The sequence below is a fragment of the Atractosteus spatula genome, chromosome 17 (genome assembly GCF_055471065.1).
Source record: "Atractosteus spatula isolate fAtrSpa1 chromosome 17, fAtrSpa1.hap1, whole genome shotgun sequence".
Lineage (NCBI taxonomy): Eukaryota > Metazoa > Chordata > Actinopteri > Semionotiformes > Lepisosteidae > Atractosteus > Atractosteus spatula.
The window spans coordinates 3899640-3971728 of NC_142722.1; the positions used below are offsets into that span (position 1 = coordinate 3899640).

At 56.8% G+C, this 72089-nt stretch overlaps 2 protein-coding genes across 17 annotated transcripts in view; both read left to right on the forward strand.

Annotated features, from left to right (window-relative positions):
- The first annotated feature begins 425 nt into the window (after nt 1–425).
- On the forward strand, nt 426–44783 carry depdc5 (DEP domain containing 5, GATOR1 subcomplex subunit). Of its 16 annotated transcripts, none has more exons than XR_016094357.1 (43): nt 426–561; nt 1003–1135; nt 1333–1420; nt 6237–6283; nt 6562–6647; nt 6911–6994; nt 7355–7404; nt 7499–7568; nt 7944–8022; nt 9058–9119; nt 10226–10295; nt 10412–10484; nt 11061–11164; nt 11251–11325; nt 11612–11746; nt 12705–12766; nt 12908–12981; nt 13141–13210; nt 16748–16784; nt 17195–17315; nt 20053–20273; nt 20352–20552; nt 20652–20787; nt 21031–21128; nt 21234–21293; nt 22780–22963; nt 25316–25476; nt 25551–25671; nt 27245–27412; nt 28830–29049; nt 31008–31141; nt 31251–31359; nt 31570–31632; nt 32806–32993; nt 33181–33258; nt 34144–34276; nt 37263–37371; nt 37776–38015; nt 40473–40642; nt 41445–41632; nt 42326–42386; nt 42990–43072; nt 44078–44783. XR_016094357.1 is itself a non-coding variant. In XM_088936031.1 (43 exons), exons 2-43 carry the CDS (start codon nt 1078–1080, stop codon nt 44374–44376), a joined length of 4854 nt encoding a protein of 1617 aa, XP_088792157.1. In that variant the 5' UTR covers nt 426–561; nt 1003–1077; the 3' UTR covers nt 44377–44783. The 16 variants fall into 16 exon arrangements, 13 of the variants coding, with proteins under 13 accessions (XP_088792157.1, XP_088792165.1, XP_088792159.1 ...); XR_016094358.1 differs by having other exon boundaries at nt 32806–32978; nt 37776–37955; XR_016094359.1 differs by having other exon boundaries at nt 22807–22963; nt 32806–32978; nt 37776–37955.
- An 11945-nt stretch (nt 44784–56728) lies between these two features.
- ywhah (tyrosine 3-monooxygenase/tryptophan 5-monooxygenase activation protein, eta polypeptide) overlaps nt 56729–72089 on the forward strand; it is a 19138-nt gene continuing 3777 nt past the window's right edge. The window contains exon 1 of the mRNA XM_088936054.1: nt 56729–57211. Coding sequence (XP_088792180.1) covers nt 57125–57211 — 87 coding nt within the window. The 5' untranslated portion in view covers nt 56729–57124. The remainder of the gene's footprint in view (nt 57212–72089) is intronic.

Genomic DNA, 72089 nt, shown 5'->3' on the forward strand with positions numbered 1-72089 from the left:
CTGTGAGCACCAGGCTGCTCTGAGCCCAGGAGTCTGCTGTCCACACAGCAGCCTCAGACCAGCGCTGAGCCCCTGTGAGCACCAGGCTGCTCTGAGCCCAGGAGTCTGCTCTCCACACAGCGTCACCATATCACTGATTGAACAGGTCGCTTTATTTCATAAACACTCCCTCTTATGCAAACGCAAAACACATTATTTTAAATTAGCTCACAAAAAATCTTTAGAATATAACTTCTTGTTATGACGGTGAAGTGTTCGACACTTTTTTATATTTTTAAGAAAGACGATATTAAGTCTCCGACTGCACAGTATACAGTATGTGCGCAGATGCCGTCTGTGTCCGTGCGAAGCGTTCCCTCCAGCTGAGTGGAACTAAAGAAAGGCTCGGGGCTCATGTGCCTACCCGGAGCGGAAAACCGGTGACACCAGTCGTTTGCGTCTAGCGGAACCAAAACAAGGCAGAGCAGCCGGAGACGAGGAGGAGTGACGATGTTAATGCCGCTGGGTCGGTCAGTTTGGGCTGGACTCGAGAACTCAGACGCGTCCAGATTAGTAAGTGTGGTAAGTGTGGGGCGCACACCTCTTGCAGGGAGGAGGCTGGTTTCGTGTCCGGGCTGTCGGTCCGAGCGCCTGCCGAGCTCAGCTCACCCAGGAGACGGTGGTTCAGCCCCGATCCTGTGCAGGTCCCATCAGGGTGTGATACGGGATCTTAGCTTGTATGAAAGCCGAGACTCTGTCGCTGCATCTGGACATAAGCGGCTCTTGATGATAAATTCTGGACTAAGGAAACTTCTGTGCCTATCACGCGTGAAATAAGACATTTCCTGTGTCCATGGGAGGTGGCCAGGATCCTTGTGCGACCCCTGTGAGCTGTGGGTGGGTGTCTGCAACAGGTCGCTCAGCTCCTTTGCTGAACTTTCACAGAGCAACAGGGCCTGAAGGAGTGAGGATTTCTCAGTGGCTTGTTTTTCTCCATGACGCGTCTCGTGTTCTTGTGAACAGGTGTGATCCTGCGTGTTCTGGGTCAGTCCAGACTCTGTACCTCACGGGCTCGGCTCAGGCGGGTTCAGCAGCACCATGAGGACCAACAAGTCCTACAAGCTGGTCGTCCACAAGAGAGGCTTCGGGGGCAGTGGTGAGTGAGACCCCCTGTCTCTCCGCAAGCGTTGGGTTTCACTGCAGCACTGTTGTCAGGTCTGCTGCTCATGGTCACCCCCGCCTCTGAGGGTAGTGGAGTCTGTCTTCTTCACTGAGGGTTGTCTGGAGGAGCAGAGGTGACGTATTACAGTCCATGAATATCGGGATGATGTTTGGTCTGAATTGTTTTCCCAGATGATGAGCTGATGGTGAATCCGAAGGTGTTTCCTCAGGTGACGATAGGAGACATTGTGGAGATCGCTCACCCCAATGATGAATACAGGTCAGACACTGGAGCACAGGGCAGGACAGACGCACTGAACACAGCCCCACTGCAGAGCCCAGCACAGGACAGACACACACTGCACACAGCCCAACTGCAGAGCGCAGGGCAGGACAGACACACTGCACACAGTTCCACTGCAGAGCCCAGCGCAGGACAGACACACTGCACACAGCTAAACTGCAGGGCACAGGGCAGGACAGACACACTGCACACAGCTCCACAGCAGAGCACAGGGCAGGACAGACACACTGCACACAGCCTCACTGCAGAGCACAGCGCAGGACAGACACACTGCACACAGCTCCACTGCAGAGCACAGCTCAGGACAGACACACACTGCACACAGCCCCACTGCAGAGCCCAGCGCAGGACAGACACACTGCACACAGCTCCACTGCAGAGCCCAGCGCAGGACAGACACACTGCACACAGCTCCACTGCAGGGCACAGGGCAGGACAGACACACTGCACACAGCCTCACTGCAGAGCACAGCGCAGGACAGACACACTGCACACAGCTCCACTGCAGAGCACAGCTCAGGACAGACACACACTGCACACAGCCCCACTGCAGAGCCCAGCGCAGGACAGACACACTGCACACAGCTCCACTGCAGAGCCCAGCGCAGGACAGACACACTGCACACAGCTCCACTGCAGGGCACAGGGCAGGACAGACATACTGCACACAGCTCCACAGCAGAGCACAGGGCAGGACAGACACACTGCACACAGCCTCACTGCAGAGCACAGCTCAGGACAGACACACACTGCACACAGCCCCACTGCAGAGCCCAGCGCAGGACAGACACACTGCACACAGCTCCACTGCAGAGCACAGGGCAGGACAGACACACTGCTCACAGCTCCACAGCAGAGCACAGGGCAGGACAGACACACTGCACACAGCCTCACTGCAGAGCACAGCTCAGGACAGACACACACTGCACACAGCCCCACTGCAGAGCCCAGCGCAGGACAGACACACTGCACACAGCTCCACTGCAGAGCCCAGCGCAGGACAGACACACTGCTCACAGCTCCACTGCAGAGCACAGCGCAGGACAGACACACTGCACACAGCTCCACTGCAGAGCCCAGCGCAGGACAGACACACTGCTCACAGCTCCACTGCAGAGCACAGCGCAGGACAGACACACTGCTCACAGCTCCACTGCAGAGCACAGCGCAGGACAGACACTGCACACAGTTCCACTGCAGAGCCCAGCGCAGGACAGACACACTGCACACAGCTCCACTGCAGGGCACAGGGCAGGACAGACACACTGCACACAGCTCCACTGCAGAGCACAGGGCAGGACAGACACACTGCTCACAGCTCCACAGCAGAGCACAGGGCAGGACAGACACACTGCACACAGCTCCACTGCAGAGCACAGGGCAGGACAGACACACTGCACACAGCCTCACTGCAGAGCACAGCTCAGGACAGACACACACTGCACACAGCCCCACTGCAGAGCCCAGCGCAGGACAGACACACTGCACACAGCTCCACTGCAGAGCCCAGCGCAGGACAGACACACTGCTCACAGCTCCACTGCAGAGCACAGCGCAGGACAGACACACTGCACACAGCTCCACTGCAGAGCACAGGGCAGGACAGACACACTGCTCACAGCTCCACAGCAGAGCACAGGGCAGGACAGACACACTGCACACAGCCTCACTGCAGAGCACAGCTCAGGACAGACACACACTGCACACAGCCCCACTGCAGAGCCCAGCGCAGGACAGACACACTGCACACAGCTCCACTGCAGAGCCCAGCGCAGGACAGACACACTGCTCACAGCTCCACTGCAGAGCACAGCGCAGGACAGACACACTGCACACAGCTCCACTGCAGAGCCCAGCGCAGGACAGACACACTGCTCACAGCTCCACTGCAGAGCACAGCGCAGGACAGACACACTGCTCACAGCTCCACTGCAGAGCACAGCGCAGGACAGACACTGCACACAGTTCCACTGCAGAGCCCAGCGCAGGACAGACACACTGCACACAGCTCCACTGCAGGGCACAGGGCAGGACAGACACACTGCACACAGCTCCACTGCAGAGCACAGGGCAGGACAGACACACTGCTCACAGCTCCACAGCAGAGCACAGGGCAGGACAGACACACTGCACACAGCCTCACTGCAGAGCACAGCTCAGGACAGACACACACTGCACACAGCCCCACTGCAGAGCCCAGCGCAGGACAGACACACTGCACACAGCTCCACTGCAGAGCCCAGCGCAGGACAGACACACTGCTCACAGCTCCACTGCAGAGCACAGCGCAGGACAGACACACTGCTCACAGCTCCACTGCAGAGCCCAGCGCAGGACAGACACACTGCTCACAGCTCCACTGCAGAGCCCAGCGCAGGACAGACACACTGCACACAGTTCCACTGCAGAGCCCAGCGCAGGACAGACACACTGCACACAGCTCCACAGCAGAGCACAGGGCAGGACAGACACACTGCACACAGCTCCACTGCAGAGCACAGGGCAGGACAGACACACTGCTCACAGCTCCACAGCAGAGCACAGGGCAGGACAGACACACTGCACACAGCCTCACTGCAGAGCACAGCTCAGGACAGACACACACTGCACACAGCCCCACTGCAGAGCCCAGCGCAGGACAGACACACTGCACACAGCTCCACTGCAGAGCCCAGCGCAGGACGGACACACTGCTCACAGCTCCACTGCAGAGCACAGCGCAGGACAGACACACTGCTCACAGCTCCACTGCAGAGCACAGCGCAGGACAGACACACTGCACACAGTTCCACTGCAGAGCCCAGCGCAGGACAGACACACTGCACACAGCTCCACAGCAGAGCACAGGGCAGGACAGACACACTGCACACAGCCTCACTGCAAAGCACAGCTCAGGACAGACACACACTGCACACAGCCCCACTGCAGAGCCCAGCGCAGGACAGACACACTGCACACAGCCCCACTGCAGAGCCCAGCGCAGGACAGACACACTGCACACAGCTCCACTGCAGAGCCCAGCGCAGGACAGACACACTGCTCACAGCTCCACTGCAGAGCACAGCGCAGGACAGACACACTGCACACAGCTCCACTGCAGAGCACAGCGCAGGACAGACACACTGCTCACAGCTCCACTGCAGAGCACAGCGCAGGACAGACACACTGCTCACAGCTCCACTGCAGAGCCCAGCGCAGGACAGACACACTGCACACAGTTCCACTGCAGAGCCCAGCGCAGGACAGACACACTGCACACAGCTCCACTGCAGGGCACAGGGCAGGACAGACACACTGCTCACAGCTCCACAGCAGAGCACAGGGCAGGACAGACACACTGCACACAGCCTCACTGCAGAGCACAGCTCAGGACAGACACACACTGCACACAGCCCCACTGCAGAGCCCAGCGCAGGACAGACACACTGCACACAGCTCCACTGCAGAGCCCAGCTCAGGACAGACACACTGCTCACAGCTCCACTGCAGAGCACAGTGCAGGACAGACACACTGCACACAGCTCCACTGCAGAGCCCAGCGCAGGACAGACACACTGCTCACAGCTCCACTGCAGAGCACAGCGCAGGACAGACACACTGCTCACAGCTCCACTGCAGAGCCCAGCACAGGACAGACACACTGCTCACAGCTCCACTGCAGAGCCCAGCGCAGGACAGACACACTGCACACAGTTCCACTGCAGAGCCCAGTGCAGGACAGACACTGTCCTGTCTGTCCTGCACACAGCCTCACTGCAAAGCACAGCGCAGGACAGACACACACTGCACACAGCCTCACTGCAGAGCTGCACACAGCCTCACTGCAGAGCACAGCTCAGGACAGACACACACTGCACACAGCCCCACTGCAGAGCCCAGTGCAGGACAGACACACTGCACACAGCTCCACTTCAGAGCACAGAGCAGGACAGACACACACTGCACACAGCCTCACTGCAGAGAACAGCGGAGCACAGACAAACACTGCACACAACCTCACTGCAGAGAACAGCGCAGCACAGACACACTGCACACAGCCCCACTGCAGAGAACAGTGCAGGAAAGACACACACTGCACTTAGCCTCACTGCAGAGCACAGTGCAGGACAAACACACTGCACACAGCTCCACTGCTGAGCACAGTGCAGGAAAGACACACTGCACACAGCTCCACTGCTGAGCACAGTGCAGGAAAGACACTGTACATATTATGTTCTAGGTCACTGTGTACAAAACTGACCTGACACCCTGTCAGTACATGAGTACATGGCCTTTCTGGTAAAGATAAACAGACCTCATTCTACACAGATCAGTATGTAGGTGTATATCTGTAAAAATTGTTGTGTAGACAGATTTATAAATATCTTAGAATACAATTGCCATGTAAATGTATACACTACATCTTTAATATATAGGTCATCTTGTAGCAAACAGTGCCCTCTAGTGTCAAGTAGAACTGCCCATTTTCACTCGTGCTTTTGTTTTGTAGAAAGCTAAAGGTTTCTGAAAGTTTTACAATTATTCATCTTTATAACTTGCCTCTTCTCTCTCTCTGTCCCTTCATGCTCCTCTCCCTCTCTGCCTGTCCCTCCCTGCTCCTCTCTCTCTCTCTCTCCCTCTCTGCCTGTCCCTCCCTGCTCCTCTCTCTCTCTCCCTCTCTGCCTGTCCCTCCCTGCTCCTCTCTCTCTGCCTGTCCCTCCCTGCTCCTCTCTCTCTCTCCCTCTCTGCCTGTCCCTCCCTGCTCCTCTCTCTCTCTCTCTCTCTCTCTCTCTCTCTCTCTCTCTCTCTCCAGTCCTCTTCTGCTGCAGGTCAAGAGTCTGAAGGAGGACCTCCAGAAAGGTCGGTGCTGCAGTGGGTGTGGTCTGGGGTGGGATAGATGTGAGACGTGAAACCAGCGCCCCCTGGTGTCAGCCCTGATGACGCTGTGGGATTGCCGGTTCTCTGCAGGGAAGGTCTCAGTGTGGGTCGGGGGCAGAATTGGGGTGTGTGTTGTGCCTGTTGCGCCCCCTGTCTGCCGATAACAGTGATTGTTCTCAGCTCAGTGTGACGGAGGTAAAGCCTTGTGAGGACTTTAGTTACAGCCTGCCGCCTCTGGATAGCGCTGCACTGTCTTTCAGAGACCATCAGCGTAGACCAGACCGTCGCCCAGGCTTTCAAGCTGCGGGCCTACCAGGATGTCTTCGTCAATATCGTGGATCCTAAGGTACAGCCGGGCCAGGGGTCGCTGGGTCACTGCTGGGCAATCTGCAGCAGCTGTAAGGAGTCAGGGACCAGCCCTGCCCTGTAGTGAGCCATAGTTTGGGATTGTAGAAACTGGGTTCGATTGGTCTTCTGTCCAGCACTTGAGTTCAGCTGTAGGTGCTGACAGCACATCGGGCTCTGTGTGCGCAGTCAGGGAAGTAGAGGCGCCCCCTGTGGGCCGGTGTGGGCAGCGTGGCGTCTCTGACTGGGAGTGGTCTCTGACAGGATGTGACCCTGGACCTGGTGGAGCTGACCTTTAAGGACCAGTACATCGGGAGAGGGGACATGTGGCGCCTGAAGAAGAGCCTGGTGAGTGTGCGGAGAGTGAGAGAGAGTGTGCGAGGGAGTGCGCATGAGGGGGTGTGCCCTTGTGCAAAAGAGCGTTACAAGAGATTGTGAGGGAGTGCACAAGTGTGCGAGGGAGTGAGTACAGGAGAGCGTGCCAGTGTGGAAGAGTGTGTGCGAGAGGGTGAAAGGGAGTGCACAAGTGTGTGAAGGGGTGCACAAATGTGTGAGGAAGTAAGTGCGAGTGTGTAAGAGAGTGCGAGGGAGTGAGTGTGAATGAGAGTGTGTGAAAGTGTGCTCTAGTGAGTGCGCGTGCGAGGGAGTGAGAGAGACTGAGCTCCAGGTGGTTGGTTGTCGTGCCCTGATGTCTCCTCTTGTGTCCAGGTGAGCACCTGCGCCTATGTGACACAGAAGGTGGAGTTTGCTGGGATCAGGTAGGGCTCCTGCCTCCTCTGTCCGCGCCGACTCCTCTCTGCCTCCTGTGGTGAACAGGATGGGTTTGAGCTCCTCTCTGTGTGTGTGGCGCAGGGCCCAGGCCAGCGAGCTGTGGGTGCGAGGAGAGAAGGTGACCTGTGGCTACATCAGTGAGGACAGCCGGGTGAGTCGCCCTGCTCGGGCTGTGCTGATTGAACCGTTGTAGCAGAAATGCAGAAACTGACGCAGGAAAATTCCTGGAACTCCACATCAGCCTTTTGTCCAGATAAGGTCAGGGCTCCTGCTGTTGAGGTCCAGGCTGCTGTCCCAGAGCTGCAGCAGAGACAAGACAGGTCTTGGAAAACAAGAGAGGAGCCATTCAGCCACTGTGGCCATTCTTAGGTAACTGAGCCCAGGAGCTCATCCAGCCTTCCTGAAGGCAGCCAGGGGACCAGCTTCAGCAGCACCGCTGGAGGCTCGTTCCCAACTCGCCGGGCCGGTTCTGAAGACTCGCTTCATGAGGTCTCCTGTTCAGTCTCTCCTCCCTCACTCTCTCCAGGTGGTCTTCCGCTCCACCTCTGCGATGGTCTACATCTTCATCCAGATGAGCTGTGAGATGTGGGATTTCGATATTTATGGTGAGGTGTAGAATCCCCCCATTCTCCCACTGTGTCAGGACTGGGGCAGTGTGTCAGGTGTGTGTGATCTGTGTGTCAGGTGTGTGTGATCTGTGTTTCAGGTGTGTGTGATCTGTGGGGCAGAGTGTCGTGTGTGTGATCTGTGTCAGGTGTGTGTGATCTGTGTGTCAGGTGTGTGTGATCTGTGGGGCAGAGTGTCGTGTGTGTGATCTGTGTGTCAGGTGTGTGTGATCTGTGTGTCAGGTGTGTGTGATCTGTGGGGCAGAGTGTCGTGTGTGTGATCTGTGTCAGGTGTGTGTGATCTGTGTGTCAGGTGTGTGTGATCTGTGGGGCAGAGTGTCGTGTGTGTGATCTGTGTCAGGTGTGTGTGATCTGTGTGTCAGGTGTGTGTGATCTGTGGGGCAGAGTGTCAGGTGTGTGTGATCTGTGGGGCAGGTGTGTGTCAGGTGTGTGTGATCTGTGGGGCAGGTGTGTGGCAGGTGTGTGTGATCTGTGTGGCAGGTGTGTGTGATCTGTGGGGCAGAGTGTCGTGTGTGTGATCTGTGTGTCAGGTGTGTGTGATCTGTGTGTCAGGTGTGTGTGATCTGTGGGGCAGAGTGTCGTGTGTGTGATCTGTGTGTCAGGTGTGTGTGATCTGTGGGGCAGAGTGTCGTGTGTGTGATCTGTGTGTCAGGTGTGTGTGATCTGTGTGTCAGGTGTGTGTGATCTGTGGGGCAGAGTGTCGTGTGTGTGATCTGTGTCAGGTGTGTGTGATCTGTGTGTCAGGTGTGTGTGATCTGTGGGGCAGAGTGTCAGGTGTGTGTGATCTGTGGGGCAGGTGTGTGTCAGGTGTGTGTGATCTGTGGGGCAGGTGTGTGGCAGGTGTGTGTGATCTGTGGGGCAGGTGTGTGTGATCTGTGGGGCAGTGTGTTAGGTGTGTGTGATCTGTGTGTCAGGTGTGTGTCAGCTGTGATCTGTGTGTTAGCTGTGGGCTGCGTGTATGATCTGCTCAGTGACAATGCTGTAACTGAGCTCTCCCTCCTCTCCGGTCTGCAGGAGATCTTTACTTTGAGAAGGCTGTCAACGGTTTCCTTTCCGACCTGTTTGCCAAGTGGAAGGTGGGTGCGCAGTGTGGGACCCCATCTCGCTGCTGGTCTCGCAGTGTGGGACCCCATCTCGCTGCTGGTATCGCAGTGAGCTCGAGACTCGAGAGGCTGACAGGCGGGTGGCCATTCAGCCAGGAGCTGAGTGGGTCTATCGTGTTATCTAGCTGCTGCCGTAAAGAGCCCAGAGTTCTGCCTGTTCCAGACACCCACAACTCTTTGTGTAACTTGTTTCCCCGTGTTCTCCAGCCCAAATGAAACCCCTTTTAGTTTCCAGTTGTGATGCTAGTGTCACTTCTGAGTGACAAACAGTCCCTGGAGCTCTTCAGCTGAGGAGATTTATCTCTGAAGATGTTGTCAGTATAGAGATATAATCGCTATATAACGATCATTGAGGCAGCTCTACTCTGAGCTCTTTCTAGGGCAATAATATTTTGGGTGTGGTTTGGTGACCAAGACTGAAAACAGTGTTTAGCATGACATCCTGGATAAATGACTCAGTCAGATCAGATTTCTTTCCCCAAAAGTCTGCCTTTCAGCTATGTGTCGTCTTCTGCTTTGTGTTCGCCTGCCTGCCTGCCTGTTGGCTGCGTCCCGGCTTCTGCTCTGTGTTCGCCTGCCTGCCTGTTGGCTGCGTCCCGGCTTCTGCTCTGTGTTCGCCTGCCTGCCTGCCTGCCTGCCTGCTGGCTGCGTCCCGGCTTCTGCTCTGTGTTCGCCTGCCTGCCTGCCTGCCTGCCGGCTGCGTCCCGGCTTCTGCTCTGTGTTCGCCTGCCTGCCTGTTGGCTGCATCCCGGCTTCTGCTCTGTGTTTGCCTGCCTGCCTGTTGGCTGCATCCCGGCTTCTGCTCTGTGTTCGCCTGCCTGCCTGTCGTCTGTGTCCTGGCTTCTTCTCTGTGTTCTCCTGCCTGCCTGTCGGCTGCATCCCGGCTTCTGCTCTGTGTTCGCCTGCGTGCCTGTCGGCTGCGTCCCGGCTTCTGCTCTGTGTTGGCCTGCGTGCCTGTCGGCTGCGTCCCGGCTTCTGCTCTGTGTTCGCCTGCATGCCTGTCGGCTGCGTCCCGGCTTCTGCTCTGTGTTCGCCTGCCTGCCTGTCAGTTACTTCTTGTCTTCTGCTCTGTTCCCCAGGAGAAGAACTCCAGCCACGAGGTGACAGTCGTGCTGTTCTCACGGACGTTTTACGATGCCAAGACTATCGGTACGGCCTCCTGCCTCTCTGCTCTGGAACTGAACCATACTTCGTCTCATGCAGTAAAAAAGAAACTTCTACAATGTTTCTTTGAAACCCTGTTCCTCTCTGCTCCCTGCCTCCAGAGGAGTTTCCCGAGAGCCACCGAGGCTCCATCTGTCAGGACCATGAGGGACGGTTCTACGAGGACTTCTACAGGTCTGGTCTGGTCTCAGCTGGGCCATGACGAGCAGCAGGGTGGGCGTTGCCACCTCGCAGCCCCTGGCCAGGGCTCAGGGCTCAGGGCGGCTGGGCTGCTGGTGCAGGATGGCGGCTGAGTGGTTGGGAAGCGGGGCTGCTCCTGTGTGTGGTGTGTGTAACAGGCTGGAGTATCTGCTGGCGAAAGAAGTGCTGTGTCTATGCATCTGTTATTGCCTGTAGAGGGGGGGTAGAGAATATATGGTCTTCAGCAGTGACAGATGACAAACTGAGTGCTCTTGGGGACATGGTGGGATTGTTCGGGGTTAGGTCTGCTTGAGTGTCTGGAGCAGTGCAGTGCTGTCTGGCATAGAGGGTCCTGGCTGAGCTCTCTCTGGGTCCTACAGTGCAGCCTCCTGGCCTCCCTGCAGGCGAAGGAGGTTCTGACGTCCCCTTGGTCTGCAGGGCTGGGCTGCTGGTGTGTGTGTAACAGGCTGGCGAGAGAAGTGCACGACTGATAATACTTCCTGTTTATTAAGGGGTAAATATTTCGTTTCTCATGCGTGTGTCTGTGTACCCCGGTCTGCGTGCACGCAGGGTGGTGGCCCAGAACGAGCGGCGCGAGGAGTGGACGTCTCTGCTGGTCACCATTAAGAAGCTGTTTATCCAGTACCCCGTGCTGGTGCGGCTGCAGGGCACAGGTGTGTGCGGGCCCAGAGGGGGAGGTGCAGCACAGAGCGAGGCTCCTGAGGAGCGTCTGTTTTAATAACGTGTGTCTGCATTTCAGAGGACTTCCCCGGGGGACACAACTCCACAGCCGCTGAGGGAAACTACCTGGAGGCCATCAACCTCTCCTTCAACGGTGAGGCCTGCTGTAGTTAGTGTCTGTCTCTCCCTCTCTGTCTGTCTCTCTCTCAATTCAATTCAGGAAACTTTATTGGCCTGACCAATGACGTGCCAAAATACAGTTAACACAAGAATCTACGGACGTTTACACTATAGACACATCGTAATACATTTACATATAGAGCATGAATGAGAGACAGGCTCAGCCTCTCTCTTCCTCTTCCTCTTCCTCTTCCTCCCTCTCTCTGCTGCTCTGCTGCTCCAGTCCTAGTGATGGTGCTGTGTGATGTGTGTGATTCCAGTGTTTGACAAGCACTATATTAACCGGAACTTCGACCGGACGGGTCAGATGTCGGTGGTGATCACTCCAGGGGTGGGCGTGTTCGAGGTGGACCGGCTGCTCATGATCCTCACCAAGCAGCGCATGATCGACAACGGTGAGGCCAAAAACTGCCCTCGTCCCTCAGATTCCCAGAGCCCAGCAGTCTGATCCACTCCGGGTTTTACAGTACAGTCCCTCAGATTCCCGGAGCCCAGCGCTCTGATCCACTCCGGGTTTTACAGTACAGTCCCTCAGATTCCCAGAGCCCAGCGCTCTGATCCGCTCCAGGTTTTACAGTACAGTCCCTCAGATTCCCGGAGCCCAGCAGTCTGATCCACTCTGGGTTTTACAGTACAGTCCCTCAGATTCCCGGAGCCCAGCAGTCTGATCCACTCTGGGTTTTACAGTACAGTCCCTCAGATTCCCGGAGCCCAGCGCTCTGATCCGCTCCGGGTTTTACAGTACAGTCCCTCAGATTCCCAGAGCCCAGCGCTCTGATCCGCTCCGGGTTTTACAGTACAGTCCCTCAGATTCCCGGAGCCCAGCAGTCTGATCCACTCTGGGTTTTACAGTACAGTCCCTCAGATTCTCGGAGCCCAGCGCTCTGATCCGCTCCGGGTTTTACAGTACAGTCCCTCAGATTCCCGGAGCCCAGCGCTCTGATCCGCTCCGGGTTTTACAGTACAGTCCCTCAGATTCCCGGAGCCCAGCGCTCTGATCCGCTCCGGGTTTTACAGTGCTGTCGATCTCTAGTTGTCTAGCTCTCAGCTAGAGAGAGTGGAGTGTCAGTAGGTGAACATCTGTAGACTGTTTTAAAGGGAGTGAGTGGAACAGAGTGTTGTCATGGAAACTGCAGGTTACTCCGCCAGCAGGTAGCTGTGCTTCCTGGAAGGGTGCTGGAGTTTGCCAGGTGTGTGTGTCTGTGGTGCCATTGTGGGTCCAGCGTTTACACCCCCTCCCCTGGGCTCAGCGGTGTAGTGAGCAGTGAGCTCGACTGGTATCGCACGTGAGCCGTGATGACCAGCGCAGTGCGTGGTGAAGATGATGATGATGATGATGGTGTTTCCTGGCAGGTATTGGAGTTGACCTGGTCTGTATGGGGGAGCAGCCGCTGCACGCCGTCCCTCTCTTCAAGGTGAGAAGAAGATCCCTGATGACCTAAAACCTGATCCCAGATCTGATCTCGGGACCTGATCCCAGATCCACCCTCGGGAATCCCCGGGTCTTGTGCTTGTGTCTCGCGCTGTGCTGACCCAGGGTGTGGTGTTGTCCGCAGCTGCACAACCGCAGTGTGCCGGGAGACTCGCGGCTGGGCGACGACTACAATCTGCCGCACTGGATCAACCACAGGTGCGCCGGCGCCCTCGGCCCTGCCGGTCCTCTCCGCCCGAGACCCGCACTTCTCTTGTCCTGCTAATTGCCGAGTGGATGAGACAGTTAACGAGTGAGTCATGTTTGTGAAGCTGAGTGTCCAGAGACCTGTGCTGTACTGATCCTCTGTGTCCATAGTTTCTACACCTCCAAGAGCCAGAGCGCCTGCAACTGCTTCACCCCCCGGATCAAACTGGCAGGGAGCAAGGTACAGCACCGACCGGCACGCTGGCACCCAGATTGGCACACCAGTCAGCACGCTGGCACCCAGACTGGCACACCAGTCAGCACGCTGGCACCCAGACTGGCACACCAGTCAGCACGCTGGCACACCGACCGGCACGCTGGCACCCAGACCGGCACACCAGTCAGCACGCTGGCACCCAGACCGGCACGCTGGCACCCAGACCGGCACACCAGTCAGCACACTGACACACTGACCGACACACTGACACACTGACCAGCACGCTGGCACCCAGACTGGCACACCAGTCACCACACTGACACACCGACCGGCACGCTGGCACCCAGACCGGCACACCAGTAAGCACACTGACACACCGACCGGCACGCTGGCACCCAGACTGGCACACCAGTCAGCACACTGACACACCGACCGGCACGCTGGCACCCAGACTGGCACACCAGTCAGCACACTGACACACTGACCGACACACTGACACACTGACCAGCACGCTGGCACCCAGACTGGCACACCAGTCAGCACGCTGGCACCCAGACCGGCACGCTGGCACCCAGACCGGCACACCAGTCAGCACACTGACACACCGACCGGCACGCTGGCACCCAGACCGGCACGCTGGCACCCAGACCGGCACACCAGTCAGCACACTGACACACCGACCGGCACGCTGGCACCCAGACCGGCACGCTGGCACCCAGACCGGCACACCAGTCAGCACACTGACACACTGACCGACACACTGACACACTGACCAGCACGCTGGCACCCAGACTGGCACACCAGTCAGCACACTGACACACTGACCGACACACTGACACACTGACCAGCACGCTGGCACCCAGACTGGCACACCAGTCAGCACACTGACACACTGACCGACACACTGACACACTGACCAGCACGCTGGCACCCAGACCGGCACACCAGTCACCACACTGACACACCGACCGGCACGCTGGCACCCAAACCGGCACACCAGTCACCACACTGACACACCGACCGGCACGCTGGCACCCAGACCGGCACACCAGTCAGCACACTGACACACAGACTGACATGCTGGCACCCAGACCAGCACGCTGGCACCCAGACTGGCACACCAGTCACCACACTGGCACACCAGTCAGCACACTGGCACCCAGACCGGCACACCAGTCAGCACACTGGCACCCAGACCAGCACGCTGGCACCCAGACTGGCACACCAGTCACCACACTGGCACACCAGTCAGCACACTGGCACCCAGACCGGCACACCAGTCAGCACACTGGCACCCAGACCGGCACGCTGGCACCCAGACTGGCACACCAGTCAGCACACTGACACACCGACCGACATGCTGGCACCCAGACCAGCATGCTGGCACCCAGACCGGCACACCAGTCAGCACACTGATAAACCGACCGGCATGCTGGCACCCAGACTGGCACGCCAGTCAGCACACTGACACACCGACTGACATGCTGGCACCCAGACCAGCACGCTGGCACCCAGACCGGCACACCAGTCAGCACACTGATAAACCGACCGGCAAGCTGGCACCCAGACTGGCACGCCAGTCAGCACACTGACACACCGACCGGCACACTGGCACCCAGACTGGCACACCAGTCAGCACACTGGCACACAGACTGACATGCTGGCACCCAGACCAGCACGCTGGCATCCAGACCGGCACACCAGTCAGCACACTGATAAACCGACCGGCACGCTGGCACCCAGACTGGCACGCCAGTCAGCACGCTGGCACACCGACCGGCACGCTGGCACCCAGACCGGCACACCAGTCAGCACGCTGGCACCCAGACCGGCATGCTGGCACCCAGACTGGCACACCAGTCAGCACACTGACACACCGACCGACATGCTGGCACCCAGACCAGCACGCTGGCACCCAGACCGGCACACCAGTCAGCACACTGATAAACCGACCGGCACGCTGGCACCCAGATTGGCACGCCAGTCAGCACACTGACACACCGACCGGCACACTGGCACCCAGACTGGCACACCAGTCAGCACACTGGCACACAGACTGACATGCTGGCACCCAGACCAGCACGCTGGCACCCAGACCGGCACACCAGTCAGCACACTGATAAACCGACCGGCACGCTGGCACCCAGACTGGCACGCCAGTCAGCACACTGACACACCGACCGGCACACGGGCACCCAGACTGGCACGCCAGTCAGCACACTGACACACCAGTCAGCACGCTGGCACCCAGACTGGCACGCCAGTCAGCACACTGACACACCAGTCAGCACGCTGGCACCCAGACCGGCACGCTGGCACCCAGACCGGCACACCAGTCAGCACACTGACACACCGACCGGCATGCTAACCAGCACACTGACACACCGACCAGCACACCAGTCAGCACACTGACACCCAGGCTGGCACCCAGACCGGCACACCAGTCAGCACACTGACACACCGACCGGCACACTGACACACCGACCGGCATGCTGCAACACTGACACACCGACCGGCACGCTAATCAGCACACTGACACACCGACTGACACACTGACCCACACACCAGCCAGCACTGCAACACCCTCTCACACCGATATTGACACACTGACTCTCACACCGATATTGACACACCGACTCTCACACCGATATTGACACACTGACACACTGACTCTCACACCGATATTGACACACTGACTCTCACACCGATATTGACACACCAGCACACTGACTCTCACACCGATATTGACACACCGGCACACTGAATCTCACACCGATATTGACACACCGGCACACTGACTCTCACACCGATATTGACACACCGACTCTCACACCGATATTGACACACCGACTCTCACACCGATATTGACACACCGACACACTGACTCTCACACCGATATTGACACACTGGCACACTGACTCTCACACCGATATTGACACACCGGCACACTGACTCTCACACCGATATTGACACACTGACACACTGACTCTCACACCGATATTGACACACCGGCTCTCACACCGATATTGACACACTGACTCTCACACCGATATTGACACACTGGCACACTGACTCTCACACCGATATTGACACACTGACTCTCACACCGATATTGACACACTGGCACACTCACTCTCACACCGATATTGACACACTGGCACACTCACTCTCACACCGATATTGACACACTGACTCTCACACTGATATTGACACACCGGCACACTGACTCTCACACCGATATTGACACACCGACACACCGACTCTCACACCGATATTGACACACCGACTCTCACACCGATAATGACACACCGACTCTCACACCGATATTGACACACTGACTCTCACACTGATATTGACACACTGACTCTCACACCGATATTGACACACTGACTCTCACACCAATATTGACACACCGACTCTCACACCGATATTGAGACGCTGTGTGAGGGGGGACTGCGCACTGCGATTTGACAGCTGTCTCAGGTGGGGAGGTGGAGGAGGGACATGACACCCAGACCTCATGCTTTCTCTCCACATGCTCTTGCCTGACTCCTGCTACAGCCCCCCAGCGAGAGAGGAAGAAATGGCAGAGACCACGGTGAGATACCTCTGTCCCGTGTCCATGTGCTCAGTGTGTGTTCAATAATCCAAATACGTCTTAGGTGTCTGCATTATACATGTAATCATTTTATTTTGGTCTTTTCCTAAGAGATTTATGGGTCTATAGTGACATTTCAGACAAGAATACAGACCGAGCATGGGGGTTTCACAGACGTTTGCTTACTGTGCTTGTAGCTCTGCATGGGAGAATATTGCTTGTATGTCCTGCAGAAGGTCTCTGTGCCAGTTTGATTTCTGGGTGTTGTTGGCCTTCCCTGTGCCAGAGTGGACCCTTGTGTTTGGAAAGCTTGAATTTAGCCTCCCTTCACTGCTTCATCATATTGGTTTCTTATGAAGGCGTTAGTGATGGTGTGTCTGATGTGTGTGCCCCCAACTCTCTCCGTCCAGCCCTGGGAGCGCCCAAGGACTCGGAGAACAGCTTGCCCATCCAGGTGGACTATGACGCCTACGACGCCCAGGTGTTCAGACTGCCAGGGCCCTCCCGCACACAGCGCAGCACCAACTTCAGGTATAGGCAGGGTGACAGGTGTGTGCAGGTGTGGAAAGAGAGACGGGTGTGTGCAGGTGTAGAGGAAGAGGGACGGGTGTGTGCAGGTGTAGAGGAAGAGGGACGGGTGTCTGCAGGTGTAGAGGAAGAGGTACGGGTGTGTGCAGGTGTAGAGGGAGAGAGACAGGTGTGTGCAGGTGTGGGAAGAGAGAGACGGGTGTGTGCAGGTGTGGGAAGAGAGAGAAGGGTGTGTGCAGGTGTAGAGGAAGAGGGACGAGTGTGTTCAGGTGTGGGAAGAGAGAGACGAGTGTGTTCAGGTGTGGGAAGAGAGAGACGGGTGTGTGCAGGTGTGGGAAGAGAGAGACGGGTGTGTTCAGGTGTGGGAAGAGAGAGACGGGTGTGTGCAGGTGTGGGAAGAGGGACGGGTGTGTGCAGGTGTGGGCAGAGAGAGACGGGTGTGTGCAGGTGTGGACAGAGAGAGACGGGTGTGTGCAGGTGTGGGAAGAGAGACGGGTGTGTGCAGGTGTAGAGGGAGAGAGAGACGGGTGTGTGCAGGTGTAGAGGGAGAGAGAGACGGGTGTGTGCAGGTGTGGGAAGAGAGAGACGGGTGTGTGCAGGTGTGGGAAGAGAGAGACAGGTGTGTGCAGGTGTGGGAAGAGAGACGGGTGTGTGCAGGTGTAGAGGGAGAGAGAGACGGGTGTGTGCAGGTGTGGGAAGAGAGAGACGGGTGTGTGCAGGTGTAGAGGAAGAGGGACGGGTGTGTGCAGGTGTAGAGGGAGAGAGATGGGTGTGTGCAGGTGTGGGAAGAGAGAGACGGGTGTGTGCAGGTGTAGAGGGAGAGAGACGGGTGTGTGCAGGTGTGGGAAGAGAGAGACGGGTGTGTGCAGGTGTAAGAAGAGAGACGGGTGTGTGCAGGTGTGGGAAGAGAGAGACGGGTGTGTGCAGGTGTGGGAAGAGGGACGGGTGTGTGCAGGTGTAGAGGAAGAGGGACGGGTGTGTGCAGGTGTGGGAAGAGAGAGACGGGTGTGTGCAGGTGTAGAGGGAGAGAGAGACGGGTGTGTGCAGGTGTAGAGGGAGAGAGAGACGGGTGTGTGCAGGTGTGGGAAGAGAGAGACGGGTGTGTGCAGGTGTGGGAAGAGAGAGACGGGTGTGTGCAGGTGTAGAGGGAGAGAGACGGGTGTGTGCAGGTGTGGGAAGAGAGAGACGGGTGTGTGCAGGTGTAGAGGGAGAGAGACGGGTGTGTGCAGGTGTAGAGGGAGAGAGACGGGTGTGTGCAGGTGTGGGAAGAGAGAGACGGGTGTGTGGGAAGAGAGAGACGGGTGTGTGGGAAGAGAGAGACGGGTGTCTGCAGGTGTGGGAAGAGAGAGACGGGTGTGTGCAGGTGTGGGAAGAGAGACGGGTGTGTGCAGGTGTAGAGGGAGAGAGAGACGGGTGTGTGCAGGTGTGGGAAGAGAGAGACGGGTGTGTGCAGGTGTAGAGGAAGAGGGACGGGTGTGTGCAGGTGTGGGAAGAGAGAGACGGGTGTGTGCAGGTGTGGGAAGAGAGAGACGGGTGTGTGCAGGTGTGGGAAGAGAGAGACGGGTGTGTGCAGGTGTAGAGGGAGAGAGACGGGTGTGTGCAGGTGTGGGAAGAGAGAGACGGGTGTGTGCAGGTGTAGAGGGAGAGAGAGACGGGTGTGTGCAGGTGTGGGAAGAGAGAGACCGGTGTGTGCAGGTGTGGGAAGAGAGACGGGTGTGTTCAGGTGTGGGAAGAGAGAGACGGGTGTGTGCAGGTGTAGAGGAAGAGGGACGGGTGTGTGCAGGTGTAGAGGGAGAGAGAGACGGGTGTGTGCAGGTGTGGGAAGAGAGAGACGGGTGTGTGCAGGTGTAGAGGAAGAGGGACGGGTGTGTGCAGGTGTAGAGGGAGAGAGAGACGGGTGTGTGCAGGTGTAAGAAGAGAGACGGGTGTGTGCAGGTGTGGGAAGAGGGACGGGTGTGTGCAGGTGTGGGAAGAGAGAGACGGGTGTGTGCAGGTGTAGAGGGAGAGAGAGAGATGGGTGTGTGCAGGTGTGGGAAGAGGGACGGGTGTGTGCAGGTGTAGAGGGAGAGAGACGGGTGTGTGCAGGTGTGGGAAGAGAGAGACGGGTGTGTTCAGGTGTGGGAAGAGAGACGGGTGTGGGAAGAGAGACAGGTGTGGGAAGAGAGAGACGGGTGTGTGCAGGTGTAGAGGAAGAGGGACGGGTGTGTGCAGGTGTGGGAAGAGAGAGACGGGTGTGTGCAGGTGTAGAGGGAGAGAGACGGGTGTGTGCAGGTGTGGGAAGAGAGAGACGGGTGTGTTCAGGTGTAGAGGGAGAGAGACGGGTGTGTGCAGGTGTGGGAAGAGAGAGACGGGTGTGTGCAGGTGTGGGAAGAGAGAGACGGGTGTGTGCAGGTGTGGGAAGAGAGAGACGGGTGTGTGCAGGTGTGGGAAGAGAGAGATGGGTGTGTGCAGGTGTAGAGGAAGAGGGACGGGTGTGTGCAGGTGTGGGAAGAGAGAGACGGTTGTGTGCAGGTGTGGGAAGAGAGAGACGGGTGTGTGCAGGACAGTTACAGGGAAATGTACAGCTGAGCACAAGTCAGTACAGTAGGTGTAGGTGCAGTGATGTGGAGGAGACAGAAGGATCAGTTAAGTAGTGGAGAGAACAGGGAGGTGTGTGCTGAGCAGGTAGGCACAGGTGGCACAGGTCTGCACAAGGTGTGGTTCGGATGTGTGAACCCCGCGCCTCCGCTGGCCCGTGCAGGACGGCGCGTGATCGGGACAGGGAGGCCGGAGGCAGGAAGAGCTCCAGCTCGTGCGATGTGTCGGGGAGCCCCCCGCCCGGCCGGGCCCCCGGGCCCGAGGAGCAGCGCAGCCTGGCGTCGGACGATAGCCTGAGCCGCGTCTCCAACATCCTGCTCATCCCGCGGCCGCCCGCCGCGCAGTACGAGGTCAGCAGCTCGCTGGGATACACCAGCACACGAGGTGAGGCTCAGCTCTGCTGGGGGCCCGGCTGGCCCGGCCGGCCCGGCCCCTGGCTCAGTCTCCGGCTCTCTCTCCCAGAGCTGCTGGAGAAGATGATGGAGTCCCAGAGGGACTCCAGCGCTCCGGGCCGCTTCCACGTGGGCAGCGCGGAGTCGACGCTCCACGTGCGCCCCGGGGGGTACACCCCGCAGCGCGCCCTCATCAACCCCTTCGCCCCGTCCCGCATGCCCATGAAGCTCACCTCCAACCGGCGCCGCTGGATGCACACCTTTCCTGTCGGTGAGCTGCGCGGCCCGCGCCCCGCCTCCTCCCTGTACCCCCGGCCGCCCACGCCTGCCCCCCCCCCCCTGCAGCTCTGTGCTTTGCGGTTCTGTCCAGGCCCATCTGGGGAGGCGATCCAGATCCACCACCAGACCCGGCAGAACATGGCCGAGCTCCAGGGCAGCGGCCAGAGAGACTCCGCCCACACGTCCGCCGAGCTGCTGGAGCTGGCCTATCACGAGGCCACAGGCCGGTAGGACCCGCCCACCCACAGGGGGAGAGGGAGGGGCCAGACCACAGTGGGCTGCAGCACAGATACACAGATGCTCTGATTGTTCTTTTGGTTTTGGTTTTGCCTTCATTCAAGTCTCTGACATTTAAACGAGCTCCTTGCAGAGTCGCAGGGCAGGGTTTCTGGAAAGCATGAGCCTCCTGCCTGAGTGCTTGGTTTTTCTCTTGCTCTCCTGCCTGTCTCTCTGCCCGCCCGTGGGCATAGGCGGTCGGCCGCACGGACGCTGGGCGAGAACAGTTTCTGTCTGAGCGGCGGGGGAGCAGAAGAGTTCGCCAGCAGCCCGGCCAGCAGCAACAGCACAGGTACTCCAACCCCTGACCCCTGACCCCTGACCCCTGACCCCTGGACTCCCTGGCACAGGGGATAGGGTTGGCGTGTTGTGTGATGCTGGCATTTTGTGCCCTCAGGGACTCCGCTGAACCGCGGTAGCTCGTTTGAAGACTCGTCGTCTGGCAGCCCGGATCCCAGTGAGTTGTGAATATTGTCGCCTGTGGCGTGTCGTTGTGATTGCAGTGAGAGTGTCAGTGCTGTCGCCATTGGGAAGTAGGAACGTACCCTGTAAACGTCACGTGTGAGTCGGAGCCGCAGGTCCCTGCAGGACAGGATCAGGATCAGGATGCAGGCGGAGAGCAGGGAACAGAGTCCGTTTCCTCCCGGTCCGCAGGTCTGGGTGTTCATGTCCATTCATGCCTGCTGGCATAGAGAGCAAGGAATGTGGAATCTGTCCCTGTCTCTCTCTGTCATATACCTGTTACTCTCTCTCCACAGTTCCTGTCTCTCTCTCTATAGAAGACCCTGTCTCTCTCTATTTCTCTTTCCACTGTTCCCGTCTCTCCCTCCACAGTCCCTGTCTCTCTCTCTGTAGCAGACCCTGTCTCTCTCTCTCCATAATCCCTGTCTCTCTCTCTGTCTGTAGGAGACCCTGTCTCTCTCTCTGTCATACGCCTGTCACTCTCTCCACAGTCCCTGTCTCTCTCTCTGTCTGTAGGAGACCCTGTCTCTCTCTCTGTCATATGCCTGTCACTCTCTCCACAGTCCCTGTCTCTCTCTCTGTCTGTAGGAGACCCTGTCTCTCTCTCTGTCATACGCCTGTCACTCTCTCCACAGTCCCTGTCTCTCTCTCTCTGTCTGTAGGAGACCCTGTCTCTCTCTCTCTGTCATATGCCTGTCACTCTCTCCACAGTCCCTGTCTCTCTCTCTGTCTGTAGGAGACCCTGTCTCTCTCTCTGTCATACGCCTGTCACTCTCTCCACAGTCCCTGTCTCTCTTTCTGTCTGTAGGAGACCCTGTCTCTCTCTCTGCAGTCATGCTAAAAACTGGCAGCTCTTCTCTAAATAACCCAACAGATCCAACAATTGTTGATTATGTGCAATTACGGGCATTTATTGATTGTATGGCACGGGCATGTATTGATTATGTGCAGCATGAGCATGTATTAATTATGTGCAGCACAGGCATGTATTGATTATGTGCAGCATGAGCATGTATTAATTACTGTATGTGCAGCACAGGCATGTATTGATTATGTGCAGCACAGGCATGTATTGATTATGTGCAGCATGAGCATGTATGGATTATGTGCAGCATGAACATGTATTGATTATGTGCAGTACCGGCATGTGTCGATTACGTGTGGCATGAACATGTATCGATTCTGTGATGCACGGGCTTGTGGTCCCGTGTGAACCATCGGTCAGCTCTGCTCTCCGTGTGAGTCGTTAACCCTCACCTGCACGCCAGAGGCTGCACCTGTCTTGCATGAGGAACAGGAGGTTGTCACTGTGATTCACGTTGAGAGCAGCGATACTGACACTCTCCTTTCTTTCTCTTTCTCCTGTTGTCTGTCTCTCTCTCGCTCCTCTCTGCCTTGATGGCTCTGTGCTCGGTCCCCTTCGCTCTGTCTCCCCCACGCTCTCCCCTGCGCTGTGGGCGTGGGCTGTGCTGCTCTGACAGCTGTGGTGCTGTCTGCTCCCCCCACAGTGCCGGGATTCTGCTGCACCGTCGGGGTGGACTGGAAGTCCCTGACCACCCCCGCCTGCCTGCCCCTCACCACTGACTACTTCCCCGACAGGCAGAGCCTGCAGAACGACTACACTGAGGGCTGCTATGACCTGCTGCCCCAGACTGACCTGGACAGGTCTGGCAGAGGGGAGAGAGAGAGGAGAGGGAGGAGAGGGGGGGGCGGAGGGGAGAGGGGAGGAGAGGGAGAGAGAGGAGAGAGGGGGGAGAGGGAGGAGAAGGAGAGAGAGTTACTGTATGAACAGTAACCTGGGGAAGGTATTCTGCAGTATCCTGAATATACGAATACTGGCCTTCCTTACCAAACACAATGTCCTGAGTAAGTGTCAGATTGGCTTCTTACCAGATCACCGCACATCTGATCACATTTACACCCTACACACACTGATAGACAAACACGTCCACCAAAAACACAAAGGAAAAATTTTCTCCTGCTTTGTCGATTTCAAAAAAGCATTTGACTTGATTTGGCATGAAAGATTGTTTTACAAACTACTCCAAAGTGGCATAGGGGGCGAAGTGTATGACATAATTAAATCAATGTATTCAGAGAGCAAATGTGCAGTGAAAATTGGAAACAAAAGGACCAAATTCTTCACCCAAGGCCGTGGGGTGAGACAGGGCTGCAGCCTGAGCCCAACACTGTTCAATATCTATATCAACGAATTAGCAGGAATGTTGGAGCAGTCTGCAGCTCCTGGTCTCACACTACACAACACAGAAATCAAGTTCCTGCTCTATGCAGATGACCTGGTCCTGCTGTCACCCACAGAACAGGGGCTGCAGCAGAACCTGGCACTGCTGGAGCAGTATTGTCAGACCTGGGCGCTGACAGTCAATCTGGACAAGACCAGAGTTATGGTTTTCCAGAAGAAAGCCAGACCTCAGGGAAACAGGTACAAATTCACACTCAACAACAACACATTGGAGCACACATCCAGCTACACATATCTCGGGCTCACCATCAGCTCATCTGGGAGTTTTGACCTGGCAGTGAAGGCACTGAGAGAGAAGGCACTCAGGGCTTTCTACGCAATAAGAAGGAGGCTCTTCAACATCAACCCACCAACAAGAATCTGGCTCCAAATATTTCAAAGTGTAATCCAACCCATTGCCCTATACGGCAGTGAAGTGTGGGGTCCCCTCACAGACCAGGAGTACACTCAATAGGACAAACACCCCACAGAAACTCTGCACATGGAGATCTGTAGAAACATCCTCCGTGTGCAGAGAAAAACACCTAACAACGGGTGCAGGTCTGAATTAGGCCAGTACCCACTATTGATAAACATACAGAAAAGAGTATTAAAGTATTGGCTACACCTAAAAAACAGCGACCAAAATTCCTACCACCACAAAGCCCTGCTGAGCCAAGAGCTGAGCCCAAAACAGAGCCCCCTGAGCCAGCTGGTCCTGAGGCTCACTGACCTGAGCCACACCGACACTAACCAGCATCAGGACAGCACTGCTAGAGCACCACAACTCAGACTCCACCACATCACAGCACAGATCAAACAGCAATATCTCACACACTGGGACACACACACACAAACTCAACATAAACTGGAATGCTACGGAACCCTAAACAGACAATACACACCAGCCGAATATTTGACCTAGATAAGAAACAACAAAAAGAAATAGACCCTGACAAAGTACAGAGAAACATTCTTTCCTAAATTCAGAAATCTAGTCCCAGAGTTCCCACACCTGCCAGAATCACAACGGGTCCCAATCCTACTGGGAGAGGGAGGAGGGAACTCAGTTGAACTGGCAGCCCAGTATGTGATCTCCTGTCACAGCCTGAGGAACAGTGAATCTGTCTCCCAATAATGCTCCTTCTGTCTACAGTATATGTAAATATTTTATAACATGTCTCTGTTGTAAATGTCTGTAATAGGTCTGTAGATTTTATTTTACTTTTATTTTTTGTTTTGTTCCATGTTAATTTTATTATTTTTATTTGCTTTGGCAACACTGATTGTACCCATCGGTCATGCTAATACAGCACCTTGAATTGAATTGAATTGAGAGGAGAGAGGGGTGAGAAGAGGAGGAGAGAGAGAGGAGAGAGGGGAGGAAGGAGAGAGAAGGGAGCGGGAGGGGGGGAAACAGGAGGGGGGTGGGGTGCAGAGGGGAGAAAATGAGGAGATGAGAGGAGAGAAGGGGAGGGGTGAGTGGAGGAAAGGAAGAGAGGAGGAGATGAGAGGGGTGGATGGAAATGGCAAGAGGAGCTGGGGGCAGGAGAGGGAAGAGGTGGAGAAGGGATAAGAGAGAGGTGAGAAGGAGGGGCTGGGTGGTTTGGAGGGGAGGGGGCGGAGGCAGGAGAGGGAGAGGAGGGGTGCTGAGAGGAAGATGGATGGAGGGAGGAGGCGGGGGGAGGAGCTCGTGGGGGAGGGGGAATGTCTGCTGTCGGAAGAGGGAGGGGGAGGGTCTGTCCTGCTCAACTCTGTGTCGGCGCCCCCTGCAGGCGAGAGGACGACGCGCCGGTGCTGACCGCCCCCCAGGTGTTCGAGGAGTTCATCTGCCAGCGCCTGATGCAGGGCTACCAGCTGATCGTCCAGCCCCGGAACAGGACCCCCCTGCCCTCCAGCGCCCCCCCACTCAGCAGCAGCCCCCTCTACTCCAGAGGTACAGGGGGGGAGGGATGGGGGGGTCTCTTCGGGCCCCTGCCTCTCTTATACCTGCGCCGTGTCTCTCCCCAGGGCTGGTGTCCCGCAAGAGGCCGGAGGAGGAAGAGAGTCAGTATTGGCTCAGTATGGGCCGCACCTTCCACAAGGTGTGTCTGAAGGACAAGATCATCACCGTCACGCGGTACCTGCCCAAGTGAGTGACCTCCCTGCGCTGTTACTGTCCCTATGATGTGACCTCACTTCTCTGTGTTACTGTCCTTGTGACGTGACCTCACTTCTCTGTGTTACTGTCCTTGTGACGTGACCTCCCTTTGCTGTGTTACTGTCCTTGTGACGTGACCTCCCTGCGCTGTGTTACTGTCCTTGTAACGTGACCTCACTGCTGTGTTACTGTCCTTGTGACATGACCTCCCTGCGCCGTGTTACGGTCCTTGTGACGTGACCTCACTGCTCTGTTACTGTCCTTGTGACGTGACCTCCCTTTGCTGTGTTACTGTCCTTGTGACGTGACCTCCCTGCGCTGTGTTACTGTCCTTGTAACGTGACCTCACTGCTGTGTTACTGTCCTTGTGACATGACCTCCCTGCGCCGTGTTACGGTCCTTGTGACGTGACCTCACTGCTCTGTTACTGTCCTTGTGACGTGACCTCACTGCTCTGTTACTGTCCTTGTGACTTGACCACGCTGCTCTGTGTTACTGTCCTTGTGACGTGACCTTCCTGCACTGTTACGGTCCTTGTGACGTGACCTCACTGCTCTGTGTTACTGTCCTTGTGACGTGACCTCACTGCTCTGTGTTACTGTGCTTGTGACATTACCTCACTGCTCTGTGTTACTGTCCTTGTGACGTGACCACACTGTGCTGTGTTACTGTCCTTGTGACGTGACCTCACTGCTCTGTTACTGTCCTTGTGACATGACCTCCCTGCGCTGTTACTGTCCTTGTGACGTGACCTCACTGCGCCGTGTTACTGTCCTTGTGACGTGACCTCACTGCTCTATGTTACTGTCCTTGTGACGTGACCTTACTGCTCTGTCACTGTCCTTGTGACGTGACCTTACTGCTCTGTCACTGTCCTTGTGACATGACCTCCCTGCGCTGTTACTGTCCTTGTGACGTGACCTTACTGCTCTGTCACTGTCCTTGTGACGTGACCTTACTGCTCTGTCACTGTCCTTGTGACATGACCTCCCTGCGCTGTTACTGTCCTTGTGACGTGACCTCACTGCTCTGTCACTGTCCTTGTGACGTGACCTTACTGCTCTGTCACTGTCCTTGTGACATGACCTCCCTGCGCTGTTACTGTCCTTGTGACATGACCTCCCTGCGCTGTCACTGTCCTTGTGACGTGACCTTACTGCTCTGTCACTGTCCTTGTGACGTGACCTCATTGCTCTATGTTACTGTCCTTGTGACGTGACCTCACTGCTGTGTTACTGTCCTTGTAACGTGACCTCACTGCTCTGTGTTACTGTGCTTGTGACGTGACCTCACTGTGCTGTGTTACTGTTTTTGTGACGTGACCTCACTGCTCTGTTACTGTCCTTGTAACGTGACCTCACTGTGCTGTGTTACTGTCCTTGTGACGTGACCTCACTGCTCTGTGTTACCGTCCTTGTGACGTGACCTCACTGCTCTGTGTTACTGTCCTTGTGACGTGACCTCACTGCTCTGTGTTACCGTCCTTGTGACGTGACCTCACTGTGCTGTGTTGCATTCTTGTTCTTGTTGTGACGTGTCTCTCTGGGGTGCTGTGCTTTCTCAGGTACCCCTATGAATGTGCTCAGATCCAGTACAGCTACAGTCTGTGTCCCTCCCACTCGGACGGTCACTTCCAGTCCTGCTGGGTGGAGTTCAGCCACGAGCGGCTGGAGGAGTACAAGTGGAATTACCTGGACCAGTACATCTGCTCGGCCGGATCCGAGGACTTCAGGTACTGAAGGGGGAGGGTGGAGCATGGCGAGAAGGGTGATTCTCTTCCCTCTTCACTTGTCACCTCTCTCTCCTAGTGTTTCCTCTGTTCCGGTGACTCCCGGCTCTCTCCTCTCTCCCGCTGTGTCTGATATTCCGGTGACTCCCAGCTCTCCTCTCTCCCGCTGTGTCTGATATTCCGGTGACTCCCGGCTCTCTCCTCTCTCCCGCTGTGTCTGATATTCCGGTGACTCCCGGCTCACTCCTCTCTCCCGCTGTGTCTGATATTCCGGTGACTCCCGGCTCACTCCTCTCTCCCGCTGTGTCTGATATTCCGGTGACTCCCGGCTCTCTCCTCTCTCCCGCTGTGTCTGATATTCCGGTGACTCCCGGCTCTCTCCTCTCTCCCGCTGTGTCTGATATTCCGGTGACTCCCGGCTCACTCCTCTCTCCCGCTGTGTCTGATATTCCGGTGACTCCCGGCTCTCTCCTCTCTCCCGCTGTGTCTGATATTCCGGTGACTCCCGGCTCTCTCCTCTCTCCCGCTGTGTCTGATATTCCGGTGACTCCCGGCTCTCTCCTCTCTCCCGCTGTGTCTGATATTCCGGTGACTCCCGGCTCACTCCTCTCTCCCGCTGTGTCTGATATTCCGGTGACTCCCGGCTCTCTCCTCTCTCCCGCTGTGTCTGATATTCCGGTGACTCCCGGCTCTCTCCTCTCTCCCGCTGTGTCTGATATTCCGGTGACTCCCGGCTCTCTCCTCTCTCCCGCTGTGTCTGATATTCCGGTGACTCCCGGCTCTCTCCTCTCTCCCGCTGTGTCTGATATTCCGGTGACTCCCGGCTCACTCCTCTCTCCCGCTGTGTCTGATATTCCGGTGACTCCCGGCTCTCTCCTCTCTCCCGCTGTGTCTGATATTCCGGTGACTCCCGGCTCTCTCCTCTCTCCCGCTGTGTCTGATATTCCGGTGACTCCCGGCTCTCTCCTCTCTCCCGCTGTGTCTGATATTCCGGTGACTCCCGGCTCACTCCTCTCTCCCGCTGTGTCTGATATTCCGGTGACTCCCGGCTCACTCCTCTCTCCCGCTGTGTCTGATATTCCGGTGACTCCCGGCTCTCTCCTCTCTCCCGCTGTGTCTGATATTCCGGTGACTCCCGGCTCTCTCCTCTCTCCCGCTGTGTCTGATATTCCGGTGACTCCCGGCTCTCTCCTCTCTCCCGCTGTGTCTGATATTCCGGTGACTCCCGGCTCTCTCCTCTCTCCCGCTGTGTCTGATATTCCGGTGACTCCCGGCTCTCTCCTCTCTCCCGCTGTGTCTGATATTCCGGTGACTCCCGGCTCTCTCCTCTCTCCCGCTGTGTCTGATATTCCGGTGACTCCCGGCTCTCTCCTCTCTCCCGCTGTGTCTGATATTCCGGTGACTCCCGGCTCTCTCCCAGCCTGATCGACTCCCTGAAGTTCTGGCGCACGCGGTTCCTGCTGCTGCCGGCGTGCGTGTCGGCGGTGCGGCGGATGGCGGAGGGCGATGGGCGCTGTGACGTGTACGGCGACCGGCCGCACGGTGAGGCCGACGACTGGGCCCTGCTGGACGGCTTCATCCGCTTCACCGAGGGGCTGAACCGCATCCGGCGCCGGCACCGCTCGGACCGCATGATCCGGGTCAGTCGCTGGGAGTGGCAGGAAGGAGGCCTGAGAGGGGCTCTCGGTCGCATTGTTGACAGTAATAATTCCTCACACTTCTATAGCACTATTCTGGACTCTCCACTGACAGCTCTTTACAGGTAATGGGGAATCCCACTACCGCCACCAGTGTGCAGCCCCACCTGGATGATGCGCCAGTCCGCTCCCCACACACCAGCTCTCAGTGGGGAGGAGAGCAGAGTGATGAAGCCAGTTCAGAGATGGGGATTATTATTCAATTCAGTTCAATTTATTTTTATATAGCGCCTTTCACAACAAGGTTGCCCCCAAGGCGCTTAACAAAGTAGGTGACCCTACATGTTGTGAATACAGAACAGAAAAGACCAGAAGACAATGGAGGAGAGGAACCAAAAACTCCTTAGTAAGGAGAAAAAAAAACTCTTTGGGCATGCTTACATTATATAATTTTAAAAAAAAGGAAATAAATGAATGAGGGTATTAATCCATCCATCCATCATGTCTTCTGTATGTCAGTACTCCATGCAGATCTCTGTAGACCAGCAAAATCCTCCTTAACGATAGCTATATCCACGATGTCCCTCTTGGATCCATGGCAATGATGCAGCATCCAGCTCAGATGGTGCCCAGCCCGGGCGCCATTAGGACATGTGGGGAGGAGAGGAGGATAGTCTGGTCAGAGCAGATGTATCTACCTGGTGGGCCAACACAGAGACACACAATGGGATGTACAGCAGCACCAGCAGCCATGGTTGCAGCAGGCTATAATGTAAGGTGTGAGCAGGCTAGGCTGAAGTAATAGGTCTTCAGTTGGGATTTGAATACTGAGATTGACTCGGCATCCTGAATATGGGGTGGGAGAGTCTTTGACTCGGCATCCTGAATATGGGGTGGGAGAGTCTTCCATAAGCTAGGGTCCCTGTAACTAAAGGCTTTTATCGCAAACTGTTTTTTTATTAATGCGTGGAATATGAAGAAGACCTGCAGAAGACCTTCTGTGATCTAAGTGGGCGACGTGGATGGTCAACATGAATAAGTTCCATTAGATAGACAGGTGCCTGACCTCTGCGAGCCTTGTAAGTAGAAGGATTTTGAAGTCCGGAGCACCCTGATAGTAGGGCATTACAGTAGTCTAGCCTGCTGTATACAAGAGCGTGTATTAATTTCTCTGTGTCTTCAGTTTTTAGTGTCTTTAGTTTTGCAATATTTCTTAACTGTAGCAAGCATGTTTTAGATACTGTTTTAACATGAGTTAAATGAGAGTTTTGTGTCTAATATGACGCCTAGGTTAAGTGCAGAGTCTTTGAGGCAAATTTTTAAATCCTCTGAGTTAAGTGCTGAAGTTATAGTAGTCCTATGAGTATTGTTGCCTCAAAACAACAGAACCACAGTATTCAAATCCAGACTGAAGACCTATTACTTCAGCCTAGCTTACTCATACCTTATAGCCTACTACTAATGTATAACCTTATGAGTAACAAAAGATTTTCACACATCCAAGTGTTTACTTCATTAATGCAATTAACTAAAGTGATAATAGAAGAGTTGTTGTTTGGTGTAAACGAAATGTATATTTGAGTGTCATCAGCATATGAATGAAAGTTAATATTATTTTTTCATATTATCCTACCTAGCAGCAGCATATAGGGATTTTTAATGACACAGAGAGTCAGGACCTCGGTTTTACGTCTCATCCGAAGGACGGCGCCTGTTTACAGTATAGTGTCCCCGTCCGTACGCTGGGGGCATTAGGACCCACTCAGACCGCAGGGTGAGCGCCCCCTGCTGGCCCCACTAACACCTCTTCCAGCAGCAGCCTTAGCTTTCCCAGGAGTCTCCCCTCCAGGTACTGGCCAGGCTCACAGTGCTGGGCTTCAGTGGGCTGCCGGTGGCGAGTCACAGGGTGATAGGGCTGCCGGCTGCTGTTGTTCAGTTTCGGTCTTCAATCCCCCTCACAGAAGGGAGCAGCGATGAAGGGTCTGCCGGTGTCAGGGCCGCTGGCTGCCTACCCCCAGGAGCCCACAGCGCCCCCTGTGGGCAAGAAGGGAACTTCAGCCCTGTCAGCCTTGCTGGAGATGGAGGCGAATCACAAGTGAGTTCCCGCCGCCCCCTGGTGGTGGAGTGTCGCGTTGCGGTGCGTCTGGGGACGCTGCGGGGCTGGGCCGTCTCGCGGTTAACGATGCGCTGTGCTTCCCGAGCAGGAGCCTCGAGGAGCATCAGGCCGCAATGCTGGCTGGGAAATCTGCAGCTCCGCCGAGCGACACGGTGGCTGTTGCCATGACGCCGACTTTTGTGGACAGCCCCCGAAAGGTGAGCACGAGGGGGCGGGGGCGCGTGCTGTGGCGCAGCTGGGAGCCCCGGCGCTGTGTGCTGAAAGCCCTGTTCGCTCTGTGCTGTCTGCTGTGGGTTGTGGTCCTGTGGTGGTTGTGTTCTTTAGCTCTCTGTGCTCTTTTCTCTCCTCCTTCTCCCTGCGCCCGTCTCTCCTCCTCTCTCCCTGTCTCCCTCTCTCTGCGCTGACAGGACGGGGCCTTCCTCCTGGAGTTTGTTCGCAGCCCTCGCTCCTCCTCCATCTTCCACCCCCAGGTCAGTGACCCCGCTCCTCTGCCCCCGGGGGGGCAGTTAGACTCCTCTCCTGCCCCTCAGCTGCATGTGTCTGAAATCCCCCGGCTGTGTGTCCAGTTGCTGCCTCTCTCGTTTACTGAGCTCGTTTGTCTGCCCATCAACTCAAGTCCCAGCATGCGTTGACAACGATGGAGTGGCGTGTCACACGCGTGTGCGCCAGGATGCTCTGCCTGTCTAAGTGGCTAGAACAGGGTCCGTGTGTGGAGCTCCCTGCCTGTATTAATGCTCAGTGCTCCCTGCTGATCGTAGCCTGTCTGCCTGTCTGCCTGTCTGCCTGTCTGCCTGTCTGCCTGTCTGCCTGTCTGCCTGTCTGCCTGTCTGCCTGTCTGCCTGTCTGCCTGCCTGCCTGCCTGCTGATCTCAGCCTGCCTGCCTGCCTGCTGATCTCAGCCTGTCTGTCTGCCTGCTGATCTCAGCCTGCCTGTCTGCCTGTCTGCCTGCCTGCTGATCTCAGCCTGCCTGCCTGCCTGTCTGCCTGCCTGTCTGCCTGCCTGTCTGCCTGCTGATCTCTGCCTGTCTCTCTGCCTGCTGATCTCAGCCTGCCTGTCTGCCTGTCTGCCTGCCTGCTGATCTCAGCCTGCCTGCCTGTCTGCCTGCCTGTCTGCCTGCCTGTCTGCCTGCTGATCTCTGCCTGTCTCTCTGCCTGCTGATCTCTGCCTGCTGATCTCTGCCTGCTGATCTCAGCCTGCCTGTCTGCCTGCCTGCTGATCTCTGCCTGCCTGCCTGCCTGCCTGCCTGCCTGCCTGCCTGCCTGCCTGCCTGTCTGCCTGCTGATCTCTGCCTGTCTCTCTGCCTGTCTCTCTGCCTGTCTCTCTGCCTGCCTGCCTGCCTGCCTGCCTGCCTGCCTGCTGATCTTTGCCTGCTGATCTCTGCCTGCCTGCATGTCTGTCTGTCTGAACACACAGAGAAGACTGCAGACCAGTCTGTGTGGGGCTGATGTCAGAGTCTCACTGCAGCCTCTGTCACTTCATAAACTGCAGTCTGAACAGCAGAACTCGGCTCCCAGTCTAGCTTGGGCTTCTGGAAACAACATCCAGAAACCTCAGTCCAGCTCTGGTAGGATGGGGGGGTCAGACTGTGCTGTAGAAGGTGCAGTTTTCTTGAAGCTTAGACTGCGACTCCTGTGCTGGCCTAGATGTCAGTGGATCAGACAGCAACCAATCCCGTTGAGAGCGGAGTGACAGAGAAGCCAGCTGTCCAATCAGGGGAGAGGACTGGACCCGGGGGCTTTAACCAGCTGGGGGGTCCGGTTGGGTCTCAGAATTCTGGAGAGGCGGGGCCACCATCTGGAGTTGCTACGGAGACCAGGTATATGTTCAGAAGGTGACTTTCTAATGTCTCTTTGCGAGCACAGTAAATGAATCGTGTATGTTATCTATCAAGAATATATATAAATATGTCTGTAGTTAAAAAACTCAATTTTTAGTACAATCTAAAATGAGGAACATACTTATTAGTGCAAGATGCAGAGCTCCGCAGTGCTGCTCATGTCTGTCCTGTGCTCCTGCAGTGCCCAGGCCCCAGGAGCGTCCAGCCTGACCTCCTCCTCCACACTGACAGAGATACTGGAAGCTCTCAAGCACCCGACGTGAGAAAACAGTGCCATCTGGCCTGTCGTGGTGGGGTGTTGAGATACGTGTGCAGCGTGTGTGTGCTGTTGAGATACGTGTGCAGCGTGTGTGTGGTCTTGAGATACATGTGCAGTGTGTGTGTGCTGTTGAGATACGTGTGCAGCGTGTGTGTGGTCTTGAGATACATGTGCAGCGTGTGTGTGCTGTTGAGATGCGTGTGCAGCGTGTGTGTGCTGTTGAGATGCGTGTGCAGCGTGTGTGTGCTGTTGAGATACATGTGCAGCGTGTGTGTGGTTTTGAGATGCGTGTGCAGCGTGTGTGTGCTGTTGAGATACGTGTGCAGCGTGTGTGTGGTCTTGAGATACATGTGCAGCGTGTGTGTGCTGTTGAGATACGTGTGCAGCGTGTGTGTGGTCTTGAGATACATGTGCAGCGTGTGTGTGGTGTTGAGATGCGTGTGCAGCGTGTGTGTGGTGTTGAGATGCGTGTGCAGCGTGTGTGTGCTGTTGAGATGCGTGTGCAGTGTGTGGTGTTGAGATGTGTGTGCAGCGTGTGTGTGGTGTTGAGATACGTGTGCAGCGTGTGTGTGCTGTTGAGATGCGTGTGCAGCGTGTGTGTGCTGTTGAGATATGTGTGCAGCCTGTGTGTGCTGCTAAGGGATGTGTACACCCTTGTGCTGAGGGGTGTGTGCAGTGTGTGTGGGGGTGTTGAGGGGTGTGTGCAGTGTGTGTGGGGGAGTGTTGAGGGGTGTGTGCAGTGTGAATTTTTTTGGATGTGGTGTGTGTGTGTGTGTTGTGAATTAGGGGGGTGTTATATGCGCATTGTGAATTTGTGTTGTGTGTACATTGTGATTTTGGGGTACTATGTGCTCCTTGTGAATTTGGGGGTGCTGTGTCCTGCAGGACAGGGGTGCAGCTCCTCCCTGAGCAAAAGGGTCTTCCTCCCAACTGCTTCATCAGTGCGGAGGTCGTTCACTGGCTGGTCAGCAACGTGGAGGGCGTGGCTACACAGGGCATGGCCATTGACATCATGCAGGTACCGCCCCTTGCCCTGCCCCACCTGTAGCAGCCAGTCTGCCTGATCCCATCTGTCTCTGTCTGACTACATCTGACCCTGCGTCTGTCTGTCTCTGTCTGACTGCATCTGACCCTGCGTCTGTCTGTCTCTGTCTGACTGCATCTGATCCTGCATCTGTCTATCTCTTTCTGACTACATCTGACGCTGCATCTGTCTGACCCTGCATCTGTCTCTTTCTGACTACATCTGACCCTGTGTCTGTCTGACCCTGCATCTGTCTCTCTGTCTGACTGCATCTGACCCTGTGTCTGTCTGACCCTGCGTCTGTCTGTCTCTGTCTGACTGCATCTGACCCTGCGTCTGTCTCTGTCTGACTGCATCTGACCCTGCGTCTGTCTGTCTCTGTCTGACTGCATCTGACCCTGCGTCTGTCTGTCTCTGTCTGACTGCGTCTGTCTGACCTGCGTCTGTCTGTCTCTTTCTGACTACATCTGACCCTGCGTCTGTCTGACCCTGCATCTGTCTGTCTGTCTCTGTCTGACTGCATCTGACCCTGCGTCTGTCTCTGTCTGACTGCATCTGACCCTGCGTCTGTCTCTGTCTGACTACATCTGACCCTGCGTCTGTCTGTCTCTGTCTGACTGCATCTGACCCTGCGTCTGTCTGTCTCTGTCTGACTGCATCTGACCCTGCGTCTGTCTGACCTGCGTCTGTCTGTCTCTTTCTGACTACATCTGACCCTGCGTCTGTCTGACCCTGCATCTGTCTGTCTGTCTCTGTCTGACTACATCTGACCCTGCGTCTGTCTCTGTCTGACTGCATCTGACCCTGCGTCTGTCTCTGTCTGACTACATCTGACTCTGCGTCTGTCTGTCTCTGTCTGACTGCATCTGACCCTGCGTCTGTCTGTCTCTGTCTGACTGCATCTGACCCTGCGTCTGTCTGACCTGCGTCTGTCTGTCTCTTTCTGACTACATCTGACCCTGCGTCTGTCTGACCCTGCATCTGTCTGTCTGTCTCTGTCTGACTACATCTGACCCTGCGTCTGTCTTTGTCTGACTGCATCTGACCCTGCGTCTGTCTCTGTCTGACTACATCTGACTCTGCGTCTGTCTGTCTCTGTCTGACTACATCTGATCCTGCGTCTGTCTGTCTCTTTCTGACTACATCTGACCCTGCGTCTGTCTAATCCTGCATCTGTCTGTCTCTGACTGCATCTGACCCTGCGTCTGTCTGATCCTGCATCTGTCTATCTCTTTCTGACTACATCTGACGCTGCATCTGTCTGACCCTGCATCTGTCTCTTTCTGACTACATCTGACCCTGCGTCTGTCTGACCCTGCATCTGTCTCTCTGTCTGACTGCATCTGACCCTGCGTCTGTCTGTCTCTGTCTGACTGCATCTGACCCTGCGTCTGTCTCTTTCTGACTACATCTGACCCTGCGTCTGTCTGACCCTGCATCTGTCCGTCTGTCTCTGTCTGACTGCATCTGACCCTGCGTCTGTCTCTGTCTGACTACATCTGATCCTGCGTCTGTCTGTCTCTTTCTGACTACATCTGACCCTGCGTCTGTCTAATCCTGCATCTCTGTCTGTCTCTGTCTGACTGCATCTGACCCTGCGTCTGTCTGTCTCTGCATCTGTCTGTCTGTCTCTGTCTGACTGCATCTGACCCTGCGTCTGTCTGTCTCTGTCTGACTGCATCTGATCCTGCGTCTGTCTGTCTCTTTCTGACTACATCTGACCCGCGTCTGTCTGTCTCTTTCTGACTACATCTGACCCTGTGTCTCTGTCTGACTGCATCTGACCCTGCGTCTGTCTCTGTCTGACTACATCTGACCCTGCGTCTGTCTAATCCTGCATCTGTCTGTCTGTCTCTTTCTGACTACATCTGACCCGCGTCTGTCTGTCTCTGTCTGACTACATCTGACCCTGCGTCTGTCTGTCTCTGTCTAACTACATCTGACCCTGCGCCTGTCTGTCTCTGTCTGACTGCATCTGACCCTGCGTCTGTCTGACCTGCGTCTGTCTGTCTCTTTCTGACTACATCTGACCCTGCGTCTGTCTGACCCTGCATCTGTCTGACTCTGTCTGACTACATCTGACCCTGCGTCTGTCTGTCTCTGTCTGACTACATCTGACCCTGCGTCTGTCTGTCTTTCTGACTACATCTGACCCTGCGTCTGTCTCTGTCTGACTACATCTGACCCTGCGTCTGTCTGTCTCTGTCTGACTACATCTGACCCTGCGTCTGTCTGACTCTGTCTGACTACATCTGACCCTGCGTCTGTCTGTCTTTCTGACTACATCTGACCCTGCGTCTGTCTCTGTCTGACTGCATCTGACCCTGCGCCTGTCTGTCTCTGTCTGACTGCATCTGACCCTGCGTCTGTCTGTCTCTGTCTGACTACATCTGACCCTGCGTCTGTCTCTGTCTGACTGCATCTGACCCTGCGCCTGTCTGTCTCTGTCTGACTGCATCTGACCCTGCGCCTGTCTCTGTCTGACTGCATCTGACCCTGCGCCTGTCTGTCTCTGTCTGACTACATCTGACCCTGCGCCTGTCTCTGTCTGACTACATCTGACCCTGCGTCTGTCTGTCTCTGTCTGACTGCATCTGACCCTGCGTCTGTCTGTCTCTTTCTGACTACATCTGACCCTGCGTCTGTCTGTCTCTGTCTGACTGCATCTGACCCTGCGCCTGTCTGTCTCTGTCTGACTGCATCTGACCCTGCGCCTGTCTGTCTCTGTCTGACTACATCTGACCCTGCGTCTGTCTGTCTCTGTCTGACTACATCTGACCCTGCGTCTGTCTGTCTCTGTCTGACTACATCTGACCCTGAGTCTGTCTCTGTCTGACTACATCTGACCCTGCGCCTGTCTGTCTCTGTCTGACTACATCTGACCCTGCGCCTGTCTGTCTCTGTCTGACTGGATCTGACCCTGCGCCTGTCTGTCTCTGTCTGACTACATCTGACCCTGCGTCTGTCTGTCTTCCTGTAGAAGATGCTGGAGGACCAGCTCATTGCCCACGCATCAGGAGAAGCCATGCGCACTTTTGTTTACGGCTTTTACTTCTATAGGATTGTGGCCGACAGGGATCCAGACCGAAGTGAGTCATCTGCCTGTCTACCTGTCTGTCCCCCTGCCCCCCCGTCTGTCCCCCTGTGGCCTCGGAACCCTTGCTGTGACTCGGGCTGCTCCCCTGTGGCCTCTGGCTCCTGGCTCTGACTCGGGCTGCTCCCCTGTCCCCCCCGTCTGTCCCCCTGTGGCCTTGGGCCCCTTGCTCTGACTCGGGCTGCTCCCCCATCCCCCTGTGGCCCCTGGCTCTGACTCGGGCTGCTCTCCCGTCCCCCTGTCTGTCCCCCTGTGGCCCCTGGCTCTGACTCGGGCTGCTCTCCCGTCCCCCTGTCTGTCCCCCTGTGGCCCCTGGCTCTGACTCGGGCTGCTCCCCCTGTCCTCCTGTCTGTCCCCCTGTGGCCCCTGGCTCTGACTCGGGCTCCCCCCTCTCCCCAGCAGCGGTCCAGGCCGGGCTGCAGGCCCAGCCCTCGGCCTGGTACACGGCGGCGCTGGAGGACTTTGCGCTGTTCCAGAGGAAGTGGTTCGAGGTGGCCTTCACGCTGGAAGAGCGCCTGCACTCTGACATCCCGGCCTTCCTGCTGCCCTGGCTGCCCAGCCGGCCCGCCTCGTACGCAAGTAGGCACAGCTCCTTCAGCCGCAGCTTCGGGGGACGGAGCCAGGCCGCAGCGCTGCTAGGTAGACACACCCGGCCCCAGCACCCCAGCACCCCTCCCCGCGCGGGCGCTGCCAGGGGGCGTCAGCAGGGGGTGATGTCACGGGCGTTCAGCACACTTCCTCCTCCTCCTCACACAGCCAGGGCCTTCCTCCTGCTGTGGGGCAGAGGGTGGGCGTCACGCCGCTGCTAAAGACAGAGAAAGACTCAGGGGGGCCTCCTGTCCTGTCGCTGGCATGGGGAACAAATCCCGTCTGCGGTTCCTGCCTCCACGAGCCGACCAGCGACAAAACAGGAAGCAGTCGGTCTCCAAACCCCTGTGACATCATCACTGCCTCCACATGACATCACCCCATCAGATTGATCTCTTGCTGCTGATTGACTCGTCCTTTATAACCCCTCCCCCTGGCAGCCCCCCCGACCCCGCCCGCCGACGTGGCCTTCCCCGTGATTGGTCCAGCATGGAGAGGGTGGAGTCCCCGGGCTCCATGGCTATCCAATCCCTGCAATCCTGAATGCAAGCCCGCCCCCTCCTCTCCCCCCTCCCCCCGAATCAGTGCACTGTCCGGTGTCTCTGGCCTGTAGTGCATGCTGTAGTGCTGGCTGTGGTCGTGTAGTGTAGTGGTGTGGGCTGTCTCTCTCTGTGCCTCCGTAATTCTCACCCTTGATTAATTCATTCACTTATCGATGAATGAATTAATTAATGTTGCTCAGATTTGCACTGTGTGTGTGTCTGCATGCCCGTGTTTGATTTCTCTGTCTCTTGGCTCTGGAGAGGAACCTGCTCCCTGTCATTTCAAAGGTCATGGGTGACACAGGGGACCCTCACGCCGGGCTCTCTATTTACCACGCTGTACTGCGGTACAAATCTGTCCGGGTTCGTCCTCTGAGGTGGGTGTGTGCTCGGGCAGCATGGTCCTTGAGTCCACCCCGACTTCACAGAGGGGCCCTCTGCTGCAGGAGGGAGTCGGACGGGAGCTGTGGGGTGGAGTGACCTGGGGCCACTCCCCTCTGTACCTGCCGCCAGACAGGGGAACTGGGAACTGCCCAGGGGCTCCTCCAGGGCGGACAGACCAGTGCTGCATTTCCCTTTAGTCTCTGCAGGCACAGTGCCGAGGGCCTACGAAATCTTTAGGGCCTACGAAGGAGGGAAACACTAGTGACTCACGAAAAACGAGCTGAAACAACACGCTTGCGATCGACCCCAGGAGCTCCAAATCAGTAATCCTCTCTAGCGGCTGTTCTAGAAACTAGAAGCAGCGAAGTGACGGGCGCTCGACTCGCTCCATCAGTCAGCTGGTTTAGCATGAGAAGAGTTTAAAGTGCATCATGGCCATCGATGGATTTCAGTTGGCGTTTACCCCTCTATTTGCACATTTCGGCGTGAAAGTGCCCAGGGCCTACGAACACCAGAATCGGCCCTCGGACAGACAGCCCTGCCGGCAGCGGTCAGCGTCTCGGCTGCCGTGTTGCCGTGGCCCCGGCCTGCAGGAGCAGTGAGGTCCTGAGGTGATTTGGATCTGCGTGACGGGAGCAGTCATTCCGATGGGCAGCTGCCGTCAGGACAGCGTGGTCACTCCTCTGCCGTGGCTGGATAAGCCCCAGGGTCACTGCGCCCCCAGTTCTGCTGCAGGCGGGAGCTGCCGCTGGACGCAGGCTCTCGGTTTGAAAGGCGCTCGAGGGAAGGACATTAATTTTTTCCCATGTTCTGGATTGTTTTTGTCGCTGGCTCTTCTCCCTTCCTACTCTCCCATTCGCCTCTCCCCTCCCCTCTCTCTCCTCCTCTCTCTCTCCCCTCTCCCCTCTCTCCTCCTCTCTCCCCTCTCTCCTCCTCTCTCCCCTCTCCCCTCTCTCTCTCCCCCCTCCCCCCTCTCTCCTCTCCCCTCTCTCTCTCCTCCTCTCCTCCTCTCCTCTCTCCTCTCTCTCCTCTCCCCCCTCCCCCCTCTCCCCTCTCCCCTCTCTCCTCCTCTCCCCTCTCTCTCTCCTCCTCTCTCTCCCCTCTCCCCTCCCTCTCTCCTCCTCTCTCCCCTCTCCCCTCTCTCTCTCCTCCTCTCCTCTCCTCTCTCTCCTCCTCTCCCCCCTCTCTCTCTCCTCCTCTCTCCTCTCTCTCTCCTCCACTCTCTCCTCCTCTCCCCCCTCTCTCTCTCCTCCTCTCCCCCCTCTCTCCTCCTCTCCCCCCTCTCCTCTCTCCTCTCTCCTCCTCTCTCTCTCCTCCTCTCCCCCCTCTCTCTCTTCCCCCTCTCTCCTCCTCTCCCCCCTCTCTCTCTCTCCCCCCTCTCTCTCTCCTCCTCTCCCCCCTCTCCCCTCTCCCCCCTCTCTCTCTCCTCCTCTCTCCTCCTCCCCTCTCTCCCCTCTCTCTCTCCTCCTCTCTCCCCCCTCTCTCCTCCCTCTCTCTCTCCTCCTCTCCCCCCCCCTCTCCTCCTCTCTCCTCTCTCCCCTCTCCCCTCTCTCTCTTCTCCTCTCCCCCCTCTCTCCTCCAGCCGCCACAGTCCCTGAGCAGAAGACGGTCACCCTGGATGTCGATGTCAATAACCGCAGCCAGCGGATGGAGTGGTGCAGCTGTTATTACCACGGCAGCTTCTCCCTGAGCTGCGCCTTTGAGATCAAGCTGCACTGGATGGCCGTGACGGCAGCCATGCTGTTCGAAATGGTGAGGGTCAGAGACTGGTCCTCCTCTCCCCTGCGTTTGTGCCTCATTCTCTCAGTGTCTCCCTCTGCCCCTCTGTCTCTCTCTCTCTTCTTCTTCCTGTCTCTGTCTGCCCCGTCTTTCTCCTCTCTCTCCCTCTGTCTCTCTCCCTCTGCCCCTCTGTCTCTCTCTCTCTCTCTCTTCTTCTTCCTGTATCTGTCTGCCCCGTCTTTCTCCTCTCTCTGCCCCTCTGTCTCTCTCTGCCCGTCTTTCTCTTCTGTCTCTATCGCTCTGCCCCACTGTCCGTCTTTCTCTTCTGTCTCTATCTCCCTCTGCCCCTCTGTCTCTCTCCCTCTGCCCCTCTGTCAATTCAATTCAATTCAATTCAAGGTGCTTTATTAGCATGACCGATGGGTACAATCAGTGTTGCCAAAGCAAATGAAAGTAATGATATTTACATGAAACAAAACAAAAATAGAAGTAAAATAAAATCTACAGACATATTACAGACATTTACAACAAAGACATATTATACAATATTGACATATTCTGTAGGCGGCTGGAGCATTATTGGGAGACAGACTCACTGTTCCTCAGGCTGTGACAGGAGATCACATACTGGGCTGCCAGTTCAACTGAGAGAGCCCCTCTGTCTCTCTCTCTCTTCTTCTTCCTGTCTCTGTCTGCCCCCTGTGTCTCTCTCTGCCCCTCTGCCTCTCTCTCTCTGCCCCTCTCTTTCTCTCTCTCTCTGCCCCTCTCTCTCTCTCTCTCTCTATCTCTCTCTCTCTCTCTCTCTCTCTCTCCCCCCCTCTGCCCTCTCTCTCAGTGTGTGTTGCCCGTAGGTCCAAGGTTGGCACCGCAAGGCTGCGTCCTGTGGTTTCCTGCTGGTCCCTGTGCTGGAGGTGCCCTTTGCCCTGCCCAGCTATCTGTACGGAGACCCTCTGCGTGCCCAGCTCTTCATCCCCCTCAGCACGGCGTGCTTGCTGAGGGAGGGCAGCGAGCACATCTTCGAGGGTGAGCAGGCAGACTGGCACGCTGGAGCCCTTTCTCTGGCCCGACCGTCAGCTCCCAGGGAACCGGGTTCGGTTACCCAGCATGCAGGTCTTTGTGCTCTCAGTATTGGAAAGTGTAAACCGAGCCTGTGAAGTGTGGGGTCCAGTCACTGACCAGGACTGCAGTAACCGGGACAAAATCTCATAGTAGTTCTGTAACATAGTAGAGTTCTGTAAGATCACCCTTCACAAGCTGAATTAGGCCTCTATCCATCGTTACCTAACATACAGAAGAGAGCAGATAAAATACTGGCTACATCTAAAAAGCAATGACCAGAGTCCGGAGACGAGCTCCCTCAACCACCTGGTCCTCAAAGCACATCACACATCGCAGCACAAGACACACAACACTGTGACACACACACAACACAACCAGCCCTGAGACTGCATAGCTACAACACAACAGGTCAGAGTCAACCCCATCACAGTATCATACACACAACACTGGGAATCACACACACAATCTGGACTGGACTGAGGACCAGTGTGTCAGACAGTGTGTTAATCAATGGGTCAGCTGGACATTGTGTCAGACAGGCAGTGTGTCAGCAACACAGTGTCAGACAGGCAGTGTGTCAGCCGGTCAGTGTGTCAGGAAGTGTGAGTGTGTCTATCTTATTCTTCTGTCCATTACCCTCCTCTGTCTGGCCAGCAGGGTTTGAACCAGAGACCTACTGGGACCGAATGCAGCTTCTCCAGGAGGCCATCCTGACCAGGTGAGGCTGCAGCTCAGTGTGGGTCCTGAGCGGGCTGAGCATTGTGGGTTCTGAGCGGGCTGGGTGCTGTGGGCGCTGTGGGTGCTGTGGACGCTGTGGGTGCTGTGGGTTCTGAGCGGGCTGGGCGCTGTGGGTTCTGAGCGGGCTGGGCGCTGTGGGTTCTGAGCAGGCTGGGTGCTGTGGGTTCTGAGCGGGCTGGGTGCTGTGGACGCTGTGGGTTCTGAGCGGGCTGGGCGCTGTGGGTTCTGAGCGGGCTGGGTGCTGTGGGTTCTGAGCGGGCTGGGTGCTGTGGGCGCTCTGGGTTCTGAGCAGGCTGGGCGCTGTGGGTTCTGAGCAGGCTGGGTGCTGTGGGTTCTGAGCGGGCTGGGTGCTGTAGGCTCTGAGCGGGCTGGGTGCTGTGGGTTCTGAGCGGGCTGGGTGCTGTGGGCGCTCTGGGTTCTGAGCAGGCTGGGTGCTGTGGGTTCTGAGCGGGCTGGGCGCTGTGGGTTCTGAGCGGGCTGGGTGCTGTAGGCGCTGTGGGTTCTGAGCGGGCTGGGCGCTGTGGGTTCTGAGCGGGCTGGGTGCTGTGGGTCAGCCTGACGGACTGCCTGCTATCTCCCACAGGTTCGGCTTCATCCAGGACAAGTTCTCTGCGTCCGCCTTTAACTTCCCTGCGGAAAACAAGTCGCAGTACATCCACGTCACTGGTGAGCATCTCACACTCACACACACCTCCCACCTCACTGGTGAGCAACACACACTCACACATACACACACCTCCCAGCTCACTGGTGAGCAACACACACTCACACATACACACACCTCCCACCTCACTGGTGAGCAACACACACTCACACATACACACACCTCCCACCTCACTGGTGAGCAACACACACTCACACATACACACACCTCCCACCTCACTGGTGAGCATCTCACACTCACACACACATACCTCCCACCTCACTGATGAGCAACACAAACTCACACACACATACCTCCCACCTCACTGATGAGCAACACACACTCACACACACATACCTCCCACCTCACTGGTGAGCAACACACACTCACACACACACACCTCCCACCTCACTGGTGAGCAACACACACTCACACACACACCTCCCACCTCACTGGTGAGCAACACACACTCACACACACATACCTCCCACCTCACTGGTGAGCAACACACACCTCCCACCTCACTGACTCAATTTCAATTCAATTCAAGGTGCTTTATTAGCATGACCGATGGGTACAATCAGTGTTGCCAAAGCAAATAAAAATAAAATTAACATGAAACAAAAGAAAAAATAAAATAAAATCTACAGACATTTACAACAAAGACATATCATAGAATATTTACATATACTGTAGGCGGCTGGAGCATTATTGGAAGACAGACTCACTGTTCCTCAGGCTGCGACAGGAGATCACATACTGGGTGGCCAGTTCAACTGAGTTCCCTCCTCCCTCTCCCAGTAGGATTGGGACCCATTGTGATTCTGGCAGGTGTGGGAACTCTGGGATTAGATTTCTGAATTTCAGGAAGAATGTTTCTCTAATCCCAGAGTATCTGTCACAGTGCAGTAGGAAGTGCACCTCTGTCTCTATTTCTCCCCGCTGGCAGTGGGAGCACAGCCTGTCCTCTCTGGGCAGCCAGGTCTGCCTGTGTCGCCCTCCCTCTCGACTCTCTCTCTCACCCACAGGGACAGTGTTCCTCCAGCTTCCCTACTCCAAGAGGAAGTTCTCCACGGGGCAGCAGCGACGGCGAAGGAACTCCACGAGCTCGTCCAATCAGAGCCTGTTCGGCGGCGAGGAGCGGGTGGGCTACAACTGGGCGTACAACACCATGCTGACCAAGGCGTGGCGCTCGGGGGCCACGGGCGACGAGAGGCTGGCTGAGCGGCTGCTGCGCGACTTCACCGACTTCTGCGCCAACAAGGACAACCGGCTGGTGGCCTTCTGGGAGAGCTGCCAGGAGAAGATGAATGCCAGCGCCCCCTGAGGGCACGCAGAGGGACTGCGGCCTCGAGCACGCCCCGACGGGCCGCCGTCGGGCTGAACTGTCCCAGAGAGCCAGAGGGAGAGGATACGGATGTGGGGTCAGTCACCCAGCCAGAGAGGGAAGCAGCAGAGATCTGTGGCACCTGATCGCGTCAGAAACCCTGCGAGAGAGAGAAGGGGAGGAGGACGGCCGTCTTGCTCTGCACCGCAGAGGACAAAAGAGAATGATTTCCCTCTTTTACAACAGGAAGATTTTAGCCAGAAGAGAGGGGATGAGTCTTTCATTCTGCCCCTGTACTAATCTGTGATGGCCAAGTCCCTGATTCCACTCACTGAGCTGAGGAAGTCAATCCATGAGGCTGGCTCTGTGCAGGAAATGGTGTAAATAAAAATCTCTGCAACACCTCACCCCCGTTTCCTGTTGGGAGAAATGTGCGATTCTGTCTGTGGGCCACTAGAGGGGGTGCTGGCGCAGCCTGGAGAGACCCACTGAACCAGCGGCAGTGCAGTTTCCCGCAGTCCCAGGTCCGGGCAGGTCCTCTCCTCCAGGGGTGTCCAGTTTTGTCTTTTTATAGTTACTTGATTGAACGAATTAATTGGATAAGTCATCTAGTCGCGTGTGTTTCCACTTGATAAGAGGTCAAGTCCCTCCCAGCAGCTGACCTCTGACTTCCAGTAGCTGTGGTTGCTCTAGCAGTGGTTCTCTAAGCTCTATGGGCCGCAGACCACTTACAGTACACCAAGTCACAGATGCGGTGGACCACCTGTGCCTACGTCCACTTCTTACCCTGTAAAAATCATCTATTAATGTACTAAAATTAATATTTAATTACATTTTATGAAAGTAGTAATATTTTTACAAACAAAATTTAAAATTTTGCAAATGTTTTATTACTTAAAAAGTTAATGTGAAGAATGGAGCTGCTTAGACTTGCTTTAAGAAAGATGACTAGGTCAGCCCGCGGACCACCTGGCACACACTCACACCACTGGTGGTACGCGGAACACACTTTGAGAACCACTGATCTAGAGCACAGCTCTTTAATCCTGGTCCTGGAGGCATGTCTGTCTTTTCATTCTAACTCCTGGAGGTGGTTACTGGCTTTAGTGGACCAATTTAACAGCTGCTCCCAGCTCTACAGGTGCTGCTGTTTTAAAGAGACCTAGAATACCTGCAGACCCACCCTCCAGGAGAGCTCTAGAACACAGCCCCCCCACACAGCCACAGCAGCTCTAGAACACCACCTCCCCACACAGCCACAGCAGCTCTAGAACACCACCTCCCCACATAGCCACAGCAGCTCTAGAACACAGCCCCCCCACACAGCCACAGCAGCTCTAGAACACAGCCGGCCCACAGCAACACTGACCCGCTGTACTGGGACCAGCTGGCCCTCAGCGACGCTGACAGGCTGTACTGGGACCAGCCGGCCCTCAGCAACGCTGACGGGCTGTACTGGGACCAGTAGGCCCACATAGAAACACTGACGGGTTGTACTGGGACCAGTAGGCCCACATACCAACACTGACAGGCTGTACTGGGACCAGCCGGCCCTCAGCAACACTGACGGGCTGTACTGGGACCAGCTGGCCCACAGCGACGCTGACAGGCTGTACTGGGACCAGCCGGCCCTCAGCGACGCTGACGGGCTGTACTGGGACCAGTAGGCCCACATAGCAACACTGACGGGCTGTACTGGGACCAGTAGGCCCACATAGAAACACTGACGGGTTGTACTGGGACCAGTAGGCCCACATACCAACACTGACAGGCTGTACTGGGACCAGCCGGCCCACAGCGACACTGACGGGCTGTACTGGGACCAGCCGGCCCTCAGCGACGCTGACAGGCTGTACTGGGACCAGTAGGCCCACATAGCAACACTGACGGGCTGTACTGGGACCAGTAGGCCCACATAGAAACACTGATGGGCTGTACTGGGACCAGCCGGCCCTCAGCGACGCTGACGGGCTGTACTGGGACCAGTAGGCCCACATAGCAACACTGACGGGCTGTACTGGGACCAGTAGGCCCACATAGCAACACTGACAGGCTGTACTGGGACCAGCCGGCCCACAGCGACACTGACCCGCTGTACTGGGACCAGCCGGCCCTCAGCGACACTGACGGGCTGTACTGGGACCAGCCGGCCCACAGTGACACTGACTGGCTGTACTGGGACCAGCCGGCCCACATAGCAACACTGACGGGCTGTACTGGGACCAGTAGGCCCACATAGAAACACTGACGGGTTGTACTGGGACCAGTAGGCCCACATACCAACACTGACAGGCTGTACTGGGACCAGCCGGCCCTCAGCGACACTGACGGGCTGTACTGGGACCAGCTGGCCCACAGCGACGCCGACAGGCTGTACTGGGACCAGCCGGCCCTCAGCGACGCTGACGGGCTGTACTGGGACCAGTAGGCCCACATAGCAACACTGACGGGCTGTACTGGGACCAGTAGGCCCACATAGCAACACTGACAGGCTGTACTGGGACCAGCCGGCCCACAGCAACACTGACCCGCTGTACTGGGACCAGCCGGCCCTCAGCGACACTGACGGGCTGTACTGGGACCAGCCGGCCCACAGCGACACTGACGGGCTGTACTGGGACCAGCCGGCCCACAGCGACACTGACGGGCTGTACTGTGACCAGTAGGCCCACATAGCAACACTGACAGGCTGTACTGGGACCAGTAGGCCCACATAGAAACACTGACGGGTTGTACTGGGACCAGTAGGCCCACATACCAACACTGACAGGCTGTACTGGGACCAGCCGGCCCTCAGCGACACTGACGGGCTGTACTGGGACCAGCTGGCCCACAGCGACGCTGACAGGCTGTACTGGGACCAGCCGGCCCTCAGCGACGCTGACGGGCTGTACTGGGACCAGTAGGCCCACATAGCAACACTGACGGGCTGTACTGGGACCAGTAGGCCCACATACCAACACTGACAGGCTGTACTGGGACCAGCCGGCCCACAGCGACACTGACGGGCTGTACTGGGACCAGCCGGCCCACAGCGACGCTGAAGGGCTGTACTGGGGCCAGCCGGCCCTCAGCGACACTGACGGGCTGTACTGGGACCAGCTGGCTTATAGCGACACTGACGGGCTGTACTGGGACCAGCCAGCCCTCAGCGACGCTGACGGGCTGTACTGGGACCAGTAGGCCTACAGCGACGCTGACGGGCTGTACTGGGACCAGTAGGCCCACATAGCAACACTAAGGGGCTGTACTGGGACCAGCCGGCCCACAGCGACACTGACGGGCTGTACTGGGACCAGTAGGCCCACATAGAAACACTGACGGGCTGTACTGGGACCAGCCAGCCCTCAGCGACGCTGACGGGCTGTACTGGGACCAGTAGGCCCACATAGCAACACTGACGGGCTGTACTGGGACCAGTAGGCCCACATACCAACACTGACAGGCTGTACTGGGACCAGCCGGCCCACAGCGACACTGACCCGCTGTACTGGGACCAGCCGGCCCTCAGCGACACTGACGGGCTGTACTGGGACCAGTAGGCCCACATACCAACACTGACAGGCTGTACTGGGACCAGCCGGCCCACAGCGACACTGACCCGCTGTACTGGGACCAGCCGGCCCTCAGCGACACTGACTGGCTGTACTGGGACCAGCCGGCCCACAGCGACACTGACGGGCTGTACTGGGACCAGCCGGCCCACAGCGACACTGACGGGCTGTACTGGGACCAGCTGGCCCTCAGCGACACTGACGGGCTGTACTGGGACCAGCTGGCCCTCAGCGACACTGACGGGCTGTACTGGGACCAGCCGGCCCACAGCGACACTGACGGGCTGTACTGGGACCAGCCGGCCCACAGCGACACTGACGGGCTGTACTGGGACCAGCTGGCCCTCAGCGACACTGACGGGCTGTACTGGGACCAGCCCAGACTTCCCTGTCCCCAGCAGCAGATTCCAGCTCCTCCTGGGGGACCCCATGGGCTGTTAAACTCGTATGGAAGGAAGATGGTTTTGTAAAATCATTGAGATGGAATGAGCAAGAGATGTCAGAAGAAATCACAGACTGAGTGAGCGAGGGTTAACAGTTTGGGACTGTAGATGAGAGGGTTAGATTTGTGGGTAAATATTTGCGTCCCGTGGGTGTGGATGTATCAGAAACAGTGGGAAATCGATCTCGACTCTTTTTTTTGCTTTTGAATTTGTGTGCACGTGTGCTGGCGCACACACCCTCACTGTGCTGGACTAGCCACCCCCTCCTGATTTGACCTTTGACCCTGTGTGGCCAGGCAGATCTGAGCTGTGCCTGGGGGAGAGAGGAGCCGACACTCCTCCTCCTCCTCCTCACCTCTTCCTTTCTCGGCTCACAGGAGCTCTGTGGGTCTGGACCAGACTGTGCCAGTGTCCTGGGGGGGGGGGGTGAGTCTCCCGGTTTCTGCTCCAGCCCTGATGCCCCCCGAACACTCGTCACCCCCCCACAAGAACAGCACTGGACACCCCAGGAACCCCCCAGCAGGACCGGCTGCCTGGTCTGACTGTGGGGACAGGCGCTGGCAGAGGCCTGAAAGGACAGAGCTAGGGTCGCCCTGCCCTCACAGTGTCACCTGCAGGGCTCCTGCTGAAGATGAGTGATGCTTTGTGCCAGGAGGGGGCGCTGTCATCCACACGGTGCCAGCATCAGCTGAGCTCACACGGGCTGTAGACCAGAAGGTCTGCTGCACTAGTGTCTGACTTGAGCTCAGCTCCACACATACTCACGCACACAATAATAATAATAATCACTTACACTTATATAGGGCTTTTCTGGACACTCCACTCAAAGCGCTTTACAGGTAATGGGGATCCCCTCCACCACCACCAATGTGCAGCCCCACCTGGATGATGCGACGGCAGCCATAGTGCACCAGAACGCTCCCCACACATCAACTATCAGTGGGGAGGAGAGCAGAGTGATGGAGCCAGTTCAGAGATGGGGATTATTAGGAGGCCATGACTGGTAAAGGCCAGGGGGAAATTCGGCCAGGACGCCGGGGTTACACCCCTACTCTTTTCGAGAAACACCCTGGGATTTTTAATGACACAGAGAGTCAGGACCTCAGTTTTATGTCTCACCCAAAGGACGGCACCTGCTTACAGTATAGTGTCCCCGTCACTAGACTGGGGCATTAGGACCCACATGGACCACAGGGTGAGCGCCCCCTGCTGGCCCCACTAACACCTCTTCCAGCAGCAACCATAGTTTTTCCCAGGAGGTCTCCCATCCAGGTACTGACCAGGCTCACACCTGCTGGGCTTCAGGGGGTTGCCAGTTGTGAGTTGCAGAGTGATATGGCTGCTGGCAATACAAGCATATGCACACTCACATACTCACAATCACACTCACTTGCAGAAGCACTTTTGCACATTGACGCACACTCATACACACTCGTACGCAATCGAGTCTCCGGCTCCTGTGAGCTGTGAGGTAGGAATATCACCGGCTCATCCCTCTGTCCATCTTGCGTTCCTTCTGCCACCCCTCTTCCTCGGCCTCCCCTTCAGCTCTGTGCCCTGAGCTGTCTGCTCTCCCACCTTCCCACAGCACTGCCTCTGTTAGTATTAGTATTATTATAGACAGGTTTGCTGTCTGTTGAGCTGTATGTGCTTATTGCCTCTGTGTGTGTTCTGTATAACTATGTGTTGTCTGTATATTGCCTGTGTATAGTCTACATATTTGTGTGTACTGCCCATGTCTGTGTGTGTTGATCGTGACTGTGTGTTGTTAGTGTTTATAGTCTGTGTGTGTTGCCTGTGTCTGTGTATGGGCAGTGTGTGTTGTCTCTGTGTGGACAGTGTGTATCTATATCTGTGTGTGGCATATGTCTGTGTATTACGTGTACCTGGGTGTTGCCTATGTGTTTTCTGTATGTTGCTTGTGTCTGTGTATTGTTGGTGTGTTGCCTGTGTCCATGTGTGGACAGTGTGTGTTATCTGTATGTTGTCTGTGTGTGTCATCTGTGTGCTTTCTCCATGTGGCAGTGTGCTGCCTTTGTCTGCGTGTTGTCTGTGTATTATTAGTATGTGTTACCCATACCTGTGTGTTTTTTGTGTGTGTTGCCTGTGTACTTTCTCTGTGTGGACAGTGTGTGTTGCCCGTGTCTGTTGTGTGTGTCGTCTGTGTATACTGCTTGTGTCTGAGTGTGTTACCTGTGCCTGTATGATGTCTGTGTGTGGGTAGTGTGTGTTGTCTCTGTGTTGTCTGTGTCTGTGTTGTTTATATCCGTGTTTGTTGCCTGTGTCTGAGTGTTCTCATAGTGTGCTGTCCGTGTATTGCCTGTGTCCGTGTGTTGTTGGTGTGTGTTACCTGTGTTGCTGTGTTTTCTCTGTGTGAGTTGCCTATGTGTGTGTTGTCAGGGTGGGTTGCCTGTGTCTGTGTTTTTCCTGTGTCTGTATGCTGTCTCTATGTGGACAGTGTGTGCTGTGGGTGTGTATTGCCTGCTCCTGTGTGTTGTCTGAGTGTGTTGTCTATCTGTGTCTGGGCTGTGTGCTGTCTGTGTGTGGACAGTGAGTCCACAGTTCGTCTACACATTGAAACACACATCAAGCTACACCTTCCTTCATCTGACTATTCAAACTCAACAACAACACATTGGAGCACACATCCAGCTACACATATCTCAGTCTCACCATCAGTTCATCTGGGAGTTTTGACCTGGCAGTGAAGGCACTGAGAGAGAAGCCACTCAGGGCTTTCTACGCAATAAGAAGGAGGCTCTTCAACATCAACCCACCAACAAGAATCTGGCTCCAAATATTTCAAAGTGTAATCCAACCCATTGCCCTATACGGCAGTGAAGTGTGGGGTCCCCTCACAGACCAGGAGTACACTCAATGGGACAAACACCCCACAGAAACTCTGCAACCAAAATTCCTATCACCACAAAGCCCTGCTGAGCCAAGAGCTGAACCCAGAACAGAGCCCCCTGAGCCAGGTGGTCCTGAGGCTCACTGACCTGAGCCACACCAACATTAACCAGCATCAGGACAACACTGCTAGAGCACCACAACTCAGACTCAACCACATCACAGCACAAATCAAACAGCAATATCTCACACACTGGGACACACACACACACAAACACAACATAAACTGGAATGCTACAGAACCCTAAACAGACAATACACACTAGCCGAATATTTGACCAAGATGAGAAACAGCAAAAAGAAACAGACCCTGACAAAGTACAGGCTCAGTGACCACAGCCTGGCCATAGAAACTGGGCGACACACATTCTTCCCGAAATTCAGAAATCTAGTCCCAGAGTTCCCCACACCTGCCAGAATCACAACGGGTCCCAATCCTACTGGGAGAGGGAGGTGGGAACTCAGTTGAACTGGCAGCCCAGTGTGTGATCTCTAAATAATGCTCCATATGTTTGTATGTAAATGCATTGTGATGTGTCTGTATTGTAAATGTCAGTAGATTTTATGTAAATTGTATTTGTTTTGCTTCGGCAATGCTGAGTTATTCATTGGTCATGCCAATAAGGCATCTTGAGTTGAATTGTGTTGTGTGTGGACAGGCAGCAGAGCACCTCCAGACCGGTCTGTGCACAGAGAGGAGTGTGGCAGTGCAGGGTGTTGAGGACTCCACTCCACCAGCAGCAGTGTGCAGCCCCACCTGGATGATGCACCAGTACACTCCCCAAACACCAGCTCTCAGTAGGAGGAGAGCAGAGTGATGAAGCCAGTTCAGAGATGGGGATTATTAGGAGGCCATGATTGGTGAGGGCCAATGGGAAATTTGGCCAGGACGCCGGGGTTACACCCCTACTCTTTTCGAGAAATGCCCTGGGAGTTTTTCATTTTTAACACTCCACTGACAGCTCTTTACAGGTAATGGGGATCCCCTCCACCCCCACCAGTGTGCAGCCCCACCTGGATGATGCGCCAGTCCGCTCCCCACACACCAGCTCTGAGTGGGAGGAGAACCCAGTTTTACAGGGCGCCGCAGGCTTCAGAATGTCACCCCTACTCCCTCACAGGTGCAGCAGGCCGTGTGGCAGAGGAACCCCTGCCTTGTGACCCAATGTTGTCACCCAGGAAGTGACTGGCTGGGCACGGTGTGACTGGGAGGATGGCCTGGCGTGCGGAGCCTGGCAGGAGGATGGCCTGGCGTGCCTGGCGTGCGGATGGCCTGGAGCAGAAGGACAGGTGCAGCGGAGAAACGTGCTGTCGGGACACCTGAGTGCGCCCCTCCCCCGCGGATGGTTGTCATGGCGCTGGGGAGTGCCCCCCCCTGCAGTGCTGGCGCTGCGTGTCTCTGCATCGCTAGCGCACACACTGACTAAGGCTGGGCTGCCACACACACACCCTGCATGCAAACAGCACTGTGCCAGCGCCTTAAAGACACACAGCCACACCCAGAGATACAGAGTGCAGACACACACACGCTCACACAGCACACACACACTCACACACGCTCACACAGCACACACACACAGTCACACCCAGAGATACAGAGTGCAGACACACACACACGCTCACACAGCACACACACACTCACACACGCTCACACAGCACACACACACAGTCACACCCAGAGATACAGAGTGCAGACATACACACGTACTCTCACACACACACACAGTACACACACGCTCACACAGCACACACACACTCACACACTCACACAGCGAACATACACACTCACACATCACACAGCCACACCCAGAGAGGTGATACAGAGTGCAGACACACACACACAAGGTCACACAACGAACATACACACTCACACAGCACAGACTCACACAGCCACACCCAGAGAGGTGATAATAATTAATAATTGCTTACATTTATATAGCACTTTTCTGGACACTCCACTCAAAGCGCTTTACAGGTAATGGGGATCCCCTCCACCTCCACCAGTGTGCAGCCCCACCTGGGTGATGCGACGGCAGCCATAGTGTGCAGAACACTCACCACACACCAGCTATCAGTGGGGAGGAGAGCAGAGTGATGAGGCCAGTTCAGAGATGGGGATTATTAGGAGGCCATGACTGGTAAAGGCCAGGGGGAAATTTGGCCAGGACACTGGGGTAACACCCCTACTCTTTTCAAGAGGCACCCTGGGATTTTTAATGACCACAGAGAGTCAGGACCTCGGTTTTACGTCTCATCCGAAGGACGGCGCCTGTTTACAGTATAGTGTCCCCGTCACTATACTGGGGCATTAGGACCCACACAGACCGCAGGGTGAGCGCCCCCTGCTGGCCCCACTAACACCTCTTCCAGCAGCAGCCTCAGCTTTCCCAGGAGTCTCCCCTCCAGGTACTGACCAGGCTCACACTGCTGGGCTTCAGTGGGCTGTTCGTTGTGTGTAGCAGGGTGATATGGCTGCTGGCAAATGCTGTTGGTGATACAGAGTGCAGACACACACTCTTACACAGCACACACACTCTCACACAACAAATATACACACTCACACAGCACAGACTCACACAGCCACATCCAGAGAGGTGACACAGAGTGCAGACACGCACACACACACAGACCACACACTCACATCCAGAGGGGTTTATACAGAGTGCAGACACACACACACTCTCACAGAGACCACACACTCTCTCACACAGCACACACACGCTCACACAACAAATATACACACTCACACAGCACACAGCCACACCCAGAGAGGTGACACAGAGTGCAGACACGCACACACACACAGACCACACACTCTCTCACACAGCACACACACGCTCACACAACAAATATACACACTCACACAGCGAATATATACACTCACACAGCCACACCAGGAGAGGTGATACAGAGTGCAGACACACACACTCACACGCTCACACAGCACACACACGCTCACACTGAGATTATACACATTCACACAGCACACAGACTCACACAGCCACAACAGGAGAGGTGATACAGAGTGCAGACACACACACACTCACACAGAGCACACACTCACACAGCAAATATACACACTCACACAGCTATAGACCCTGTAGTCAGCCTACACTGGGAGCCTGTAGACAGTGGACCGGGCCCACACTGCGGGCCTGTAGACAGCGGACCTGTAGACAGTGGACCGGACCCACACTGCGGGCCTGTAGACAGCGGACCTGTAGACAGCGGACCGGTCCCACACTGCAGACCTGTAGTCAGTGGACCTGTAGTCAGCGGACCGGACCCACACTGCGGGCCTGTAGTCAGCGGACCGGACCCACACTGCGGGCCTGTAGACAGCGGACCGGGCCCACACTGCGGGCCTGTAGACAGTGGACCTGTAGACAGTGGACCGGGCCCACACTGCGGGCCTGTAGACAGTGGACCAGGCCCACACTGCGGGCCTGTAGTCAGCGGACCGGACCCACACTGCGGGCCTGTAGTCAGCGGCCCGGACCCACACTGCGGGCCTGTAGACAGTGGACCGGGCCCACACTGCGGGCCTGTAGACAGTGGATCGGGCCCACACTGCGGGCCTGTAGACAGTGGACCTGTAGACAGCGGACCTGTAGACAGCAGACCGGGCCCACACTGCAGACCTGTAGTCAGTGGACCTGTAGTCAGCGGACCTGTAGACAGCAGACCGGGCCCACACTGCGGGCCTGTAGACAGTGGACCTGTAGACAGCGGACCTGTAGACAGCAGACCGGGCCCACACTGCGGGCCTGTAGACAGTGGACCGGGTCCACACTGCGGGCCTGTAGACAGTGGACCGGGCCCACACTGCGGGCCTGTAGTCAGCAGACCTGTAGACAATGGACCGGGCCCACAGAGCGGGCCTGTAGACAGCAGACCGGGCCCACACTGCAGGCCTGTAGTCAGCAGACCTGTAGACAATGGACCGGGCCCACAGAGCGGGCCTGTAGACAGTGGATCGGGCCCACACTGCGGGCCTGTAGACAGTGGACCTGTAGACAGCAGACCGGGCCCACACTGCGGGCCTGTAGACAGTGGACCAGGCCCACACTGCGGGCCTGTAGACAGTGGACCGGGTCCACACTGCGGGCCTGTAGACAGTGGACCAGGCCCACACTGCGGGCCTGTAGACAGTGGACCGGGTCCACACTGCGGGCCTGTAGTCAGCAGACCTGTAGACAATGGACCGGGCCCACAGAGCGGGCCTGTAGACAGCAGACCGGGCCCACACTGCGGGCCTGTAGACAGTGGACCTGTAGACAGCGGACCTGTAGACAGCGGACCGGGCCCACACTGCGGGCCTGCAGACAGTGGACCGGGTCCACACTGCGGGCCTGTAGACAGTGGACCAGGCCCACACTGCGGGCCTGTAGACAGTGGACCGGGTCCACACTGCGGGCCTGTAGACAGTGGACCAGGCCCACACTGCGGGCCTGTAGACAGTGGACCGGGTCCACACTGCGGGCCTGTAGACAGTGGACCGGGTCCACACTGCGGGCCTGTAGTCAGCAGACCTGTAGACAATGGACCGGGCCCACAGAGCGGGCCTGTAGACAGCAGACCGGGCCCACACTGCGGGCCTGTAGACAGTGGACCGGGTCCACACTGCGGGCCTGTAGACAGTGGACCGGGCCCACACTGCGGGCCTGTAGTCAGCAGACCTGTAGACAGCAGACCGGGCCCACACTGCGGGCCTGTAGACAGTGGACCGGGTCCACACTGCGGGCCTGTAGACAGCGGACCGGGCCCACACTGCGGGCCTGTAGACAGTGGACCTGTAGACAGTGGACCAGGCCCACACTGCGGGCCTGTAGACAGTGGACCGGGTCCACACTGCGGGCCTGTAGACAGTGGACCTGTAGACAGTGGACCAGGCCCACACTGCGGGCCTGTAGACAGTGGACCAGGCCCACACTGCGGGCCTGTAGACAGTGGACCGGGTCCACACTGCGGGCCTGTAGACAGTGGACCAGGCCCAGACTGCGGGCCTGTAATCAGCAGACCTGTAGACAGCGGACCGGGCCCACACTGCGGGCCTGTAGACAGCAGACCGGGCCCACAGAGCGGGCCTGTAGACAGCAGACCGGGCCCACAGAGCCCCACTCTAGGGTGTGTGCGTCAGGATCCTGTGTCTGCAGTTTCAGGAGGGGATGGGCGGGAGGCCCTGCCGGCTTCTTGCAGGCGTAGGAATCGATGTGGAAACTGCACCTGCTGCACTTTCTGGGCTCCACGCACGACCCCCCTCCCCTCCAGCACCACTCCCACTCCACGCGCTGCTGCGCCGAAAAATGCAGCATGTCGCACTGCGCAGGTGCATGCCTTCTGCTGCGCGAGATACTATTTATAGAAGGTGACGTCACCCTGAAATAGCGGCGACGTCCCCCCCCCCCCGTCCCCGCCGCCTTCCCTCTGCCCCCCCGCACTCGAGGGGGACTTGAGTGCGCCTGCGCGACTGCGGCAAAGTGCGCGAGGCACCGTGGGAAGCAGCAGCAGTAGCAGCAGCGCGAGACGGCGAGCAGGGAGCGCGAGAGCGAGCGCGAGGCAGAGGCAGGCTTGCACTGGGAGTGAGAGAGAGGCAGGGCGGGCGCGATATAGCGGTTCCCCGTTCGTCTCGAGTCGTACAGCGCTTGAGCCCCGGAGAGGCGCAGAGCGGTCCCGACCCGCCTTTGCTTCCGTCAGCCAGCCGGATCCCCGAACCTCGACCCGCCGCGGCCGGAGGCGCCGGAAGCTCTCGCGCAGAGCGCAGCCTGCTAGGATCAGCGCGTGCGGCAGCCCTGCCTTGTCCCGCGGCGTGAGCGTGTGCGCGAGCGCGACCCAACAGCCATGGTGGACCGAGAGCAGCTCGTGCAGAGAGCCCGGCTCGCGGAGCAGGCGGAGCGGTACGACGACATGGCCGCGGCCATGAAGCTGGTGAGTACCGCCGGGGCCAGCGGCGAGGCGGGGTTCGGGGGGGGGGACAGAGGCGCCGGGCTGGACCGAGCGGGACCGGGCGGGTCTGTGGGCTCGCCTGGGCGTGGTGCCGCCGGGTGCGCGAGGACCGGCGAGCCGGCTCGCGCCAGACAAAGAAAGCTGCCCAGCTGCTCGCGCAGAGCGAGACGCTCGGGCGGGGTTGTCGCGCGCCCTGCACAGCGCTCGTTAGGATGGAGGCGAAGAAAAACTGGAACAAAATAACACGAGTCGCGCAGCTGAAGGGCGCCGTGTCGTTCGCGAGTCTTCCAGCCCTGCGAGACGTGCGACATCGGGAATCCCGCGTGTAGCCGCACCAGAGCCGCGGCTCTCTGTCCTCTGCACGGAGGGGCTGAGTGTCACACACTCACACACACACCCACCCCACTGACAGACAGACCAGTGTCACACACTCACACACACACCCACCCCACTGACAGACAGACCAGTGTCACACACACACCCACCCCACTGACAGACAGACCAGTGTCACACACACACCCACCCCACTGACAGACAGACCAGTGTCACACACACCCACCCCACTGACAGACAGACCAGTGTCACACACACACCCACCCCACTGACAGACAGACCAGTGTCACACACACACCCACCCCACTGACAGACAGACCAGTGTCACACACACCCACCCCACTGACAGACAGACCAGTGTCACACACTCACACACACACCCACCCCACTGACAGACAGACCAGTGTCACACACTCACACACACACCCACCCCACTGACAGACAGACCAGTGTCACACACACACACACACCCCACTGACAGACAGACAGACCAGTGTCACACACACACACACCCACCCCACTGACAGACAGACAGACCAGTGTCACACACACACACACCCACCCCACTGACAGACAGACAGACCAGTGTCACACACACACACACCCACCCCACTGACAGACAGACAGACCAGTGTCACACACACACACACCCACCCCACTGACAGACAGACAGACCAGTGTCACACACACACACACCCACCCCACTGACAGACAGACCAGTGTCACACACACACACACCCCACTGACAGACAGACAGACCAGTGTCACGCACACACACACACACCCCACTGACAGACAGACCAGTGTCACGCACACACACACACACCCCACTGACAGACAGACCAGGGTCACACACTCACACACACACCCACCCCACTGACAGACAGACCAGTGTCACACACTCACACACACACCCACCCCACTGACAGACAGACCAGTGTCACACACACACACACACCCCACTGACAGACAGACCAGTGTCACACACACACACCCACCCCACTGACAGACAGACCAGTGTCACACACACACCCACCCCACTGACAGACAGACCAGTGTCACGCACACACACACACACCCCACTGACAGACAGACAGACCAGTGTCACACACTCACACACACACCCACCCCACTGACAGACAGACCAGTGTCACACACACACCCCACTGACAGACAGACAGACCAGTGTCACACACACACCCCACTGACAGACAGACAGACCAGTGTCACACACACACACACACCCCACTGACAGACAGACAGACCAGTGTCACACACACACACACCCCACTGACAGACAGACAGACCAGTGTCACACACACACACACCCCACTGACAGACAGACCAGTGTCACACACACACCCACCCCACTGACAGACAGACAGACCAGTGTCACACACTCACACACACACCCACCCCACTGACAGACAGACCAGTGTCACACACACACCCCACTGACAGACAGACAGACCAGTGTCACACACACACCCCACTGACAGACAGACAGACCAGTGTCACACACACACACACCCCACTGACAGACAGACAGACCAGTGTCACACACACACACACCCCACTGACAGACAGACCAGTGTCACACACACACACACACACACCCCACTGACAGACAGACCAGTGTCACGCACTCACACACACACCCACCCCACTGACAGACAGACCAGTGTCACACACACACACACCCCACTGACAGACAGACCAGTGTCACACACACACCCACCCCACTGACAGACAGACCAGTGTCACACACACACACCCACCCCACAGACAGACAGACAGACCAGTGTCACACACACACCCCACTGACAGACAGACCAGTGTCACACACACACACCCACCCCACAGACAGACAGACAGACCAGTGTCACACACACACCCCACTGACAGACAGGCCAGTGTCACACACACACACACACACACCCACCCCACAGACAGACAGACCAGTGTCACGCACACACACCCCCACCCCACTGACAGACAGACCAGTGTCACGCACACACACCCCCACCCCACTGACAGACAGACCAGTGTCATGCACACACACCCCCACCCCACTGACAGACAGACCAGTGTCACACACACCCACCCCACTGACAGACAGACAGACCAGTGTCACACACACACACCCACCCCACTGACAGACAGACAGACCAGTGTCACACACACACACACACCCCCACCCCACTGACAGACAGACCAGTGTCACGCACACACCCACCCCACTGACAGACAGACCAGTGTCACGCACACACCCACCCCACTGACAGACAGACAGACCAGTGTCACACACACACACACACACCCCCACCCCACTGACAGACAGACCAGTGTCACACACACACACCCCACTGACAGACAGACAGACCAGTGTCACACACACACCCCACTGACAGACAGACAGACCAGTGTCACACACACACACCCACCCCACTGACAGACAGACCAGTGTCACACACACACACACCCCACTGACAGACAGACCAGTGTCACACACTCACACACACACACACCCCACTGACAGACAGACCAGTGTCACACACTCACACACACACCCACCCCACTGACAGACAGACCAGTGTCACACACTCACACACACCCCACTGACAGACAGACCAGTGTCACACACACACACCCCCCACTGACAGACAGACAGACCAGTGTCACACACACCCCCCACTGACAGACAGGCCAGTGTCACACACACACACACACCCACCCCACAGACAGACAGACAGGCCAGTGTCACACACACACCCCACTGACAGACAGGCCAGTGTCACACACACACACACACCCACCCCACAGACAGACAGACCAGTGTCACGCACACACACCCCCACCCCACTGACAGACAGACCAGTGTCACGCACACACACCCCCACCCCACTGACAGACAGACCAGTGTCACGCACACACACACCCCACTGACAGACAGACAGACCAGTGTCACGCACACACACACCCCACTGACAGACAGACAGACCAGTGTCACGCACACACCCACCCCACTGACAGACAGACAGACCAGTGTCACACACACACACACACACACCCCCACCCCACTGACAGACAGACAGACCAGTATCACACACACACACACACACCCCCACCCCACTGACAGACAGACCAGTGTCACACACACACACACCCCCACCCCACTGACAGACAGACCAGTGTCACACACACACACACACCCCACTGACAGACAGACAGACCAGTGTCACACACACACCCCACTGACAGACAGACAGACCAGTGTCACACACACACACACACACCCCACTGACAGACAGACAGACCAGTGTCACACACACACACACACCCCACTGACAGACAGACAGACCAGTGTCACGCACACACACAAACACCCCACTGACAGATAGACAGACCAGTGTCACGCACACACACACACACCCCACTGACAGATAGACAGACCAGTGTCACACACACACACACACCCCACTGACAGACAGGCCAGTGTCACACACACACCCCCACCCCACTGACAGACAGACCAGTGTCACACACACACACCCACCCCACTGACAGACAGACAGACCAGTGTCACACACACACACCCACCCCACTGACAGACAGACCAGTGTCACACACACACACCCCACTGACAGACAGACCAGTGTCACACACACACACACCCCACTGACAGACAGACAGACCAGTGTCACACACACACACACACACCCCACTGACAGACAGACAGACCAGTGTCACACACACACACACCCCACTGACAGACAGACAGACCAGTGTCACACACACACACACACACCCCACTGACAGACAGACAGACCAGTGTCACACACACACACACACCCACCCCACTGACAGACAGACCAGTGTCACACACACACACACCCACCCCACTGACAGACAGACAGACAGACCAGTGTCAAACACTCACACACACACCCACCCCACTGACAGACAAACCAGTGTCACACACACACCCCACTGACAGACAGACCAGTGTCACACACACACACACACACCCCACTGACAGACAGACAGACCAGTGTCACACACACACACACCCACCCCACTGACAGACAGACCAGTGTCACACACACACACACCCCACTGACTGACAGACAGACAGACCAGTGTCACACACACACACCCAGCCCACTGACTGACAGACAGACAGACCAGTGTCACACACACACACACCCCCACCCCACTGACAGACAGACCAGTGTCACGCACACACACACACCCCACTGACAGACAGACAGACCAGTGTCACGCACACACACCCACCCCACTGACAGACAGACAGACCAGTGTCACACACACACCCCCACCCCACTGACAGACAGACCAGTGTCACACACACACCCCCACCCCACTGACAGACAGACCAGTGTCACACACACACACCCACCCCACTGACAGACAGACAGACCAGTGTCACACACACACACCCACCCCACTGACAGACAGACCAGTGTCACACACACACACCCCACTGACAGACAGACCAGTGTCACGCACACACACACCCCACTGACAGACAGACCAGTGTCACGCACACACACACCCCACTGACAGACAGACAGACCAGTGACACACACACACACCCCACTGACAGACAGACAGACAGACCAGTGTCACACACACACACACCCCACTGACAGACAGACAGACCAGTGTCACACACACACACACACACCCCACTGACAGACAGACAGACCAGTGTCACACACACACACACACACCCCACTGACAGACAGACAGACCAGTGTCACACACACACACACACCCACCCCACTGACAGACAGACCAGTGTCACACACACACACACCCACCCCACTGACAGACAGACAGACAGACCAGTGTCAAACACTCACACACACACCCACCCCACTGACAGACAAACCAGTGTCACACACACACCCCACTGACAGACAGACCAGTGTCACACACACACACACACACCCCACTGACAGACAGACAGACCAGTGTCACACACACACACACCCACCCCACTGACAGACAGACCAGTGTCACACACACACCCACCCCACTGACAGACAGACCAGTGTCACACACTCACACACACACACCCCACTGACAGACAGACCAGTGTCACACACACACCCCACTGACAGACAGACCAGTGTCACACACTCACACACACACACCCACCCCACTGACAGACAGACCAGTGTCACACACACACACCCACCCCACTGACAGACAGACCAGTGTCACACACACACACACACCCCACTGACAGACAGACCAGTGTCACACACTCACACACACACACCCACCCCACTGACAGACAGACAGACCAGTGTCACACACTCACACACACACACACCCCACTGACAGACAGACCAGTGTCACACACACACCCACCCCACTGACAGACAGACAGACCAGTGTCACACACACACACACCCCCACGCCACTGACAGACAGACCAGTGTCACGCACACACACACACACCCCACTGACAGACAGACAGACCAGTGTCACACACACACACACCCACCCCACTGACAGACAGACCAGTGTCACACACACACACACACCCCACTGAGAGACAGACCAGTGTCACACACACACACCCACTCCACTGACAGACAGACCAGTGTCACACACTCACACACACACACACCCACCCCACTGACAGACAGACCAGTGTCACACACTCTCACACACACACCCACCCCACTGACAGACAGACAGACCAGTGTCACACACACACCCCACTGACAGACAGACGAGTGTCACACACTCACACACACACACCCACCCCACTGACAGACAGACCAGTGTCACACACACACACCCACCCCACTGACAGACAGACCAGTGTCACACACACACCCACCCCACTGACAGACAGACAGACCAGTGTCACACACACACACACCCCCACCCCACTGACAGACAGACAGACCAGTGTCACACACACACACACCCCCACCCCACTGACAGACAGACCAGTGTCACACACACACACACCCCCACCCCACTGACAGACAGACCAGTGTCACGCACACACACACACCCCACTGACAGACAGACCAGTGTCACGCACACACACCCACCCCACTGACAGACAGACAGACCAGTGTCACGCACACACACCCACCCCACTGACAGACAGACAGACCAGTGTCACACACACACCCCCACCTCACTGACAGACAGACCAGTGTCACACACACACCCACCCCACTGACAGACAGACAGACCAGTGTCACACACACACACCCACCCCACTGACAGACAGACAGACCAGTGTCACACACACACACACCCCCACCCCCACCCCACTGACAGACAGACCAGTGTCACACACACACACCCCCACCCCACTGACAGACAGACCAGTGTCACGCACACACACACCCCACTGACAGACAGACCAGTGTCACGCACACACATCCACCCCACTGACAGACAGACAGACCAGTGTCACACACACACACCCCACTGACAGACAGACAGACCAGTGTCACACACACACACCCACCCCACTGACAGACAGACAGACCAGTGTCACACACACACACACCCACCCCACTGACAGACAGACAGACCAGTGTCACACACACACACACACCCCACTGACAGACAGACAGACCAGTGTCACACACACACACACCCACCCCACTGACAGACAGACAGACCAGTGTCACACACACACACCCACCCCACTGACAGACAGACAGACCAGTGTCACACACACACACACCCACCCCACTGACAGACAGACAGACCAGTGTCACACACACACACACCCACCCCACTGACAGACAGACAGACCAGTGTCAAACACTCACACACACACCCACCCCACTGACAGACAAACCAGTGTCACACACACACCCCACTGACAGACAGACCAGTGTCACACACACACACCCACCCCACTGACAGACAGACCAGTGTCACACACACACACCCACCCCACTGACAGACAGACCAGTGTCACTCACACACACACCCCCACCCCACTGACAGACAGACCAGTGTCACACACACACACCCACCCCACTGACAGACAGACAGACCAGTGTCACACACACACACCCACCCCACTGACAGACAGACAGACCAGTGTCACTACCACACACACACCCCCACCCCACTGACAGACAGACCAGTGTCACTACCACACACACACCCCCACCCCACTGACAGACAGACCAGTGTCACGCACACACACCCACCCCACTGACAGACAGACAGACCAGTGTCACACACACACACCCCACTGACAGACAGGCCAGTGTCACACACACACCCCACTGACAGACAGACAGACCAGTGTCACACACACACACCCACCCCACCGACAGACAGACAGACCAGTGTCACACACACACACACACACCCCACCGACAGACAGACAGACCAGTGTCACACACACACACCCCACTGACAGACAGACAGACCATTGTCACACACACACACCCACCCCACTGACAGACAGACCAGTGTCACACACACACCCACCCCACTGACAGACAGACAGACCAGTGTCACACACACACACCCACCCCACTGACAGACAGACAGACCAGTGTCACACACACACACACCCACCCCACTGACAGACAGACAGACCAGTGTCACACACACACACACCCACCCCACTGACAGACAGACAGACCAGTGTCACACACACACACACCCACCCCATTGACAGACAGACAGACCAGTGTCACACACACACACCCACCCCACTGACAGACAGACCAGTGTCACACACACACACACCCACCCCACTGACAGACAGATCAGTGTCACACACACACACCCACCCCACTGACAGACAGACCAGTGTCACACACTCACACACACACACCCACCCCACTGACAGACAGACCAGTGTCACACACTCACACACACACACACCCACCCCACTGACAGACAGACCAGTGTCACACACTCACACACACACACCCACCCCACTGACAGACAGACCAGTGTCACACACTCTCACACACACACCCACCCCACTGACAGACAGACAGACCAGTGTCACACACTCACACACACACACACCCCACTGAAAGACAGACCAGTGTCACACACACACCCCACTGACAGACAGACGAGTGTCACACACTCACACACACACACCCACCCCACTGACAGACAGACCAGTGTCACACACACACACCCACCCCATTGACAGACAGACCAGTGTCACACACACACACCCACCCCACTGACAGACAGACCAGTGTCACACACACACCCACCCCACTGACAGACAGACAGACCAGTGTCACACACACACACCCAGCCCACTGACTGACAGACAGACAGACCAGTGTCACACACACACACCCCCACCCCACTGACAGACAGACCAGTGTCACACACACACACACCCACCCCCACCCCACTGACAGACAGACCAGTGTCACGCACACACACACCCCACTGACAGACAGACCAGTGTCACGCACACACACCCACCCCACTGACAGACAGACAGACCAGTGTCACGCACACACACCCACCCCACTGACAGACAGACAGACCAGTGTCACACACACACCCCCACCCCACTGACAGACAGACAGACCAGTGTCACACACACACACCCCCACCCCACTGACAGACAGACCAGTGTCACACACACACACACCCACCCCACTGACAGACAGACCAGTGTCACACACACACACACCCACCCCACTGACAGACAGACAGACAGACCAGTGTCAAACACTCACACACACACACACCCCACTGACAGACAGACCAGTGTCACACACACACACACCCCACTGACAGACAGACAGACCAGTGTCACACACACACACACCCACCCCACTGACAGACAGACCAGTGTCACACACACACCCACCCCACTGACAGACAGACCAGTGTCACACACACACACCCACTCCACTGATAGACAGACAGACCAGTGTCACACACTCACACACACACACACCCCACTGACAGACAGACCAGTGTCACACACACACCCCACTGACAGACAGACCAGTGTCACACACTCACACACACACACCCACCCCACTGACAGACAGACCAGTGTCACACACACACACCCACCCCACTGACAGACAGACAGACCAGTGTCACACACACACACACCCACCCCACTGACAGACAGACCAGTGTCACACACACACACACACCCCACTGACAGACAGACCAGTGTCACACACTCACACACACACCCACCCCACTGACAGACAGACCAGTGTCACACACTCACACACACACACCCACCCCACTGACAGACAGACAGACCAGTGTCACACACTCACACACACACACACCCCACTGACAGACAGACCAGTGTCACACACACACCCACCCCACTGACAGACAGACAGACCAGTGTCACACACACACACACCCCCACGCCACTGACAGACAGACCAGTGTCTCACACACACACACACCCCCACCCCACTGACAGACAGACCAGTGTCACGCACACACACACACACACACACCCCACTGACAGACAGACAGACCAGTGTCACACACACACACACCCACCCCACTGAGAGACAGACCAGTGTCACACACACACACACCCCACTGAGAGACAGACCAGTGTCACACACACACACCCACTCCACTGACAGACAGACCAGTGTTACACACTCACACACACACACACACCCACCCCACTGACAGACAGACCAGTGTCACACACTCTCACACACACACCCACCCCACTGACAGACAGACAGACCAGTGTCACACACACACCCCACTGACAGACAGACGAGTGTCACACACTCACACACACACACCCACCCCACTGACAGACAGACCAGTGTCACACACACACACCCACCCCACTGACAGACAGACCAGTGTCACACACACACCCACCCCACTGACAGACAGACAGACCAGTGTCACACACACACACACCCCCACCCCACTGACAGACAGACCAGTGTCACACACACACACCCCCACCCCACTGACAGACAGACCAGTGTCACGCACACACACACACCCCACTGACAGACAGACCAGTGTCACGCACACACACCCACCCCACTGACAGACAGACAGACCAGTGTCACACACACACCCCCACCCCACTGACAGACAGACCAGTGTCACACACACACCCACCCCACTGACAGACAGACAGACCAGTGTCACACACACACCCACCCCACTGACAGACAGACAGACCAGTGTCACACACACACACCCACCCCACTGACAGACAGACAGACCAGTGTCACACACACACACACCCCCACCCCCACCCCACTGACAGACAGACCAGTGTCACGCACACACACACCCCACTGACAGACAGACAGACCAGTGTCACACACACACACCCCACTGACAGACAGACAGACCAGTGTCACACACACACACCCCACTGACAGACAGACAGACCAGTGTCACACACACACACCCACCCCACTGACAGACAGACAGACCAGTGTCACACACACACACCCACCCCACTGACAGACAGACAGACCAGTGTCACGCACACACACACACCCCACTGACAGACAGACCAGTGTCACGCACACACACCCACCCCACTGACAGACAGACAGACCAGTGTCACACACACACCCCCACCCCACTGACAGACAGACCAGTGTCACACACACACCCACCCCACTGACAGACAGACAGACCAGTGTCACACACACACCCACCCCACTGACAGACAGACAGACCAGTGTCACACACACACACCCACCCCACTGACAGACAGACAGACCAGTGTCACACACACACACACCCCCACCCCCACCCCACTGACAGACAGACCAGTGTCACGCACACACACACCCCACTGACAGACAGACAGACCAGTGTCACGCACACACACCCACCCCACTGACAGACAGACAGACCAGTGTCACACACACACACCCCACTGACAGACAGACAGACCAGTGTCACACACACACACCCACCCCACTGACAGACAGACAGACCAGTGTCACACACACACACCCACCCCACTGACAGACAGACAGACCAGTGTCACACACACACACACACCCCACTGACAGACAGACAGACCAGTGTCACACACACACACACCCACCCCACTGACAGACAGACAGACCAGTGTCACACACACACACCCACCCCACTGACAGACAGACAGACCAGTGTCACACACACACACACCCACCCCACTGACAGACAGACAGACCAGTGTCACACACACACACACCCACCCCACTGACAGACAGACAGACCAGTGTCACACACACACACCCACCCCACTGACAGACAGACAGACAGACCAGTGTCAAACACTCACACACACACCCACCCCACTGACAGACAAACCAGTGTCACACACACACCCCACTGACAGACAGACCAGTGTCACACACACACACCCACCCCACTGACAGACAGACCAGTGTCACACACTCACACACACCCCACTGACAGACAGACCAGTGTCACGCACGCACACCCACCCCACTGACAGACAGACAGACCAGTGTCACACACACACACCCCACTGACAGACAGGCCAGTGTCACACACACACCCCACTGACAGACAGACAGACCAGTGTCACACACACACACCCACCCCACTGACAGACAGACAGACCAGTGTCACACACACACACACACACACCCCACCGACAGACAGACAGACCAGTGTCACACACACACACCCCACTGACAGACAGACAGACCATTGTCACACACACACACCCACCCCACTGACAGACAGACCAGTGTCACACACACACACACACCCCACTGACAGACAGACAGACCAGTGTCACACACACACACCCACCCCACTGACAGACAGACAGACCAGTGTCACACACACACACACCCACCCCACTGACAGACAGACAGACCAGTGTCACACACACACACCCACCCCACTGACAGACAGACCAGTGTCACACACACACACACCCACCCCACTGACAGACAGATCAGTGTCACACACACACACCCACCCCACTGACAGACAGACCAGTGTCACACACTCACACACACACACCCACCCCACTGACAGACAGACTAGTGTCACACACTCTCACACACACACCCACCCCACTGACAGACAGACAGACCAGTGTCACACACTCACACACACACACACCCCACTGAAAGACAGACCAGTGTCACACACACACCCCACTGACAGACAGACGAGTGTCACACACTCACACACACACACCCACCCCACTGACAGACAGACCAGTGTCACACACACACCCACCCCACTGACAGACAGACAGACCAGTGTCACACACACACACCCAGCCCACTGACTGACAGACAGACAGACCAGTGTCACACACACACACCCCCACCCCACTGACAGACAGACCAGTGTCACACACACACACACACACACACACACCCCACCCCACTGACAGACAGACCAGTGTCACGCACACACACACACCCCACTGACGGACAGACCAGTGTCACACACACACACACACCCCACTGACGGACAGACAGACCAGTGTCACACACACACCCCCACCCCACTGACAGACAGACAGACCAGTGTCACACACACACACACCCCACTGACAGACAGACCAGTGTCACGCACACACACACCCCACTGACAGACAGACCAGTGTCACGCACACACACCCACCCCACTGACAGACAGACAGACCAGTGTCACGCACACACACCCCACTGACAGACAGACAGACCAGTGTCACACACACACACCCACCCCACTGACAGACAGACAGACCAGTGTCACACACACACACACCCCACTGACAGACAGACAGACCAGTGTCACACACACACACACACCCCACTGACAGACAGACAGACCAGTGTCACACACACACACACACACCCCACTGACAGACAGACAGACCAGTGTCACACACACACACACACACACACACCCACTGACAGACAGACAGACCAGTGTCACACACACACACCCACCCCACTGACAGACAGACCAGTGTCACACACACACACACCCACCCCACTGACAGAGAGACAGACAGACCAGTGTCAAACACTCACACACACACCCACCCCACTGACAGACAGACCAGTGTCACACACACACACACCCACCCCACTGACAGACAGACCAGTGTCACACACACACCCACCCCACTGACAGACAGACCAGTGTCACACACTCACTCACACCCCACTGACAGACAGACCAGTGTCACACACACACACACCCACCCCACTGACAGACAGACCAGTGTCACTCACACACACACCCCCACCCCACTGACAGACAGACCAGTGTCACACACACACACCCCCACCCCACTGACAGACAGACCAGTGTCACGCACACACACACCCCACTGACAGACAGACCAGTGTCACGCACACACACCCACCCCACTGACAGACAGACAGACCAGTGTCACACACACCCACCCCACTGACAGATAGGCAGACCAGTGTCACACACACACACCCACCCCACTGACAGACAGACAGACCAGTGTCACACACACACACACCCCACTGACAGACAGACAGACCAGTGTCACACACACACACACACCCCACTGACAGACAGACAGACCAGTGTCACACACACACCCCACTGACAGACAGACTGACCAGTGTCACACACACACACCCACCCCACTGACAGACAGACAGACCAGTGTCACACACTCACACACACACCCACCCCACTGACAGACAGACCAGTGTCACACACACACCCCACTGACAGACAGACCAGTGTCACACAATCACACACACACACCCACCCCACTGACAGACAGACCAGTGACACACACACACACCAGTGTCACACACACACACACCCCACTGAGAGACAGACCAGTGTCACACACACACACCCACACACACCCCACTGACAGACAGACCAGTGTCACACACACACACCCACACACACCCCACTGACAGACAGACCAGTGTCACACACACACACACCCACACACACCCCACTGACAGACAGACAGACCAGTGTCACACACACACACACCCACACCCACCCCACTGACAGATAGACAGACCAGTGTCACACACACACACACCCACCCCACTGACAGACAGACCAGTGACACACACACACACCAGTGTCACACACACACACACCCCACTGAGAGACAGACCAGTGTCACACACACACACCCACACACACCCCACTGACAGACAGACCAGTGTCACACACACACACCCACACACACCCCACTGACAGACAGACCAGTGTCACACACACACACACCCACACCCACCCCACTGACAGATAGACAGACCAGTGTCACACACACACACACCCACCCCACTGACTGACAGACAGACCAGTGTCACACACACACCCCACTGACAGACAGACCAGTGTCACACAATCACACACACACACCCACCCCACTGACAGACAGACCAGTGACACACACACACACCAGTGTCACACACACACACCCCACTGAGAGACAGACCAGTGTCACACACACACACCCACACACACCCCACTGACAGACAGACCAGTGTCACACACACACACCCAC

Excerpts from the sequence above, each read along its gene's own strand:
- depdc5 (XM_088936031.1), top strand. The coding sequence starts at position 1,078 with ATGAGGACCAACAAGTCCTACAAGCTGGTCGTCCACAAGAGAGGCTTC. Across the intron at positions 22,964-25,315 it reads CCCCAGACTGACCTGGACAG|GCGAGAGGACGACGCGCCGG; the intron begins GTCTGGCAGAGG and ends CGCCCCCTGCAG. Across the intron at positions 32,994-33,180 it reads ACCAGGTATATGTTCAGAAG|TGCCCAGGCCCCAGGAGCGT; the intron begins GTGACTTTCTAA and ends GTGCTCCTGCAG.